This window comes from Phoenix dactylifera, chromosome 4 (genome assembly GCF_051530095.1).
Source record: "Phoenix dactylifera cultivar Ajwa chromosome 4, Ajwa_hap1_PhDact_Kaust_v1.1, whole genome shotgun sequence".
NCBI classification, from domain to species: Eukaryota; Viridiplantae; Streptophyta; class Magnoliopsida; order Arecales; family Arecaceae; genus Phoenix; species Phoenix dactylifera.
In genome coordinates, this window is record NC_143193.1 from 6,691,089 (window position 1) to 6,763,177 (window position 72,089).

Genomic DNA, 72,089 nt, shown 5'->3' on the forward strand with positions numbered 1-72,089 from the left:
GGCATGGGTGGCGGCCATGGGGCAGCGATGGGTAACAGCCACGGACTGCTTCCCAAAAAAAACAAAAAAAAGAAAAAAGAACAGTGGCGGTGCTAGGAAGAAGAAGGAAAATAGGGAGGAATAATTTAGGGTTTTTGGCCTACTAAGCCCAATTTGGATAGGTCCATAATTGCAAGTTGGGCCCTTTTATTTAGTCAGCCCATGTTTATTTTATTTGCATTGCATCCTAATGGACCAGAATAGATTTTGAACCTGGGGCTAAGAGTTAGTAACACATTTTATTATTATTTAAATATTGAATAATCCGAATCAAGGCCCTCATGCATATTAATTATTGAGGTGTTAAATTAATAAATTGTTAAATTTGGACATTTCTTGCTGCCATATATGCCTTTTGTAATTAACATCTTTGTTTAATCAATCACATGTGTTTTTGATTATATTTGTAGTATGTTTGAGGATTATGTTTTTGTCACATAAACCATTATTTTTGTGATTGAAATTTGTTGGGCATAAAGACAATCCTTATTTTTTCATTAAGAGAATATTTTGAAATTGAAGTGGGTGGTAGCCACCAAAGTGGCACACTTACTGATATTTATCTGATTTTCTTAAAAAAAAAGATAGCATTGCATTTTGCCGGATCATTGAATGCAATATCTTACCCGAAGGTGTTATTGTATATGGTGATTTGGAAAAATGACATGAAGTGATTAATGGGATTGTATTAGCCTAGAATCATTCTTCTGCCCAAAGGTGATGGTGTTTCGAAAGCTGACGTGATTTTGTTAATTGGCTTCATGATATGTCTTAAGAGTACCTTATAGCGTGTTGTATTGTTAGCCCAAAGGCGACTCTACAATGATGCACCGACGCTCTTACCGTAATTAGACTTATATATTTTTTAAGTTGATTACGGACTATCTAATTGATAGCCCAAGTTGATTAGATAGATATGCTATCATCCATTGATTGCATGCATCATATTTGGATGATATTAAATAAAATATGTTGTTTTCACAATTTTGAATGTCTCTTCCCTTTCAAGCCAATTATCTGCCATTGAAACCTTGACTGAAAATAATTATGTGAGATGGAAACAAGATATAGAAATAGCACTGGGTCTCTTGGGTTTAGATTTTGCTTTAGTGGAGTAGCCTTCAAAACCAATAGATAAAAGCACTATCGAATACAAGGCTGAGTATGTCAAATGGGAAAGAGCTAACAGGCTATGTTTGAAGATTATCAAGCATTCCATATCTAATTCCATTATGGGTGCTATATCGGACCACGACAATGCTAAGAATTTTTTGGATGCTATAGGACATCGATTTGTTGAGTCCGATAAGGCTGAAACTGGCGACCATAATGGATAAATTTAAAAATATGAAATATGATGGTACTTGTAGAATTAGGGAGTACATTATAAAAATGATGCACGTAAGTTCTAAATTGGAAGCCCTAAAAGTTTCCATTACAGAGCCTTTTCTTGTCTATCATGCTCTTAATATGAAATTAATTAAATAAACATTGACCTTGGGCTGTCTCATTACTATTGGTTTGTCTGTCACTGGTTTTAAGTGTGACACTACTATTTTGTCCGTCATAGGCTCTAAGTGTGACACTTTTGTTTTGTCTATCACAGGCTTTAAGTGTGATATTATTGGTTTGCCCCATCACGGGCTAGAAATGTGATCGAGATTTCGCCCAAAGTCAGAAAGATAATTGATTCGAATCAAGTTGCAGAAAAAGCATGGAATAGTTCTTTCCATTAAAAACCTGAAACAAGGTCTTTCCATTGGCCATGGTCCAGCAAAGTTTCCAAAATTCCTCTCACTATCATGACGATGAGACGAAATTTAATATGTATTGAAACTTGATCAGTCTAGATTTTCTTTTAAATTTTATAATGGAATGATTGAATTATTTTATAATTCTCGTATGGTTGGAAATGGCATTTTATGTGATGGTTTGTATAGATTGAATTTGGCTCCAGTTGATGAAGTTTCTTGTGTTACTAAAGTTGGAAATAAAAGGGCTTTAATTTATAAATCATCCTCTATGTTGTGGCATAAGTGTTTCGGGCACATTTCAAGGGAGCGAATGGAGAGATTGATGAAAGCTAAGATTCTGCCCTATCTGAATTTTTTTTTGGATTTTGATACTTGAATAGGCTGCATAAAAAAAAAGCTGACTAAAACTACAAGGAAGGGATCCACTAGGAGCGATTGTTTTTTGGATCTTATTCACACCGATATTAGTGGACCGTTTCCTTCTACTATATGTGGGAACAAGTACTTCATAACCTTCATTGATGATTTCTCGCATTATAGTTATGTTTACTTGATTAGTGATAAATCTCTCGCTCTTGAGAAATTCAAGATATTTAAAATGGAAATAGAAAAGCAATGTGGGAAGAGTATTAAAATTGTGAAATCTAACCGTTGTGGTGAATACTATGGTAAGTATGACGAGTTCGGTCAGAACATGGGTGATTTTGCGAGATTTTTACAAGAATGTGGGATAGTTCCTCAATACACAATACCATGAACACCTGAGCAAAATGGTGTTTTCTGAAAGGCATAATCAGACTCTGAAGGATAAGGTTAGGAGTATGATTAGTAGAACAAATTTGCCAGAATTCTTGTAGGGTGAAGCATTGAAATCTGATATGTACATTCTGAACAAGGTTCCTAGTAAAGATGTTGAGAAAACTCCTTTTGAATTGTGGACAAGTCATAAATCCAGTTTAGCCCATTTTAGAGTTTAGGGTTGCTCAGTTGAGGTTAGGATTTATAATCCTACTGAAAAGAAATTAGACCCCAAATCTACACCAGAATTTTATTTAATGAAGCATTAATAAGACCTGACTCAGATAAATGGCTGAATGTCATGAAAGATGAAATGCTTTCTATAAAAAGAAATCGAGTTTGGAAACTTGTTGAACTTCCACCACATATTAAGGCCATAGGTTGCAAATGGGTTTACAAATCCAAGTTAGACTCAAAAGGGGATGTTGAATGACAAAAGGCTAGACTGGTTGCCAAAGGGTTCACTCAGCGAGAGGGCATTGACTATAGTGAGACTTTTTCACCAGTTTCATCCAAAAATTTCTTTAGAATTATCATGGCACGTAGCACACTATAATTTGGAGCTTCCTCAAATGGATGTTAAGACAGTATTTTTAAATGAAGATCTCTGTGAAGAAGTTTACATGAGGCAACCTGAAGATTTTGTTGTAGAGAAAAAGAAAAAAAAATTGGTGTGTAAGTTGAACAAATCCATATATGGACTCAAGCAAGCATCTCGACAATGGTATTTGAAATTTGATAAAGTTGTGACTTCTCTTGGTTTTGTTGAAAATACAGTGGACCAATGCATTTATCTCAAGATCAGTGGAAAAAAATTCATTTTTCTTGTTTTGTATGTGGATGATATTTTACTTGCCAGTAGTAACTTAGGGTTACTTCATGAGACAAAGAAAATATCATCTGCTAATTTTGAAATGAAAGATCTTGGGGAAGCTTCTTTCGTACTGAAAATTGAGATACAGCGTGATAGAGACCGTGGCTTGTTGGAACTTTCACAGAAGACATACATACGACGCACACTAGAAAGGTTCAATATGCAAAACCGTGCACCCGGTGGTGTACCTATAGTAAAAGGGGATAAGTTTAGCAAAGCCCAATGCCCAAGAAATAAACTTGAAAGAAAATCTTTGAAGAACATGTTAGAAGTATGCCCTAGAAGCCAACATGGCTGACGCATATTTGTAATCTGGGGCACAAATTTGTAATTTGACACTTATTAATAAATAAGATTGGGCATTTTGTTTTTCATTCATGTTTGTATGTGTCCATGAATCGTTCAAGAAATTAATAGATGATGACACATATTCTCAAGTAGTTGAGAATTTGAGGCATGTGTCATTAAGGATTAATTTCTAAATGCTCCTGATCGATGGATCCATCACGAGGGACGGTGATCGATCCGCTGAGATTAGTGCACAGATCACTTAGTCAAATGGACAAGTCTCGAGTTCACGGTAGAGACAGTGGAGTGATTATGCGAGTACTTGTTAGAGAACAAGGTACTGAGCATGACCAAAGATAGTAGTCACATGGATGTCTATCCACTCGTCAGTGACTACTTATGCTGCAGTTGTATGACTGGTCCTTTGACCTGCGATGCCTCAGCTATTCACTGTGAGGTTGCTGTAGTTTGACAAGTATGTGAACTTGGGCTCTAGCCATTCGGGTACTTGTAGTGCGGATTGGCTACAGTAGGTTCATTTTGGAATAGGGTTGCATCTAGATAGGATCTATCGACTTTGATAGATTAGGAGTGATCTTATGTGATTTATGAGACTGAGTTCGATAAATTTCTGGCCAGTTATTTTGGAAAAAGAGTTTTTCATATCTCGAACTAGAAGTCAAATAAATTTGATATATGACAGATGATGGAGTTTGACGAGATATCCATAACCTCCGTCACGTCGGGATCCATGATAGAGGGACTATATCATACGCTAACTACACCTAAAGGTTCAGACATTCCATTCTGCTGGGTTGCCACCACATACTACTAGGTGTCACTAGTGGATTGTGAGACTCGAAGACATTCACTTAGTGATCAGTGAACCCTAAGAGTAGAACTGAAATCGTTTCAGTCCACTGAAAGGAGTTTCAGTGATATTGATATGGAGATCTCAATATGTCTCACTACCAGTCAGAATAGAACCTACGGGATATCACACATAGAGGATTTAATTAGTCAGACTATCATAATTATGATTTGGAGTCATAATAGAAATCAATCATCAATATCATTGGTGATTGAATTAACCCACTAAGTGTTAGTGAGTTAATGGAAGAAGAATTAAGTGAAAGTGATTGCAATTGGGCTGATTTAATGAGCCAAATCAAATTGGGTTCGACCCAAATTGATTTGGGTTCATGATTGGGTCAATTTGATTAAATCAAGGATTGTGCGGATTTTAAAGACCACATATTGTCGTAGGATGAATATGACTTAAGTCATGTTCACACTAAGCGGACTTTAAAATCCACATGGCATCGTAGGATGCATACTTCCAAATCAATTAATTCTCTTAATGAGATTAGGAATCCTAATGTGATTAGAAAATTAATCAATTGATTAAGTGGATACATGTCATGCATCTATGAGCACAAGGATTGGACACTTGGCATTAATCCAAGGGTGCGTTATAGTCCCATACTCCTAATAAGATTAGGAGAAGCCCTAAACCCAATCTATAAAAGGGTAGCAAGGGAGACATTATGAATGAATTCTCTCATCTTCCTCTCCACGCCTCCTCTTCTTCTTCCTCCTTCTCCATGGCAGCAAGGGGTCTTCATCCTCCTCTTCTTCCATGGTAGCAAGGCAAGTAAGATCCATGCTTAAAGCTTCATCTCTCATCTTCCTCCATTGCGAGCAAGATTGAAGAAAAAAGCGTTCTTCTTCAAAGAGATATGCTGCAGATTTTTATCTTCCAATATTATGATAGTCATGAGAGGTCTTTGCGACGAGCTAGCACTCCGGTAAGACCTATTCTCAGATGATTAGATCCTCGTATGGATAACTGTAAAGGCCGGACAATTGTGCGGCTCAAACAGGAACCTAGAATAGATCATCAGGATGCGGTGTTCTACACCTGCAGAATTTTTGAAGAGGAGATCTTCAAATTTATAACTTCTGATTTTTGTTTCAGTTTTATGAATCTAATCAACCCTCCTCAGATCCTAATATCCCCTTCCTAATGAGTTCAAAGATCTTCTGGATTTAGATCTAGAAAAATTTTTGAATTCTACGATCCGAGACGATCTAAGGGGTGTTCATATGATGAACGACGTTCCGTTCGAATGTCGATGCGAACGTCGCATCGAACGGGGCGTACCTCAATAGTGGTATCAAAGCCATGGTTCTAGGGAGCATGATTAGGACTTATGGATTGATTACCATGTTTTTAATCTGATTTTTAAAAAATTATGCTTGCTGGATTTTCTGCGCGCTGAAATTTTAGGTTGCTGAAATTTTCAGCATGCAGATTTTTATTTGCTTTGATCTTGCAAATTATTTTAGAATTGCAATTAGATTACAATGTTTGAAATTCAGTAATTTATGATCTGAAATTCAGAGAAAGCATAATAGATTAAAAGTTTTAGATCTGAAAAATATACATGAGATGCATGTGGTAATCATTATGTTCATACTTATTTAAGGTTATGTTTAAAATAATGTATGCATGAGATGTATGTATTAGTTAAACAAAATTTATTTGCATGAGATGTAAATAAAATCCTTAAATAATAGGACATTTACATAAGATGTAAACTGAAATAATTATATCATTTACATAAGATGTAATCACATAATGTATGAAAGGGTTTCATAATTACATAGGATGTAAACCTGAACCAATGTGATATTTACATAAGATGTAAATCGAATGACATATGGTATAGGGTAGATGGTTACATTAAATATAAATCCCAAAAGATCTAAAACCTTCCTAAATCAATCGAGAGTGAACGATACATTGAGCTAGCCATATTTGATTAATTGATCTAATTGGTGTCAGGAAAGCTCAAAGGTGGTTACTTAATTAGGACCTTACTCTCTGAGTAAGGGGAGCCTCCCATCTGCTTACCTAGCCAATTGATTGATTACCTCCTATGGAAAGCTCAAAGTTGGAATCACTAAGATCTGATTACCCAATATTAAGTCGATTGGTCTTCCACCGTAGTAGAGTTGCTAAGATCTTTCCGGCGTTGATTAGTCTCGGCTGGATACAGTGGGCTAGTTGCATCGGGGGATTGAACCTCTCTATTGACATGAGATGTTGTGGGGTAAAGGTGGGGTTGGGCTCCAATAACTGTTAGGTGAGGATCCAATCATAGCTTTATTTTTGCGGGATATACAGTGGATCCGACTTAACCAAGGAACGGGACCACTAACTGTTAGGCGAGGTTCTTATGACTTGGAGACCAAGTTAGCTCATTATGCTTACGAAGCATTGTACAAGAGTTGTACACTCATCGTCTATGTATCTCCAATAACTGTCAGGTAAGGTGACATGTAGATTGGTGGGACCGCAGCACCCCACTCGAGACCCTAAGTCGCAGGTTTCCGTATATTTACCAGGGGAGTGTGAGAGATCCGAAAAATAGTGGGAGGATTTGATCCAATTTTGTTTTAAAAGTTCCTAAAAATAAATTAATGTCAAATACAAATTTCTAATTAGAATCTTTACTCTCTACAGATGTCAATGGCTTCCAACCCGATAGTTCGAATTCTAGATAACAATAGGTTGACTGGACCAAACTATAAAGATTGGCTCCGCAAATTGAAGATTGTCTTGAGTTGCGAAAAGATATCTTATGTCCTTGACCATGAACTCCTGGTGTTACCAGCCCGTGCAACCAATGAGCAGCGTGAGACGCATGCAAAATGGTTGGATGACGTCAATAAGGTTAGGTGCTACATTTTGGCATCCATGTCCAATGAATTACAATACCAGCATAAGAGCATGAACACTGCTAAGGACATACTTGATCACCTACAAGAGTTGTATGGTGAATAGAGTCGCGTAGCAAGGTTTGAAGTGTCCAAGCGGCTCTTCAAAGCCAAGATGCGCAATGGGCAGTCCGTCCATGAACATGGTTTGACCATGATCAAGGATCTTGAGGAGCTTGAGAAGCTTGGCATGACCATGCACAAAAATTTGCAAACGGATTTGATCCTACAATCATTGCCATCTTCATATGGGCAGTTTATTGTAAACTACCATATGAATAAAATTGAATGCACCAAACTTGAATTGTTGAATATGTTGGTGACAACTGAGAGAGCCTTGAAAGGTTCAAGAGGCACCGTTCTCGTTGCTGAGCTAGCTTCTACTTCCAACAGAAAGTCTACTGGGAAGAAGAAGAAGCCTGCAAAAAGCAGAAGACCGAGAAAAAGCCAAAAAAGGAAGTTCCGAAGAAGAAGACCGAACCCAAAGAAAAATGTTTTCATTGCAATGAATACGACCATTGGAAGAGGAACTGTCCTATCTACATGAAAAACATAAAGAGCAAGAAGGGTGACACGCCTTCTAAAGGTATGTCTAATATGCTCATTATTGAAACTAATCTAACGGTTTTTTCTATTTCTAGTTGAGTTATAGACTCTGGTTCTAGTGTTCACTTGTGCACTACCATGCAGGGTCTAAAGAAAAGTAGAAGGCTTACGAAAGGTGCGGTAACCCTACGGGTTGGCAATGGAGCAAGAGTTGCTGTTGTTACTGTGGGCACATTCCCTTTGCATTTACCGTCAGGATTTAGTTTGATACTTAGAGATTGTTATTTTGTACCTAGTGCTAGCAGAAATCTGATTCCGTATCTTGTCTAGCACAGGAACATTATAAATTCAATTTCAATAAAGACCACATTTTTTTTTATTTGCAAAATAAATTATTTAGACGTGGTTTTATGATTGGCGGTCTCTATCACTTACATATAGATGTATCTGTGAATGTATCTGAGCATACAATGAGTACCATAGGATCTAAAAGATCTAGATGAGATAAATCAAAAGTATTTGTGGCACCTCAGACTTGGTCATATAAGAGAAGACAAAATTAACAAATTGGAGAAACATGGGCTTTTGAGTTCATTGACTTCTGAGTCATATCCGATTTGTGAATCCTGCCTTCAAGAAAAAATGGCCAAATTACCATTTGTAGGACACGGAAAAAGGTCCACTGAAATACTTGCCCTAGTACACACTGATGTGTGTGACCCATTCGATGTGCAGGCTAGGGGTCAATTTTTCTACTTTATTACTTTTACCGATGATTTCTCACGGTATGGTTATGTCTATCTTATGAGACATAAATCTGAAGCATTTGAAAGGTTCAAAGAATTCAGATTTGAAGTAGAAAAACAGACAGAAAAACTTATTAAGGTTCTTCGATCAGATCGAGAAGGAGAATACCTTAGTGGAGAGTTTCGCGATTATCTTAAACAAAATGGTATAGTTTCACAATGGACTCCTTCTGGAACACCTCAACTCAATAGAGTGTCAGAAAGAAGGAATCAGACCCTATCGGATATGGTCAGGTCCATGATGAGCTTCACTGACTTACCCTTATTCTTGTGGGGAGATGCCTTACTTACAGCTATCTGCATATTGAACAGAGTTTCCTCTAAGTCCGTTCCTACCATACCGTATGAGATATGGCATGGTAAGAAACCAAGTCTTGGTTATCTCAAGATTTGGGAATGTCCAGCCCAAGTCAAGCAACAACAGACGGACAAGTTAGAGTCTAGGACAATTGATGCTCGTTTCATTGGATATCCTAAAGAGTCGTTAGGATACAATTTTTACATCCCAGAAGATCACAAAGTGTTTGTGAGCCGACATGCCATCTTCTTGGAAAAACAGTTTATCTTTGATAGAGGCAGTGGAAAAAAAATTGAGCTCGAAGAGAAAGTCTCTGAAGAGCAACGAGCAATTGAGCCTAGTGAATCTATTCACATTGAGCCAATACATAAAGAACCTCGTCCACTTTATAGATCCAGTAGAATCTTCCATCCTCCTGAAAGATACTTAGGTATGCTTACAGAGGAAATAGAAGAAGAGTTTCTCATGGGAGAAAGAGATCATAGTAATGATCCCAAGACCTACAACGAAGCGATGTTAGACATCGACTCCGAAAAATGGATGGATGCGATGAAGTCAGAAATAGACTCCATGCATTTCAACCAAGTATGGACCTTAGTAATTCCGCCTGAAGGTATAGTACCTATTGGGTGTAAATGGATCTACAAAAGAAAAATGGGTTCGGATGGCAAGGTAGAGACCTATAAGGAAAGGTTGGTGGCAAAAGGTTATAGTCAGCGCGAAGGCATTAACTATCGGGATACCTTTTCACCGGTAGCCATGCTGAAGTCCATTCGAACGTTGCTTGCCATTGCAGCTTATCATGATTATGAGATATGGCAGATGGATGTAAAAACTACATTCCTTGATGTATATCTTGAGGAAGATATCTATATGGAACAGCCTCAAGGTTTTACTTCCAGTGATGGTGATCACAAGGTTTGCAAGCTGCAAATATCAATTTATGGACTAAAGTAAGCATCTCGAAGTTGGAACACTCATTTCGATGATGTAATCAAATCATTTGATTTCATCAAGAACGAAGAGGAACCATGTGTATACAAAAAGGTTAGTGGGAGGGCTATAGTATTTCTCGTATTGTACGTGGATGATATACTCCTGATTGGGAATGATATTCCCATGCCCACATTGGTCAAGTTATGGTTGTCTAAGAAGTTCTCCATGAAAGACCTAGGTGAAGCATCTTATATTTTGGGAATTAAGATCTATAGAGATAGATCTAAGAGGATGCTTGGCCTATCTTAGAAAATGTACATAGAGGAAGTGCTGAAGAGGTTCAGCATGGAAAACTCTAAGAGGAGATTGTTACCCCTAAGGCATGGGATAAATGTCTCCAAAAAGATGTGCCCCAAAACATCTGAAGAGATTCAACGCATCAGTAGGATTCCTTATGCATCGGTAATAGGGAGCCTCATGTATGCCATGCTATGTACTCGACCTGATATAGCACATCTGTGAGTGTCACGAGCAGATATCAGTCAAATCGAGGCGAGGGGCACTGGATAGCTATAAAAAATATCCTTAAGTACTTGAGAAGGACTAAGGATATGTTTTTGGTCTTTGGGGGAGGCACAGAATTAAAGATAGAAGGATATACTGATTCAGACTTCATGACTGACCCTGATGATAGAAAATTTACATCAGGATATGTATTCTTATGCAATGGAGGATCGGTAAATTGGAAGAGTTCCAAGCAACCGATTATTGCAGATTCTACCATGGAAGCAGAGTACATTGCTGCATTGGATGCTGCGAAGGAAGCATTCTGGTACAAGAAGTTTATCGAAGAGCTAGGAGTCATGTCATCAGATGCCATAATCCTTTTTTGCGACAACAACGGTGCCATAGCATAGGCTAAGGAGCCGAGGTCTCACCAGAAGTCCAAGCACATAGAGCGGCGATTTCATCTAATTCGCGACGACCTCGAAAAAAATATGTAGAGGTCCAGAGAGTAGACTCCACTGATAACGTGGCAGACCCATTCACTAAGCAGCTGAGTCAGAAGAAATTAGAAGTCCATCTTGAGAAAATGGGACTTAAATACATGTCTGATTGGCTTTAGTGCAAGTGGAAGATTGTTAGAAGTATGCCCTAGAAGCCAATGTGGCTGACGCATATTTGTAATCTGGAGCACAAATTTGTAATTTGACACTTATTAATAAATAAGATTGGACAATTTGTTCTTCATTCATATTTGTATGTGTCCATGAATCGTCCAAAAAATTAATAGATGATGACACATATTCTCAAGGAGTTGAGAATTTGAGGCATGTATCATTAGGGATTAATTTATAAATGCTCCTGATCGATGAATCCATCACGAGGGATGGTGATCGATCCGCTGAGATTAGTGCACAGATTACTTAGTCAGATGGACGAGTCTCGAGTCCACGGTGTAGAGACACTGGAGTGATTATGCGAGTACTTGTTAGAAAACAAGGTACTAAGCGTGACCAAAGATAGTAGTCACATGGATGTCTATCCACTCGTCAGTGACTACTTATGCTGCAGTTGTATGACTGGTCCTTTGACCTGCGATGCTTCAGCTATTCACTGTGAGGTTGCTGTAGTTTGACGAGCATGTGAACTTGGGCCCTAGCCATTTGGATTCTTGTAGTGCGGATTGGCTACAGTAGGTTCATTTTGGAATAGGGTTGCATCTAGATGGGATCTATCGACCTTGATAGATTAGGAGTGATCCTATATGTTTTATGAGACTGAGTTCGATAAATTTCTGGCCAGGTATTTTGGAAAAAGAGTTTTTCATATCTCGAACTGGAAGTCGGATAAATTTGACATATGACGGATGATGGGGTTTGACGAAATATCCATAACCTCCATCACGTCGGGATACATGGTAGAGGGATTGTATCATATGTTAACTGCACCTAAGGTTCAGATATTACATTCTGCTGGGTTGCCACCACATACTGCTAGGTGTCACTAGTGGATTGTGAGATCGAAGGCATTCAATTGATGATCAGTGAATCCTGAGAGTAGAACTGAAATCGTTTCAGTCCACTGAAAGGAGTTTCAGTGATATTGAGATGGAGATCTCAATATGTCTCACTACCAGTCAAAATAGAACCTACGGGGTCACACATATAGAGGATTTAATTAGTCAGACTATCATAATTGTGATTTGGAATCACAATAGAAATCAATCATTAATATGATTGGTGATTAAATTAAACCACTAAGTGTTAATAAGTTAATGGAAGAAGAATTAAGTGGAATTGATTGCAATTGGGCTGATTTAATGAGCCAAATCAAATTGGGTTCGATCCAAATTGATTTGGGTTCATGATTGAGTCAATTTGATTAAACCAAGAATTGTGCGGATTTTAAAGACCACATATCATCGTAGGATGAATATGACTTAAGTCGTGTTCACACTATGCGGACTTTAAAGTCTATATGGCGTCATAGGATGCATGCTCCCAAATCAATTAATTCTCCTAATGAGATTAGGAATCCTAATGTGATTAAAAAATTAATCAATTGATTAAGTGGACACATGTCATGCATCTATGAGCACAAGGATTAGACACTTGGCATTAATCTAAGGGTGGGTTATAGTCCCATATTCCTAATAAGATTAGGAGAAGCCTTAAACCCAATCTATAAAAGGGTAGCAAGGGAGACATTATGAATGAATTCTCTTCTCTTCCTCTCCACACCTCCTCTTCTTCTTCCTCCTTCTCCACGACAGCAAGGGGTCTTCATCCTCCTCTTCTTCCACGGTAGCAAGGCAAGGAAGATCCACGCTTAAAGCTTCATCTCTCATCTTTCTTCATTGCGAGCAAGGTTGAAGAAGAAAGCGTTCTTCTTCAAAGTGGTATGCTGCAGATTTTTATCTTCCAATATTATGATAGTCATGAGAGGTCTTTGCAAGGAGCTAGCACTCCGGTAAGACCTATTCTCAGATGATTAGATCCTCGTATGGATACCTGTAGAGGCCGGACAATTGTGCGGCTCAAATAAGAACCTAGAATATATCATCAGGCTGTGGTGTTCTACACCTGCAGAAAATTTGAAGAGAAGATCTTCAAATTTATAACTTCTGATTTTTGTTTCAGTTTTATGAATCTTAATCAACCCTCCTCAGATCCTAATCTTTCCTTCCTAATGAGTTCAAAGATCTTCTGAATTTGGATCCAGAAAATTTTTTGAATTCTACGATCCGAGGAGCGTTCATACGATGAACGATGTTCCGTTCGAATTCCGCTTTAAACATCGCATCGAACGGGGCGTATCTCAGCAGAACATACCCTATGCAAGTGCTGTAGGAAGCCTGATGTATGCTCAAGTTTGCACTAGACTTGACATAACCTATGCAGTGAGTGTCCTTAGTAGATTTTAATCGAATCCAAGACAAGAGCATTGGAAAGTAGCTAAGAAAGTTTTGAGATTATTGAAAAAGACTGAAGGTTATATGCTTACTTTTCAACGTACAGATCATCTTGAGGTGGTAGGCTACTCAGATTCTGATTTTGCAGGATGTCAAGATGATCTGAAGTCAACTTTAGGTTATGTTTTTATGATGGCTAGTGGTGTTATTTCTTGAAAAAGCGTTAAGCAAACTCTAGTGGCTTCTTCTACTATGCAGGCTGAATTTGTGGCATGTTATTAAGCTACGGTCCAAGCCATTTAGTTGAGAAATTTTATTTCGAAACTAAAAATTGTTGATTCCATCTCGAGACCAATTACCATCTACTATGATAATAGTGCAGCGGTGTTATTTTCAAAGAATAACATGAGTTCTGATGGCTCTAAGCATATAGACATCAAGTACTTGGTAGTCAGAGATAAAGTTAAAGAAGGGCAAACAAAAATAGAGCATATAAATACAGAGGCAATGATTGCAGACCCATTGACTAAAGGACTCGCACCGAAAGTCTTTAAGACACATATTATCAATATGGGCATTGTGGAAATCTTTGATGTTTTTGGTTAGTGGGAGTTATTTATGTAAAAGAACTATGATTTGGCTTGACCCCCTTTATAGGGTATGTAGGCAACCCATATGCTTCGGGTACAGCCTCTTTCAATAATAATAATATTTATCTCTCTATTTATAATTCTGTATTTTGTGCACAGAAATTATAATTATGTTTGAGCATGCATTTCACATGTATTTTTTATTATGATATCATTTTGATCTCGAGATATAATGCATAAAGACATGATGTGAGTCTCTTTTGAGACATGTGGCTTCTTTTGAAGCATTTATGAGGACCGATATGAATTAGCACATCTTTGATCACATTTTGGTGCTAAGTTCATTCTACATACTACCACATTGGTTGGAGGATGAGGATCCATATCGATAAGGATGTTAGCATTTGTAGCTGTGGAGTGGTCTTACATTGATTAAATAGTGTAACGACTTCTATGTTTAATGTTGATGTTCTTGTTCGACCGGATCATGTATCCAAGGTGATTATCATTTGAGCTATATGTGTGGCCACTTTTGTAGTCTAACCCGAGAGTCATTTTCAAAAATAAAGTTTTTAAATTAATATGACAATTCGTGTTCGCCCAAGTGGGAGAATGTTAGAATAATTTTAAAATATGGGCTTACACTAATTGCGTATTTGTTGCCCAGATAGACAACCCAAGAGGGGGGGGTGAATTGGGTTTTTAAAATAATTTGGCTAATTAAAACTTTGTGGATGATTAATTAAAAACTATAGCAAGTTATTTAATTAAAGCCTAGTGCTGTGAGTAATGTGCGGGGAAGAAGATGAGAGACAATGCACTACAAACACAAAGTTTTATAGTGGTTCGGAGCTAACCCTTGCTCCTACGTCCACTCCCCAAGTCTCACTTGAGAATTTCACTATAACCCCCTTGGATTACAGCCGGTTGTTTTGCAAGCTCACAACCAAACTTGTTGTTTTACGAGCTCACAACGAACTCGGTCGGTTTTCCCAGGCTCACCGACTAGAACCAATCCCGATTGTTTTTCCGGGCTCACAATCAAACCCTTACACACGTTGGTTTTAACTTGGCTCACCAACCAACCTTAAACCCCTTGATTCAATCCTCCGATTGAATCAAGTAAATACAAGAGATAGAAGAAAACAGAAAATAGCTTCTCAAAAAGCAGATTTAAAACAATATAATCGTAAAGGAGTTAGAAGCCCTCAAACGCTTTTAAGCTGGTGAAGAGGTATGGCTTCTGGAACTCCGGTCTCCTCTTGAAAGAGTGGTCGACTTGAATGCAGGAGGAGGAAGCTTTGATTGTTGGGAAGAAGTTGTTGGAGCAGTAAATGCAGATCTTCCCTTTTTCGTTTAAGAGCACTTGGAGAGCTTGAAAACTTGAATGCTTGGAGTGGAATATCTGTTCCCTGCCTTGCTACAGTCCTCTGTGGCTATTTAAGCCAACCCCCACGGAAACTAGCCGTTACTCTGCTTTTTCTGGCCGTTCTGCACACTCTGCGCAGCCTGACAATATGACCGTTGGTGGGTTGGAGTCGACTCGCGCGATCAGGAGTCGACTCGGCTGTAGCAGGAGTCGACTCACGCTTTTCCGGAGTCGACTCGGCAACTGTTCCAAATTTGAATTAAAGTTGCCGTCTTGACTGGGAGTCGACTCGTCTTGACCTGGAGTCGACTCGCCAACTTCTGGAGCTGACCTGGCAATTTTGGAGTCGGCTCATCCACTGAAGTCCGTGGATCCAATTTTGAATTTTGTCCACTCGAGTCGACTCGACTGTCCTGGGAGTCGACTCGAATCTCAGAGCCCGAACTCCCGATTCTCTGTCTTTTGGCTCATCCAGTCTTGGAGTCGACTCGAACTTCCTTGGAGTCGACTCGGCTCTCAGTTTCCGAAAGTTGGTCTTCTGCCTTTTGTCGTGAAGCTTGTCTCGGAGTCGACTCGAGCTGTCTGTGAGTCGACTCGAATCTCAGAGGCAGTAACATGGTCTTCTGTCTGTTGATGGTCGCTCAGTCTCGGAGTCGACTCGCGTACTGCGGGAGTCGACTCGAATCTCAGAGTCCGAAAATCGTTCTCTGACTTTTTCCTTGTGTTTCTCTTGGAGTCGACTCTTACTACCCTGGAGTCGACTCGTTGAACATTGGAGTCGACTCGCGCACTTCGGGAGTCGACTCGTTGACAGTTTCTGAGTTGAAGCTTTCTGTCCTTCTGTCTGTTCTCAGTCGGAGTCGACTCGTACTGATCTGGAGTCGACTCGAGCTCGTGCCAGTGAACTTGATACGCTTGGAGTCGACTCGTGATACTCGGGAGTCGACTCGAGTCTCAGACTTTGGTTCAGCAGACTTCTTACCTTATCCAAAATACTATGAACCAAATCTAGAGACACTTGGACAGGATTTTCACTGAAACACTCAATTGAATTCATTAGTAATCACAAGATATACTCAAATGCTTTGAGCTCATCAAAATCAAATGGGGTTTTAATCAATCACTCCACAATCTTCCCCTTTTTGATGATGATAAAACTTTGAGTATATGTAAAATGAATTGCTCATAAAACAATGAAGTAAAATCCATAAATGAATTCAAATGTCTGATAATTTAATTTATCCAAGTTTGAAAGGAGTGAAACATTAAATTTCGGAGTTAAAGCTCCCCCTTTCATTTGGAATTATATAAGCCTTCATATTATGCAATCAATTGTTTGGCTTATATGTCATTAATGATTTAGCTTGATTAAGATTCAGATTCTCTCCCTCAACATATGCATTCAACTATGTTTTGATTCTCTGAATTTTCTTTTAATGCTTTGAAGTTTTTGAACTGAATTTTATCTTTTTAGAGGGAAAATCTGTCAATTTGTTCTTGAGTAGGATTCAGCTAATCTCCGAATATCCCTTGAATAGATTCTGGAGATTACTCCATTAGGAGCCCCAAAAGAAAGATAATGAGCCTCGAGGTACCGAATCCACTTAGAACAAATTTGAGTGTGTTTTTAAGAGTTTATCTTTTTATTTATTTCCATTGATTTCTTTTACATATTTTTTCATATTTCTCCCCTTTTACACATTTTATACATATTTCTCCCCCTTTTTGTCATCATACCAAAAAGGAGGTAATCACACACAATCAATCATAAAGCAAAGCACATAATTGAAGATAAAATGTCTACTCATTGTATTGATATGAATGTGAATACATGTGAGAATACAATAAGTAAAGCAAAGCAAGACAAAACACAACTCAAACACATCTATGTCCTCCTCGAGGATGAAGCTCCCCCTCTCGAGGATGCATCTCCTCCTCTGGAGGATGTGGCACCTCCTCTCGAGGATGGTGCTCCTCCTCTCAATCGGCTCTGCTCCATGAGGAGGGTGACTGCATCTGTCACATGTCCGAGCTGCGTGATAATAGACGTGGTGGCTCTGCTATGTGTAGTGGAGAGCTCTGTCACCGACGCCTGAAGCCCAGTCACCGATGTCTGAAGTGCGTCCAGCTTGTCGATGAGTACATTCGCCAAGCGCTCGGCCCCCTCGGTGGTGGTGTGCATGTCACGACCTATCTCCTCTCGTATCTGTCGAGTGGAGCTCGTGACCTCACTCATGCTGTGGAACTGGGCCTGGACCAAACTCCGGACATTGTAGATCTCTTCCCGTACATGAGCCGTCATGTCAGTCACGGCTGTCAAGGAAGGGACCAACTGAGAAGATACGGGTGCAGGAGTGGGGGCAGGCACCGCACCTCGGAGCTCCCGAAGCAGCTCATCCCTCAGATCTCGGACGATCTCCTGCCGCAGCTCCCGGAGCTGCTCTGTATCAATACGGACCTCTATAGATGGTGGAACTGAGGAGGAAGGTCCGGCAGAGATGGTAGGAGCAGGAGGAGTGGATGGGAGGTCTGGATGGTCTGGAAGGTCTGGGTAGTCTGAATCTGGCTCAGGACTGGGTGATGGTCTGGTGGTCTGAGCAGTGAGAGTGGACTTCCTAACCCAGATCCCTTCTCTCTTCCGAAACCCCATCCTGTGCATAGTCCCCGTACATAAGCGATCAGTCCATCGCAAGGCACGAGAGGGTTCCCTCTCAGGAATGGGAATCTCGTACTGCCTAAAAAGAAGAGTGAATAACATCCCGTATGGGAGTGAGAGCCTAGGTCTATCTAGGGGCTCACACATATACCTATAAATGAGCTTTGGGAAGTTGATCGGGGTGTCCTGAAGGATATAAGACATGATAGCTAAGTCCCTCTCATTCACAAAATCAAATCTCCCTGTCTTAGGGAAGATGGACCTGGACAGAATGCTCAAAAGGATTCTCACTTCAATAGGAAGTGAGCTAGCAGATACCTCATCTAGGGAGGACTGAGGTGGATGCCCTAAGACGACCATAAGGGCCGCAACTCTATCCTCAGGGTGTGCGGGAGCCACCCCTACTAATGGAAGGTGAAGGATATGGGCAATGAGGTCCTCTGTGACACGCAACGGGACACCTACTACCGTGCCCTCGATACCTCCATCTCCCCGATGGACGGTACTGTAAAACTCTTGAACTAGGCCAGGATAGGTGGGAAGGTCCAAGGTGAGGAAGTACTCTAGGCCCTGGGCTCTAAGCCTATCGCCTATGGTGAACCCCTCCCGGGAGAGATAGTCGAAATCGACAAACCTTCCGGAGGTGACGGCCTTCCCGGCCAACGGCCTAACGAGAACCACCCTAGGTGGGGAACGATCCGGAGGTGGTTGCCTCGCGGGATCGTGTCGCGCCTTGGAGCGCCGCTCGGGACCGGCCTCGGGACGGGACCTCTTCCTAACGACGGTCTTACGAGGCATCTTGACCTAAACGGGAAGAAAAATACCTAGATGACGGTGAAGGACCGACAGAGGAAGCTCGGGACGGACCGAAAATGACTTAGGAACGGACGGAAACTCAATGTCCGGCGAAAAATCGACGGGAAAAGGGCTTGGAGACGATTGGGGATGACCTAGGAGTCGGCTCTAGGGCTTTGTGAACAGTGGCGGCTTGAGGAAAAGTGTTTGCGAAACGACAAACCTAGGGTTAAAAAGTCAGATCCCGACTGCGAGTCGACTCCCCTGAGTCGCGAGTCGACTCGACCTCGAGTCGACTCCAGAATATGCGCGAGTCGACTCCCGACAGTGTGCGAGTCGACTCCCCCTCAGCTGCCAACTTTGCGAGTCGACTCCCGCAAATGCGCGAGTCGACTCCCCCTTAGGAGCCGGCTCTGAAACTTACTCGAGTCGTCTCTAACCTTGGCACGCACCTAAAAACCATGCCATAATCGTGCCAAATGAGGGAAAATCACCTAATTAAGGACTGATTTGATGATCACTGCATAGAAACTCTATTTTAACCTCATTCTAATCATCAAAATCAATTAATCTAGTGAAAAACCCCACTAGGATGGATCAATCACTCCTAATCCCCTTCTAAGCACACTAAACCTCTCTTCACTTAGGGGTTTTGTAAAAATGTCTGCTAATTGATTATCAGTACACACAAATTGGAGTGACACATCACCATTCAATACATGATCTCTTATGAAGTGATGTCTTATCTCAATGTGTTTAGTTCTTGAGTGTTGAATTGGATTTTTAGTGAGATTTATGGCACTTGTGTTATCACAATTAATGGGGATTTTATCTTGTTTAATGCCATAATCTTCTAATTGTTGTTTAATCCATAAGATTTGAGCACAACAACTCCCGGTTGCAACATATTCAGCTTCTGCAGTGGATAATGCAACCGAGTTTTGTTTCTTGCTAAACCATGAGATTAGGTTTTCTCCTAGAAATTGACAGGACCCGCTGGTACTTTTTCTATCAAGCTTACATCCAGCAAAGTCTGAATCTGTGTACCCTATTAAGTTTAGGCTAGATTCTTTAGAGTACCACAGCCCTATGTTCTTAGTTCCAATTAAGTATTTAAAGATTCTCTTAACTGCAGCTAGGTGTGATTCTTTAAGATTAGCCTGATATCTAGCACACATGCACACACTAAACATAATATCAGGCCTACTTGCAGTAAGATACAGTAAAGAACCTATCGTACCTCTATAAAGTTTTTGATTTACAGATTTACCTGACTCATCTTGGTCTAACTTACATGATGAGCTCATGGGGGTGCTGATTGACTTGTTTCCCTCCATATCAAACTTCTTGAGCATCTCCTTGATATATTTTGCTTGATTGATGAAGATGCCTCCTTCAGATTGTTTGATTTGAAGCCCGAGGAAGTAGTTCAGCTCTCCCATCATGCTCATCTCAAACTCACTCTGCATCAAATCAGCAAATTCCTCGCAGAGGCGATTGTTAGTAGCACCGAAAATGATATCATCAACATAAATCTGTACTAATAACATATCCTTATTTTTCTTTTTCAGAAATAATGTTGTATCTACATTTCCCCTAGAGAATTCATGTTCTAATAGGAATTTACTAAGTCTCTCATACCATGCTCTAGGTGCTTGTTTTAGTCCATAAAGTGCTTTGTTCAGTTTATACACATGATTAGGGTATTGATGATTTTCAAAACCAGGAGGTTGTTCTACATACACCTCCTCATTAATAAACCCATTTAGAAAAGCACTCTTTACATCCATTTGATATAGTTTGAAGTCCTTAGAGCATGCATATGCTAATAGAAGTCTAATTGCCTCAAGTCTAGCTACGGGAGCAAAGGTTTCATCAAAATCTATGCCTTCTTCTTGATTATAACCCTTTGCTACTAGTCTAGCCTTATTCCTTATAACAATTCCATTTTCATCTAGCTTATTTTTATATATCCATTTAGTACCTATAATTGGATATTCAAAAGGTCTCTCCACTAGATCCCAAATCTTGTTTCTAGTAAATTGATTTAGTTCTTCTTGCATTGCATTTATCCAATTTACATCATTTTCGGCTTCTTCTATATGTTTGGGCTCAAAGTGTGAAACAAAAGCTAGATGATTATTCAAATTCCTAAGGGATGCTCTAGTCCTAACCGGTTGTGATGGATCATCTAGAATTAGTTCCTTAGGATGCCCGTGAGCATACCTCCAAGCTTTAGCTAGCCCATGATCCACTATAGGCTCTTGGTTTGACGATTCTCCTTCAATCAACTTTTGATTATCATCTTGTAATCCCATCTCATCTATCTTTTCTTCAAGTATTTCAATATCATCATCAAAATTAACCTTCTTACTAGATGAGATGTCACTAGAGTCATCAAAAACAACATGTATAGATTCTTCTATAACTAGGGTTCTTTTATTAAAGATTCTATAGGCTCTACTAGTTGTAGAATAACCTAGGAATATTCCTTCATCAGATTTAGGATCAAATTTCCCTAGATTATCTTTTCCATTATTATGTACAAAACACCTACATCCAAAAACATGAAAATAGTTAACTTTTGGTTTTCTGTTTTTCCACAGTTCATAAGGTGTTTTCTTTATAATGGGTCTTAATAAAACTCTATTTAATATATGGCAAGAAGTATTAATGGCTTCTCCCCAAAAGTACTTAGGGAGGTTACTTTCACATAACATCGTTCTAGCCATTTCCTCTAGAGTTCTATTCTTCCTTTCCACAACTCCATTTTGTTGTGGTGTCCTAGGTGCAGAAAAATTATGGGTTATCCCCTTTTTACTACAAAATTCATCAAATAATTGATTTTCGAATTCGGTACCATGGTCACTTCTAATGGCTATGACTGAAGACTCTCTAGCATTTATTACTTCCTTATGGAACTTTTTAAACATTGAAAATGCTTGGTCCTTATGTGCTAGAAACATGACCCATGTGTACCTAGAGTAATCATCTACTATGACTAGACCATATTTATTTCCACCTAGGCTTGTTGTTCTAGTTGGACCAAATAGGTCCATGTGTAATAATTCTAGAGGCCTAGAGGTAGAGACACATTTTATGGATTTAAAAGAGTTCCTAGATTGTTTGCCAAATTGACATGCTTCACATATTTTGTTCTTTTCAAATTTTAATTTTGGCAAACCTATCACGCTCTTTTAACTAATTTAGTTATTGTGTCCATGCTTGCATGACCTAACTTACGGTGCCATAACCAACTAGCATCATTATCTTTAGTTTCATTTACAACTAGACATTGGTTATGTTTTGCAAGATCTTCTAGGTCTACAACATATACATTTCCACGTCTAATCCCTTTAAAAACTAAGCTATTATCATTAGGATTTGTTATAATACATAGTGATGGTTTAAACATAACATCATATCCTTTATCACATAATTGACTGATGCTTAACAAGTTATGCTTAAGACCATCAACATATCTAACATTATCTATAAAAGTAGAAGGGGTGATTTGAACTTTACCAATACCAATGATGTGACCTTGGTTGTTGTCTCCAAACATCACAGCACCTCCCTTCTTAGCTTCAAGGGTGAAAAATTGGTCTTTATCACCCGTCATGTGCCTTGAGCAGCCACTATCCAAATACCAGCAATTTTTGTTGACCTTGGCTGCAAGACACTCCTACACAAGCAAATCATGTCATCTTAGGTACCCAAGTTTTCTTGGGTCCTTCATGGTTAGTCAAGTTGGTTCCTTTTGGAACCCATACCCTTTTAATTTTTCTTTTAGTTTTACTTTTCCTAAAATTACATACATTTGCTTTATGGCCTACTGTACCACAACAAAAGCAGGTTATTTTCTTAGTTTTTGTTTCTCCAGCTTTAACAAAGAAGTTACTAAGAAGTTTTTGCTTATTCCTTGGTTTATATCCTAAACCGGCTTTATTAAACACTGCACGTTGACTATTTAGTATCATGTTTAATTTTTCAGAATTATAGGTAAATCTTTCAACTAAGGGTTTGTATTTGTTAAGTTCTTTAGTTAGTGTCTGATTTTCGGCTTTTAGATCATTAAGTTCTTTAGTAAGATCCTTATCTAAGGTTTGTTTATATTTTTTAAGTTCTGAAAATTCCTTAGTTAGTTTTTCATTTTCTTTAGTTAAGGTGTTGGTCTTTTGAGTTAAAAGTTGGTTGCTTGTTTTAAGTTCTATATTTTCTTTGGTGATTAAATCCTTATCCTTAACTAATTTATCGTATTTATGTAGGTATGATTGATTAGTTATTTTCAGTTCTTTATTCTTAAGATTTATAGCCTTATATTCTACCATTAATTCATTAAATGCATCATAAAGTTCATCAAAAGAAAAATCAGGATGCGTGTCGGAAGTTACCTCGTTTTCGTTGGCCATGAAACAGAAATTGGCCTTCTCTTCTTGTTCATCATCTGATGAGGAGGATGATGAGTCGGAGTCCGATAGGGTAGTGACAAGTGCCTTTTTCTTCTTGTACTTACTCCCCTTCTTCAGTAAGGGGCACTCCGCTCTTATGTGACCCGGCTTCTTGCACTCGTAACAACCAATCCCCTCATTCCCTTTTCTTACCTTTGTCTTTGCGGTAGGAATTTGAGGGGCCTCTCCTTTGATGATAGGACTTCTTGTGGTTGATGAATTTCTTGAACTTGCGCACAAGAAGAGCCTCACCACCATCTTCCTCATCTTCTTCTTCTTCACTGCTGCTGCTGCAAGACAAGTCCTTGTTAGAAGATGTAGATTTAAGGGCTATTACCTTTTTCTTATGGGAGGACTCTTCCTCGTTGTGTTGTTTCATGGTGAGCTCGTGCGTCATGAGGGATCCAAGAAGCTCCTCAAGTGGTAGCTTGTTCAAGTCCTTGGCTTCTTGGATTGCTGTCACTTTAGCTTCCCACGACCTCGGTAGACACCGAAGGATTTTCCTGACAAGCTCACTGTTAGTATAGTTCTTGCCAAGGCTTTTTAGACCATTGACAATATCAGTAAACCTAGTGAACATGGATGTGATTGTTTCATTTGAATCCATTTTAAATAGTTCATATTTATGAACCAAGATGTTTATTTTGGATTCCTTGACTTGATTCGTGCCCTCATGGGTCACTTCAAGTCTGTCCCAAATTTCTTTTGCTGAATTACAAGTTGAAATCCTATTGAATTCATTACGGTCTAAGGCACAATAGAAGACATTCATTGCTTTAGAGTTTAATTGTGCCTTCCTCATGTCATGTTCATCCCAGTCCATTTCTAGTTTAGGTACCTTAACACCATCTACGTAAATGGATGGAATGTATGGCCCATTTACTACAATGGACCACATCTCATAGTCTTGGGCTTGGATGAATATTCTCATCCTAGCCTTCCAGTATGAGTAGTCAGATCCATTGAAGAAAGGGGGTCTTTGGGTGGACTGACCCTCAATGTGAGAAGATCCAAATGGGGTTGTCATTTTGATCTTTTAACTCTTGAGTGGAAGAGTTTTTGGCTCTGATACCACTTGTTGCCCAGATAGACAACCCAAGAGGGGGGGGTGAATTGGGTTTTTAAAATAATTTGTCTAATTAAAACTTTGTGGATGATTAATTAAAAACTATAGCAAGTTATTTAATTAAAGCCTAGTGCTGTGAGTAATGTGCGGGGAAGAAGATGAGAGACAATGCACTACAAACATAAAGTTTTATAGTGGTTCGGAGCTAACCCTTGCTCCTACGTCCACTCCCCAAGTCTCACTTGGGAATTTCACTATAACCCCCTTGGATTACAGCCGGTTGTTTTGCAAGCTCACAACCAAACTTGTTGTTTTACGAGCTCACAACGAACTCGGTCGGTTTTCCCAGGCTCACCGACTAGAACAAATCCCGATTGTTTTTCCGGGCTCACAATCAAACCCTTACACACGTTGGTTTTAACTTGGCTCACCAACCAACCTTAAACCCCTTGATTCAATCCCCCGATTGAATCAAGTAAATACAAGAGATAGAAGAAAACAGAAAATAGCTTCTCAAAAAGCAGATTTAAAACAATATAATCGTAAAGGAGTTAGAAGCCCTCAAACGCTTTTAAGCTGGTGAAGAGGTATGGCTTCTGGAACTCCGGTCTCCTCTTGAAAGAGTGGTCGACTTGAATGCAGGAGGAGGAAGCTTTGATTGTTGGGAAGAAGTTGTTGGAGCAGTAAATGCAGATCTTCCCTTTTTCGTTTAAGAGCACTTGGAGAGCTTGAAAACTTGAATGCTTGGAGTGGAATATCTGTTCCCTGCCTTGCTACAGTCCTCTGTGGCTATTTAAGCCAACCCCCACGGAAACTAGCCGTTACTCTGCTTTTTCTGGCCGTTCTGCACACTCTGCGCAGCCTAACAATATGACCGTTGGTGGGTTGGAGTCGACTCGCGCGATCAGGAGTCGACTCGGCTGTAGCAGGAGTCGACTCACGCTTTTCCGGAGTCGACTCGGCAACTGTTCCAAATTTGAATTAAAGTTGCCGTCTTGACTGGGAGTCGACTCGTCTTGACCTGGAGTCGACTCGCCAACTTCTGGAGCTGACCTGGCAATTTTGGAGTCGGCTCATCCACTGAAGTCCGTGGATCCAATTTTGAATTTTGTCCACTCGAGTCGACTCGACTGTCCTGGGAGTCGACTCGAATCTCAGAGCCCGAACTTCCGATTCTCTGTCTTTTGGCTCATCCAGTCTTGGAGTCGACTCGAACTTCCTTGGAGTCGACTCGGCTCTCAGTTTCCGAAAGTTGGTCTTCTGCCTTTTGTCGTGAAGCTTGTCTCGGAGTCGACTCGAGCTGTCTGTGAGTCGACTCGAATCTCAGAGGCAGTAACATGGTCTTCTGTCTGTTGATGGTCGCTCAGTCTCGGAGTCGACTCGCGTACTGCGGGAGTCGACTCGAATCTCAGAGTCCGAAAATCGTTCTCTGACTTTTTCCTTGTGTTTCTCTTGGAGTCGACTCTTACTACCCTGGAGTCGACTCGTTGAACATTGGAGTCGACTCGCGCACTTCGGGAGTCGACTCGTTGACAGTTTCTGAGTTGAAGCTTTCTGTCCTTCTGTCTGTTCTCAGTCGGAGTCGACTCGTACTGATCTGGAGTCGACTCGAGCTCGTGCCAGTGAACTTGATACGCTTGGAGTCGACTCGTGATACTCGGGAGTCGACTCGAGTCTCAGACTTTGGTTCAGCAGACTTCTTACCTTATCCAAAATACTATGAACCAAATCTAGAGACACTTGGACAGGATTTTCACTGAAACACTCAATTGAATTCATTAGTAATCACAAGATATACTCAAATGCTTTGAGCTCATCAAAATCAAATGGGGTTTTAATCAATCACTCCACAGTATTTTTGTTGTATAAAACGAGTTAGATGTATGGCTCAGAATGGTACTATGGTTAAGCCCAATATGATGTGTGATTATTTTGTTTTATGGACTTTAGTGCACCTTGGATGTATAGGATTGAGTCCTATTTATTGTGGTAATTTTGGTATGTAGGCTAGTAGAACCAATTAGGATTTTGGAGCCTTTAATGGGAAGGTTTCTTTATGTTTCCTATATAAAGGCTAGGTCCCCCTCTCCTCTCCATATGGTTGATAGCTTGCCCCATTGACGGTTATCTTTTGTGAGGAGCAAGGAAGAAAAGATCTAGCCGCTATTATTTCAGGTGATTGAAGAATCATATTCAATATATCTTCCGCAGGTATATCTCTCAAAATTAAATACACTATTGTTGTGATTCTGAATCTTAGCATGTTATAATATATGATCAACAGCCACTACGGCCCAAGCAGTAAGGCCTTGCATAAAGCGGTGCTTTGCATTGTAGAAGTGAGAAAAGGGCTGCGTGGCCCTCTCTCCAAGAGACAAGAGAGGGGCCATATGCCTTTCTCTTCCCCAAGTGAAAGAAAAAAAATAAAAACTAATAAAGAAGGGAAGAAACAATGCGATGAATGCTCTTTTTCTGTCCTCCTCCCTACTGTGCCCACTATTCCCATCCCCACCCCCACCCCCACCCGTGCCTCCCTCCATTTCTCTCCTCCTTTCCTCCACCTCTCATTCCGCCGCACCACCGACCGGACACCTTCTGGCACCCCTCACCATCCGCGGCCTCCTTCTCCTCCTTAGCCCTCTCCCTCACTCTCTCTCATGCCCTCTTACTCTCACCCTTTGCCGTTGCCTCCATGCCCTCCCTTTCTTCCTTTCTTCTTCCTTTCCTTTTTCTCTTCTTCTGCCTCTCTTCCTCACTCCCTCTCAGATTCTCTCTCTTGCCAAAGCTAGGAAGGAAAAAAAAGAGGAAAGAGAGGAAAGAAGAAAGAGAAAAGAGAAGGAAAGGCTCTCCCCCTCTCTCTTTCTCTCTCTCTCTATATATATATATTCCATCCAGGTGCAGGTGTGTGTGGGTGTGTTAGAGGGTAAAAAAGGAATTTTCTGTCTCTCACTCTTTTTCTCCCTTTGAGCTTAGATCTAGAGGGGTCTATACTGAGCCAACTCTCACCTCCCACTCTAAGATAGGCTCGAAAATGGGTCGATCAAACTGAAAATTTTCTTTTTGAGTAAGACTGAGCGGAAGTAGGTCTCTATGCCATAAAAATCCGATGGAGCGACAGAAGGAAGAGTTAATATAGATTTTGATATCTATTTCCTCAAGACTTGTAGCTTTTTTCTAATATTTTATGTAAAAGAGTCCTACTAGGATGAAAAAAAAAATCTAACCCAAATTGCGTTAGGACTAGCTCTCTATGTGATAAGAATCTGGCAGAGCAACAAAAGGCAGAGTTGATGTAGAAATCGAGATCTACCACCTTGAAATTTTTATCTTTTTTTAACTAGAGATGTTTATTTTAGAAAAAAGAGTTCTACTAGGATTAGAAAGAAGAATCCGACCCAAATTGTGTTAGGACGAATCTTATATTATAAATAGAGTCTATGTACCTTATTTTTTTGAAGAATTAAATAAAGGAATGAGACTTAATTAAGCACTGCTTTCGAGATTCTTCCATCTTCTTATAGTTTTTTTTTGAAAGATTCGAGTTGAGCGGATTGAAAAGAATGTTCCTTCTCCCCGATCAGATCAAGTTGGTATCAGAGCCCTGCCTTATCTGATGGAATTTCAACTTGATTAGATCATATCAAGTTGGTATCAGAGCTCCAGTCCTTTATATATATGGGGGCCATTGTTCATGGTCTAGACGCGTGAGCAATACAAGCAATCAGAAGAAGGGCTATCCATGCTTCAAGTACATTAAAGGACAAATGCGAGTATAATTGCTAGTTTTTTCTTAATGGGTGATAATGAGATGAAGGGAGATCTCATACAACTAGAGAAGAAGATTGCCAAACTCATCAAGATCATCTCAAGATCAACGATACCTTCAACACAAGCACCAATAATGCCTATTGTGAAGGTATCTCCTATAGCTTGAGATGAAGATCCACCATCTGGCGAGGAGGATGAGGATGAGTGATCTACGGGTATGAGAAATCTTTCTCTTCAACCGTTTAAAGTTGAGGCTCGAATCGGGATCCTTGTTTATGGAGTTGTTGAAGTAGAAAAGCTAGATAACTAGCTAGACCAATTAGAGACATATTTTACTATCTATGTATACTCTAGTATCTGGAAGGTAGCTTTTGCTCGTCTCAAGCTTTCTAGCTATACTTTTATCTAGAAAAATTTGTACATAAGGAATAACGATATTTCAAATCTGATATGAAAAAAGTCAAACGCCTAATCAAGTAGCAGTTCTACCCAATTGGTCACGAGGAGGATTGGTGGATCAAGTAATAGTAGCTGCGGCAAAAGTATGATCAGTTTGTCCAGGACTACACCACTGAGTTTTACAAGCAAGCAATCTTCCTTGGAATCTCCATCGACGATCATATAGTTTTCATAAAGTACGTGAGAGGTCTTTATTAGAATATCCAAAAAGAGCTGAAACTCTTCAAAGTTGAAGCTATCAGCAAAGCCAGCATGAAGGCTATAGGGATTGAGAAGTTTCGGCCTGGGGAAGGTAAAATGGCAACAAGTTTAAGAAAGATAGTAGAAAATCAAGCTAGAAGGGGGAACAAGGCAAGAATCATGCCAACACAACTCAAAAAATTTATTGTGATCATTGTAGGCTCCGTAGACACACGAAGGAGAAGTTTTGGAAACTTCACCCTATATTGCGTCGAAGGAAAAGACGCAAAAGGATGAGAATTCTAAAAAGAAGAGAAGGGCAGTTCTCAATACTGTAGAAGTTGACGAGCTGCTTAAGCTTGGGCAAGTATACTCCAAATTAAGCCCGATGGCAAGAAAACTCGAGACAGCAACTAAAGCAGATTTAAAAGTGCGAGAGGAACTCTTCTGCCTAAAGATCTAGTTGAAGCAAAGCATCATTGAGGCTATTATAAATTCTAAAAGCTAGAAGAACCTCATCTCTGAAAATCTAGTTCAGAAGCTAAGGTTGCAGACCAAGCCTCATCCACGTCCCTACCCACTTGGTTGGATCCAGAAGGGCGTCTAAGTGAAGATCACGAAGCAATGTACCTTCAAATTTGCTATAACTGAGAAGTATATTAATGAGGTAACTTATGAAGTAGTTTCTTTAGATGTTTGATAGGCTATCCTTAGAAGCCCATACCATTGGTATCGGTTTGTGAAGTTTGTGAAGGACGAGAAGGAATTTATGATCAACTCCTCTAAAATATAAGAAAATGTAGACATTGCAGTTGCTGCCCAAGCAAAATGACTAGTTAATATCCGCAGTAAGTTTACAATGATAGTATGAAAATCTGATACTATTTATAAGAGGCCAAGCTCTCATTCTTTAGTTTCATTGACCAATCTACCAAGATCAAGATCGAAAAATCGTTGTAGTCATCATCGACGAAGAAGGATAGCAAGGAGCGTCCCTACCTTGAAATACAAATGCAGCAGCAAACCAAGTGGTTTGCTAAGACTCAAGACCGAAGAAGAGCCAGGCCAAAAACTATCTCTAAGCAAAGCTAGATGGTTCAATTATGAGACAGAAAAGCAACCATTTTTCCAGCTCTAGTTTTGATTTAGCAAGAGCAAAATTTCCTAAACAAGGAAAACCTTGATTCAGAAGGATCACCAGACTCTATGTGGCCACATTGGCCACTATGAGCAGGGCTGGATAAGGTCCAGGAGCAAGATCCGCCACATCGGAAAGCCGAGTCACAAGCCAAACTTTTAGATGCCATAATTTAGTCATACGATGCCCAATTGAGATGATCTTTTTATGAAATCGAATATTTTTTTGATATCTACAACTTTCGATCAATCAGTTAGAGATTGAATCGGGTTAAAATTCTATCATTTAGGCTCTAAAATGGGCCGCTCAAATAGAAAGTTTCTTTTTGGATAAAACTTTGACTGGGCGTAGCTCTCTATGCGATAAAAATTTGGCGGAGCGATAAAACTCAGAGTTGATGTACAAGTCGAGATCTACCTCATCGAGATTTTTATTTTTTTAAAACTAGAGATATTTATTTTAAAAAAGAGTTTTACTAAGATTAAGAAGAAGAATCTGACCCAAATTGTATTTAAGCCAAATCTCATATTATAAATAGAGGCTATATACTTCATTTTTTTAAAGAATTAATAAAAAAAGAGGCCTTAAAACCTACTTTTGAGATTTCTCCATCTTGTTTTAACTTTTTTCTTAAGAGATTTGAGTTGAGCGGGTTGAAAAAAAAAAAATTTCTCCATGATCGGACCATCTGTGGATCAGTTGGTATATTAATATGTTATATATGTATCATGTATGAATGTTTTAAATACTAAAATTTTGAGATGTAAATAAATAATTAGTTATTTCTGATAAACATCCTTATATATGTGTGAAATATAGTATTTTTCAAATTATATTGGGTTGATCGATAGATAGAATATTAGTTTCTGTGAGTATGTGGCCGCCTGTTCACCTTTTCGAATAGTGATTTGGGGTCGGGGTTGGGATGGAAGGTCCATCTCCCAAACAACCTACTTGATGGGCTCTAAGAAACTTTCATAACACTTTATGATGCAATCTATGGATGTATCAGATAAAATCCAATTGGTCCACGGAAAACTGTTGAAACTTTTTTGTAAAGAAAAAGAGAGAGAAAAGCTCGATAGAAAGCTGAATTTTCAATAAAAAATTCTTCTAATCGAAGTGATCATTATATTCTAATCCAACTCGTATCTCTCGCAGCATAGACAACCAAGCTCAAAGTGATAATTTATTGATACACGTCCACTCACGACTTCCCCAGCTGGTCATATTTCCAAAACAGGAAATAGAGTACGACTAGACTAAAATAAAGAAAGAAAGGGAGAAAGAAAGAGGAGGACGAGAAACACACGAGCATCCCGGGAAGGAATTTATACCTCAAGGCCTGCCGCGCCGCCGCCGTAGGCGTCGTATTGGACAGCGTGCATGGTTCTTCCGGCCATGGCACCTGAAGCCTGAAGGGAAACAAGAGCGTCGGTAGAGGGCAGTTTGGAAAGGTGGATGTGGGTGTCAGACTAAAGCTCGGGGGGTTCGGAGCATGAAATTATGAGGAGAACACGAAATTTGGCTGCCCACGACTTGTGGATGGGAAATGAACACGCTTCCAGGTCTGCTTGAATCATCATCACTTGCCGTCCGTAAATGCTGCAACGGCGGATGATTGGATAGCGTGAAACTTGTGTACATATGGGATGCAATTTGGCCGGTCATCCGTCATTCTCCAAACTTTCCGCGTGGGACCAACGTGGCAGCTGAATAGATGTACAACCGCTGCCCAAGTCTTTGTGGGTCCCACATAAATCATGTGGGAGACATGTGGGAGACAGAGCCACGTCATATTGCGATTTCACCTACGACCAACCACTGTTGCAGAAAGAGTGTTTTTATATTTTGAATTCATGACACCTGAATTACGACAGAGGAACCCGGTGTCGCATCAAGATTCAAATCACCGTCTATAGCATACCAATAATTCAGACATTACTCTTCCGAAATCTGGCAGAAGGCACGTTGCGTAACGAAGGCTCTTCTCAAATCATATAGAAGAATTCTTCTGAAAAGCTTTATTTTTTTCCAAAACCTTGAACTGAAGTGGGGGAAACATTAATATACAAATTAGATGATTCGAGCTTACAACTTGAGCTGATGTACACAGAAAATAGTTAGAAGACCAAGCATGCACCGTTATATCCATGGAGTCAAAATAGGCATGAAAGTTTCATCACTGTACAAAAATATGAAGCAAGCATGTACTTGTGGAGAAATATGGAAAACTCACAAGAATCCGAGGTCAATTGAGATTGGTTGACACCGGAAATTAGGATGAGGTCGGCTATGATCTAAAGTGGAATGCCTCGTGCTATGGATCCGACCCGAAATCAAAGTCTTCTTGCTGCTTTCTAGCAGGAGACCTTCCTGCACTTAATTTAGTCAAATTCTAAGGAAACAGCCGAAGAAAGAGAAAGTTTTTAGAGAGAGTAAAGTCTAGAGAATGATTTACCTGATATCTCTCTTCTCCTTATACAAAAGATTGGGGTTGATGTCTGTTACCAAGATTAACAAAGCATGCAATAACTGCTTGATAACGGTTCTTTACAACATGCAATAATTACACAATAATAGCTTTTCACGTCACATACAGTAATAGTTGTTTTAATCATGCAATTATGGCCGAGCTAACATAACTTTTATGGGGGTCGTGGCCGCATTCAAATGGCTTTGATGAGATACGTGGCCTTTCCCCATTACTTGATCAAGCTAGAATAGTACCTTAGCTATCGTCGAGATGAAGTACTTCAGATAATACCGAGGTTAGGAATTTTGGTTTACCCCAATGTCAAATAGCCAAATATTCACCCTATCACTTGCCCCCTACTTTCGAAATCGAGGTCATTTTTTGCTTCAGGCAAAGGGAGTAAAACCATTCAACTGACAGAGGTCATACATGGATATTTCTGGGACCATGTAGAAAATTCTGGAAATGATATTCAATATGTCGATTGAGCTCCTTGAAGCATCATCATTTTGGCATGACTTTTTGGACAATGATGGGACTTTCGAAAATATTTGAAATGGAGACCCGAGTAGGTTGATTGGAGCATGTCCCGAGCTGATAGGTGGCACAATTAACTCGGATAGCTATAGCATCACTTTGATTTGGGCAGCATGTACGTATATAAAAGTCGTTTAGTTCTCCCCATATTCCCATTTCCATTCATCCGAGATTGGTCGTGGTGCTGCTCTGCCCTCATTTTTATGATTCCTTTAGCGAGATTTCATGGTGAAACACCCCATTTCAAGGCATGGTGGCATCTTTTGCATCTCCGTCGACCCATTCCTGATGATGCTTATGCTCTTGGTTGCTTGAAGTACCTTTTTTTCTCGCCTTTCCATAGATGAGGTACACTCTTCCATCTTCTTCTTTCTTCTCCTTCTCGTTCTTTTTCACATCCTTTGCCATGAGTGAGGTTTAAGCTTCTACTGGCAATTGGTCGATGGACCAGGCTTCACTTCAGATTCGGCATTCTCCCTCCACTAGTTTGGAGGTTTAGTTCGAAGTTTACTTCGGACCTAAGAATGAGGAGTTTGTCCTCATCCAAGAGGATCTGAATAAACTTTGGGTTCGGAAAATGATAAATGGCATTATATAATTTAAAAATACATAAACATGCCTCAATTTCATTTTTCATGCAGTCTATCATAATCATAATTCATAATTCTTACACCATCAAATATTCATGAAGGATGCTCTTTAATCAAATTCATGAATCACATGCAATCATATACTTGATCCTACTTTTAAGAAAATATATGATAACAAATACATTTTCATAATTATAAATAAATAGTAATTTGAAAACTTTAAGATCAGTGCCAAGGTTACTTACTGAAATTTGCTTTCCAATTTCTTACGATCGGGTGACGAATCCTTGATCACCTAAATTAATCACATAGGGGTCACATTATTTCCTATTTATTTTATAATTTTCTAATTTATCATAACATGAATTTACTTGCTTAGATCTCAAGTTCAATTTACCTAATTTAGAGCCCTTGGGCTTGATATAGAACTAGATTGGGTTCACATAGGTCAATTGGGTCTTTAATTAAAGAATTGGGCTCGGTTCCTGATTGGGTTTAGCCCTTTCGGGTCAATTTGGTCTTCTAATTAGGTTATTAGGCTCAATTTCAAGTCCAATTAGGTTTAATTTTGGTCCAGGGTCAATATGGCTCATTTAGGCTTAAGTTAGGGTTAGCCCGAAGTCAATTTGGTCTCAATTTAGTTAAACTAGTTTTGAATTGGGTTTGATTCATATTCAATTTGGGTCTGCTGAGACTAACTCAGCTTAATTGGGTTTGGGCTTAATTTGGTACGAACTTAACCCAATTTACAGTTTGGGTTCGTCCGGACTTAGTCCAATCTGATTGGGCTCAGGTTTATCAAATTTGGCTAAACCTATTTTTCTTTTCTTTTATTTGGGCCTAACGGGTTCGGACCCGAACTCAGATCCGACCCGTTAGATCGGACCCGTTAAGGGTCTCTCTCTTTCTTTCCTTCTTTTCCTTTTCTTTTCTTTTCGTTTTCTTTTTTTTTCCTTCTTTTCTTTTTTTTTCTTTTCTTCCTTCTTCCTTCCCGAATCTGCTTCTCCCTTCTTCCATTTCTTCTCCTCCTCTTCTCTCGCGACGGAAGAAAAGGAGGAGGGCTCGAGAAAGACGGGTAACGGTCGACAGCGTCCGACGGCCAGCCTGCTGCGCCCACGGTCGCGCTCGCGGCCGTGCTTGCGGCTGTGCCCATGGCCGCGTCGGTGTCCTGCATCCCACAGCCGACGACCTGCGGCCGAGGCCGGCGCCTGCGGTTGCGGCTGCGGATCAACCACCGGTAAGTTTTGTTTTGTTTTTTCTTCTCCCGCGGACGGAAGATTTGGCTCGGGGAGGGCCCAAACCGCAGCCGGTCAGCGGCACCAGCCGCCCCTTGTGGTCGCGGCGGCTTGCGGCCTCCCTTGCCACCGCAGCTTGTGGCCGACGCAGCTCGCGGCCACCGCAGCCGGCGCCTGCCACCCTCTTTCTTTTTTTTGTTTGATTTAATTTCTAAACTAGATCTACAAAGAATAATCTATGAGTAAGGGCGTTACCTGCTTTGAAGAAGAACGTCCGCCTCCTACTCCGGCAACGCGACCCTTTGTTCCGGCGACGCAGACCTAATACCAGATCCTGTCAACCGGGGGAAGTTTTGAGGAAGGAAAACAATGGAGGAGAAACAGAGGAAGGAGGGTGGTGAAAAGCCTCATCGATTAGGGCTTCTTGTAGCCTCCGATTGATGGGGAAGGCGGACAGTTGTAACCGCCCACCATCAGGCGATTACAAATGCCCGCCCTTTGGTGTGATGGCCTCTCCCTATTTCTCTCAGAAACGAAGACGGTTATTACATTCTCCCCCCCTAATAAAAAATTTCATCCTCGAAATTTACAAACATGCATTCTCAAAGAGTTGTGGATGTTTCGCTTGCATATCCTCAAGTTTTCATGTGGCCTCCCTCTCCGAATGGTTGCTCCACTGAACTTTCACATAGGGGATGATACGTCGCCTCAGGACCTGCTCCTTATGATCAATGATGCGTAAAGGATACTCTTCGTAAGTCAGGTCTCTATCAATCTGCAGGGGCTCGTGCTGTACTATATGGCTGGGATCGAAAATGTATCTCCGTAGAAGAGAAACGTGAAAGGCATTATGCACACTGGATAACTCTGGTGACAAAGCCAGTCTGTAAGCAACCTCCCCTACTCTGGCAAGAATCTCAAAGAGTCCGATGTAGCGAGGACTCAGTTTACTATGTCTTCCAAATCTTGTAACACCTTTCGAGGGTGAAACTTTTAAGAATACAAAGTCCCCCTCCTGAAATTTCACTTCTCTTTATTTCTTATCTGCCCAGCTTTTCTATCTATCTTGAGCTACCTTGAGCCTTTTTCTGATTAGTAGAATCTTCTCCCTGGCACTCTGAACTAATTCAGGGCCCGACAACTTCTTCTCTCCAACGTCATCCCAATGTAGAGGAGACCGACATTTTCTTCCATACAAGGCTTCATAACGTGCCATCTGGATGCTAGAATGATAACTATTATTGTAAGCAAACTCCACTAGTGATATATGATTATCCCAGCAACCTACCAGATCAACGGTGCAAGTCCGCAGCATATCCTCCAGGGTCTGGATCGTCCTCTCTGACTAACTATCAGTCTGAGGATGATAAGCAGTGTTGAGTCTTGAATTAGTGCCCATAGCAGTCTGGAAACTTCTCTAAAATCCAGATACAAAGCAGGGGTCCCGATCAGATACAATGCTTATTGGTACCCCATGTAAGCGCACAATATCATCAATATACCTATGAGCCAGCCTGTCAAGTGAAGTGCCAATCCTAAAGGGTAAAAAGTGAGCTGACTTCGTGAGGCGATCAACAATCACCCACACTGCATCATTCTTCCTTACTGTCCTCGGAAGCCCAGTAACAAAATCCATAGTAATGTGCTCCCATTTTCACTCTAGAATCTCTAGTGGTTCTAGCAAACCAGCCGGCCTCTAATGCTCAGCCTTTACCTGCTGACATACCAAGCACCGAGCTACAAATTCTGCTATCTCTCTCTTCATGTCGTTCCACCAGAAATATTTTCGTAAATCGCTATACATTTTAGTGCTGTCGGGATGAATAGAGAAACGAGACTGATGAGCTTCCTCCAGAATCTCTCTTTTTATATCAGCATGCTTGGGCACACATAATCTACTGCCAAAATGCAGGGTACCATCCGGGTGGATTTGAAGTTCAGGTCGTAACCCTCTATCCACATCATTTCTAAGCTGACACAAATGTGCATATGTCTGTTGAGCAGCCTTTATTCTTTCTATCTAGGTAGGTTGCACCAACAAACTAGCCATCATACTCCCAGCACCCTTGGTAATCACCTCGATCTGCATCATATCAAAATCTTTCAAAATCTGCTTCTTAGTGGTAAGCAAAGATATGGAGCCCACTGTTGACTTCCTACTGAGAGCATCTGCCACAACATTAGCCTTTTTCGAATGATATTTGATGCTTAGATCATAATCTTTTAGCAGCTCAAGCCATCTTCTTTGCCCATGTTTAATTCTTTCTGAGTAAATATATACTTTAGGCTTTTGTGATCAGTAAAAACTTCACAAGGCTCACCATACAGATAATGTCGTCAAATCTTCAGAGCAAAGACTACTGCTGCCAACTCCAAATCATGTGTCGGATAGTTCTGCTCATATGGCTTCAGCTGTCTAGAGGCATAGGCTACTACCTTATCATTCTGCATTAGTACACAGCCTAACCCTTTCTTGGAGGCATCACTATAGATGGTGAAACCCCCAGTACTGGTTGGCAAAGTAAGAATAGGAGCAGATACCAGCCTTTACTTTAGCTCTTAAAAACTTTGATCACAATTTTCACTCCATACAAACTTTGCTCGTTTCTGGGTCAAACGAGTTAAAAGAGTAGCAATCCGAGAGAATCCTTCCAGAAATCTTCTATAATAACTAGCCAAACCCAAGAAGCTTCTGATTTCAGTGACATTAGTAGGACGAGGCCAATCCACCACTGCTTTTATTTTTTTTGGGTCCATTGACACCCCTTCTTTAGAGATCACATGACCAAGAAATGCAATACTATTCAGCCAGAAATAACATTTGCTCAGTTTGGCATATAACCTATTCTCCTGAAAAATCTGTAATACCACTCTCAAGTGATCTTCATGTTCTTTTTTGCTCTTAGAATAGATCAATATATCATCAATGAAAATAATAACAAACTAATCCAAATACTGCTTAAAGATCCTGTTTGTCAGATCCATAAAAGCAGCTGGTACATTGGTTAGTCCAAATGGCATAAATAAAAATTCATAGTGCCCATACCTGGTTCGAAATGCAGTCTTCGGCACATCATCAGCTAAGATTTTCAATTGATGATACCCAGACCGTAGATCTATCTTGGAGAAGATTTGGGCACCTTGTAGTTGATCAAATAAATCATCAATCCGGGGCAGAGGGTATTTGTTCTTCACTGTCACCTTGTTCAACTCCTGGTAATCAATATACAGCCGCGTACTTCCATCATTCTTCTTGACAAATAGTACAGGAGCTCCCCACGGTGAAACACTCGGGCGAATGAATTTCTTCTCTAGGAGTTTCTGTAGCTGGGCCTTCAACTCTCTCAGCTCTGCCGGGGCCATCCGATAAGGTGCCTTCGAGATAGGTCCAACACTCGGTAAGAAATCGATTCGAAAATCAATCTTTCGATCAGGAGGTAATCCAGGTAGATCATCAGGGAATACTTCTGGATACTCTCTCACAATAGGGATATCCTCTAGTCTTGTTTCTTTTGTAGTGTCTACCACACAAGCTAGGTAGGCCTGACACCCCCTTTCTAAGGGCCTTCCTTGCACTCATTGCAGAGATAATGTGCAAAGAGGGATTCATAGTGGGTGAATCACCCTGATAGAAAATTTCTCATTCACCAGGTATCTGAAACACTACCCTCTTGCTAAAGCAATCAATGTGAGCATGATATTCAGACAACCAATTCATACCAAGGATGACCTCAAAATCATACATGTCTAACAGTACTAAGTCAGCCAATAATTTTCTGTCCTCTATCTGAACTATGCAATTTTGATGAACAGAATCAACCACTATTGTCTTCTTAAGAGGGGTAGAAACAAGTAAAGGCTCATCTAACTTATCAGGCATAAGATGCAAGGATGCAGAGAACTTAGAGGATATAAAGGAATGTGTAGCGCCAGAATCAAATAGTACAGAAGCATCAACAGAGTTGATGGGAATCATACCTACCACAACTCTATCACTGGCACTAGCATCCTGCCATGTCAATGCGAACACCCGTGCAGCTCCTCTCTACATCTGATCAGCTGGTCTAGAAGGTCCAGATTCAACCTTCTTTTTGTTTGGGCAATCTCTGGCTATGTGTCCTGGCTGCCCACATATAAACAAGCTCCCATCATCTTCAAGCAAGGACCAGTATGCATTTTGCCACAGTAATAACAAACCTTAAATTTCTTCTTCTTGCTAGGAGAGCCTTCAAAGTTCCTTGGTCGGTTCCTCAGATTCCTTGACATCTCGGGCCTTTTCTGTTCACCTCTTTCCTTCTCTGATTTCTTTAGATCTGTTTCTACCTTCAATGCTCTCTCTAGGGCCTTTCCGTAGCTGGTGAGAATCAGAACTGACAATCGGGATCGAATTTCGTCCCTCAAGCCCTACTCAAATCTGTTAGCCTTGCTTCTCTCAACCTCTATCATTTAAGGATAGAACCGACCCAGCTTAGTAAATTTGTTGGCATATTCTAGTACAGTCATATCATCTGTCTGCCTCAGAGACAAAAATTCATTTTATTTAGATATTCTGACTGACTTAGGAAAATACTGCTCATAAAACATCTTCTTGAATTCCTCTCATGTCGGTAGCTCGTCCACACCCACGAGTGCAACTTCAATGGCCATCCACCAGAACTCTGCATTTTCCTTCAGCATAGGGATAACCAATCTGACCTTCACTTCTTCGGGATATTGCAAGGCTTTGAATATCTTCTCTACCTCCCGAATCCAAGTCTCAGCAACTAGAGGGTCAGCTCCACCATCAAACATAGGTGGGTTGAGCCTATTGAATCGCTCATAGTAGGACTCAATGGACTGTGTAGGTCAGACAGTGGTCTACACCTGCTGCTGCATCTGCTGCTACACCTACATCTGTTGCTGCATCTGCTGCTGTATCTGAAGGAGCTGAGTCATCACTTGACTTGCTCCTGCAAAATCGGCCTGGGTGGCAGCTGGGTTAGGAGTTTGCTCAACCGGCTGGCTGGCAACTCCTCTTCCTCTTGCTCCTCTCCTCCGAGCTGCAATATTTGCCATGACTTGCTCCTCTCTGTTCCTCATTTTCACCTATCAAAATATTAGCATAATTCAATTAACTAATTTTTTTTATTTTGAATATGCCGAATTTAATTGAACGAGACTTAACTACCCATTTTCCTTACTAAAACTTTTTTTTTTGTTTTACTCTTTATTAAACCTATTGCTATGATACCATTAAATGTCACGCCCCAAATTCGGTCATGACACAATCGTGCTATTGCAATCTTATGCACAAAATAACACGAAGCCACTTAAAATTTCATAATAAGAATAAATAGTTTCATTTACTAATGTCATAACATTATTCATGAAGTTGGAACAGTACAGAGCTTCTAAAATTTAATTATTACATAATATTTTCAATTACGCTAACCCTGAATAACACCAAGTTCCCTACTCCTAGTAGTCTTATTCATCTGTAGAAAAAAAATAGATGAAAAGATATGAGCTACACAGCTTAGTAAGTAACCAAGTACTATCTTATTGGATCAAGTACAATTATGCCAATGCAGTAATTAAAAAGCCATCAGTTGTAGCAAAATAAAACATTTTATAGATGATATACACAAATCAGGTTATAAAGCAATGCATGTTCCATCCATGAAAGTTCACAATCATGATAATGCAAGTCATATTGAAATATTGCCATTTATCCATACTTTATAAAACATACTCTCAGACGAATATGCTGCTATGGTCACTATAATCCCGTGATAGGGCCTGTTAATCTTAGTCGATTAATTTTGTTATTCGTTACCAACTTTAACCCGTTAGCAGAAGGCCTGTTATTCTTTGGATGCTAGCTCTAGGGTGTTGACTGGCCTCTATTTCTAGAGGCGGGCATAGCTATCTGAGAGTTCTTAAATCATATTCTTTTTCTTTCATAAATCATAATCATCATAAATAGGTTGGAAAATGATAAATGGCATCATATAATTTAAAAATGCATAAACATGCCTCAATTTTATTTTTCATGCAGTCTATCATAATCATAATTCATAATTCGTACACCATCAAATATTCATGAAGGATGCTCTTTAATCAAATTCATGAATCACATGCAATCATATACTTGATCCTACTTTTAAGAAAATATATCATAACAAATATATTTTCATAATTATAAATAAATAGTGATTTGAAAACTATAAGATCAGTGCCAAGGTTACTTACTGAAATTTGCTTTTCAATTTCTTACGACCGGATGACGAATCCTTGATCATCTAAATTAATCACACAGGGGTCACATTATTCCCTATTTATTTTATAATTTTCTAATTTATCATAACATAAATTTACTTGCTTAGATCTCCAGTCCAATTTACCTAATTTAGAGCCCTTGAGCTTGATTTAGAACTAGATTGGGTTCACGTAGGTCAATTGGATCTTTAATTAAAGAATTGAACTTGGTTCCTGATTAGGTCTAGCCCTTTCGGGTCAATTTGGTCTTCTGATTAGGTTATTAGGCTCAATTTCAAGTCCAATTAGGTTTAATTTTGGTCCAAGGTCAATGTGGCTCATTTAGGCTTGAGTCAGGATCAGCCCGAAGTCAATTTGGTCTCAATTTAGTTAAACTGGTTTTGAATTGGGCTTGATTCATATTCAATTTGGGTCTGCTGAGACTAATTCAGCTTAATTGGGTTCAGACCCAACTCAATTGGGCTTAATTTGGTACGGACTTAACCCAATTTACAGTTTGGGTTCGTCCGGACTTAGTCCAATCTGATTGAGCTCGGGTTTAATCAAATTTGGCTAAACCCATTTTTCTTTTCTTTTATTTGGGCCTAACAAGTTCGGACCCGAACTCGGATCCGACCTGTCAACCCTAAAGGATGAATTTTGATGATTACAAAATACTTGAGATGATGTTGTGTACTAATGATATTGGCTTAATTATGAAGTTTTATAAGTCAAGAAAAATCAGAAGAATTGAAGCACTGCAAAATCTTAAGTTCTTCGCAAATATCTCATTGGACATGTTCTAAAAGTAAATGATCTTAATATAGTCCATGAAGATCAGAGATGAAGTCTAAAGTTTTCTGTTTGAAAGACTTGATTCAACCCCTAAGCAAAAAAGGACAAGTTTAAGTTGATTCTGATATGTTTTATTCAAGGAACACAGTCAATGAGTCGACCCTTGTATAGTTCAAAGTAAATAGAAAGCTTTCACCGCCTGAGACAAAGTCTGAAGAGTCGACCCTTGTTCAAAATGAGTCGACCACCGAAATTGAACAGTTGACCCCTGCTCAGTCTCAGTGCCGGCCGAAAAACCAAAGTGTGAACCGACCCTTATGTTTAAAGAGGCGACTCCTGATGAAGATGAGCTGACCCTTAAGGATAAAGAGTCGACCTTTTGCAAATATCACAGCATAAGCCTTCTCGACATTTTGAAGTGCCGATACAGAATGAACATGAGTCGACCCCTGAGTTATATGAGTCGACCCTTGTACTGCTGGGACCACAACGGGAAGCTTTGAACGACTTTTGTCTTCTTCTGTAACAGAAAAAGATTCTTATCAAAACGGAAAGAAAAAATTTTAAATTCCGCCGAAGATTTGTTTATAAATATGAAGGAACCTCAGAATGGAAACAACAAGAAAAGGAAAAAGATTCTATAGAAAACGAAAAGGTTTCTACTAAGAAAAAGATAAGAAAAGCTTAATAGTTCATCATCCTCACCAGCATTGAATCAAAAACTTTCTTCTGCAAGAAAATCAGTCGAAGCTTCTCACTGCAACATGAAGAGCTGTTGTTCGGACATTGGAACATCCTTCCACAGCCAACTTCTTCATCGGCTTCAGCTTTTATTTTCATTGATTCACTCTTTATATTCTGAAGCTTTAAGTTTACTGGTTACAGCATTCTTTTAGTTGGATTAATTGTTGCTGTAACAGTTTCATTGATTTGAAACTTGTAAAGGTTCTTCCAAGCCTCGATTGGAAGTTGCTGAATTGGGAACATTCAGCAAGGTTTAGAATTTTTGGTTGGTTTATCTGAAAACCAACTGGGTTGTTTGTGAGCCCGGAAAAATAAACGATGTAAAGTTTTTGGTTGGTTTATCTGAAAACCAATTGGGTTGTTTGTGATCCTGGAAAACAAAAGGTTTTCGGTTGGTTGCCTGGGAAAACCGACTGGGTTTTGATTGTGAGTCCGAAAAACAATCAGGCTGTAATCTGCTGGGTTATAGTGAAATCTCAAGCTATGCTTGAGAAGTGGACGTAGGTGCTGGGAGTGCACCAAACCATTATAAACCTTGGTGTTTGTGATTGTGGTTCTTCTCTTCCTTTCCTCTGCATTTTTCTGACTGCTTCCCTAACTTTATTCACTATCGTATTTGTGCAATCTTATTTCCGCTGCTGAATGTATAAGATAACAGTAACCCATACTCTCTATACGTTTTATTTTTAATTATTTTTTAAAGAGGACCCAATTCACCCTCCCCTCTTGGGCTACACCTCTAGGCAACACGACCCGTTAGGTCGGATCCGTTAAAGGTCTCTCTCTTTCTTTTTCTTTTTTTTTCCTTTTCTTTTCTTTTCTTTTTCTTCTTTTCTTCTTTTTTTTTCTTTTCTTCCTTCTTCCTTCCCGAACCTTCTTCTTCCATCTTCCATTTCTTCTCCTCCTCTTCTCTGGCAACGGAAGAAAAGGAGGAGGGCTCGGGAAAGACGGGTAACGGCGGACGGCGCCCGGCGGCCGGCCTACGGCGCCCACGACCGTGCTTGCGGTTGTGCCCGTGGCCACGCTGGCGTCCCACGTCCCACGGCCGACGACCCACGGTTTCGGCTGCGGATCAACCACCGGTAACTTTTGTTATGCTTTTTTTTCTTTCTTCTCCCGCGGACGAAAGATTTGGCTCGAGGAGAGCCCGAGCCGCAGCCGACGACGCTCCCCGGCCAGTCAGCGGCACCGGCTGCCCCTTGCGGCCGCCGCGGCTTGCGGTCGACGTAGCTCGCGGCCATCGCAGCCGGCGCCCGCCACCCTCTTCCTTTTTTTTTTGTTTGATTTAATTTCTAAACTAGATCTACAAACAATAATCTATGTGTAAGGGCGTTACCTGCTTTGAAGAAGAACGTCCGCCTCCTACTCCGGCAACGCAGCCCTTTGCTCCGGCGACGCAGGCCTAATACCAAATCTTGTCAACCGGGGAGAGTTGTGAGGAAGGGAGACAATGGAGGAGAAACAGAGGAAGGAGGGTGGTGAAATGCCTTATCAATCGGGCTTCTTGTAGCCTCTGATTGCTGGGAAAGGCGGACGGTTGTAACCGCCCACCATCAAGCGATCACAAATGCCCGCCCTTTGGTGTGATGGCCTCTCCCCGTTTCTGAGTCAGAAACGGGGACGGTTATCACAGCTATAGCTTCTTCTGAATTGGCATACTTTTCAACTTGAGCCAACAGCTTAGCGCAGTCCTTTGAGAACCTTTTTTCTTGAGAGAAAAGGAAACAGGATGGCCTCAATCTACAATTCATAGCGAACTTAGCAACCAACTGATTTATGTCACAAACTTCTAATGTAGCCATATCAAAGCACCATAATATCATCACAAATAAGATCCCAACATCTCTTGAAGAACACAAATATATATAAACCCATGCAAACCAGGGGTCTTCATATCTCCAAAGGAGAAGACTGCTTCTTCTTTTTTTATCTCTTCAAGTGTAAATTCATTATCCAACTCACTAAGAACAATCGACTGATTCCAATACAGAGTTGATTGATAATTTGGGATTAGAAGGGAGCCCAAATAGGACTTCAGGTATGAAAGAAGTTTAAGTTTGATATCCTCTTGGTTATGATACTCCACTCCTTCATCCAACAAGCATGAGATTAAATTTCTTCTTTTTCTTCCTAGGGCTACTTTATGGAACTATGATGAGTTATGGTCCACTTTTTTTAGCCAAGTGATTTTATCCCTTTGCCTCCAATATAACTCTTCTTTTGTATATAGGTCTTCCAATGGTTGCTTCAAAATTCTTCTCGCATTAAACTCGTTCACCAACAGGGCTGAGATTTTCTCCTTCCTGTTAAGAATATTCACATCATGCAACAAATTTTCCTTCAGTTCTCTATCGGAATTTCCTTTTTTTTAGAGTGAGACCAAGTTCAAAGAGCAGAATGGGCTCTCCTAAGGTTGTCGACCCACACAGCAGCAGGATTGGTGATCCCTTTGACTTTCTTCCAACGACTCACAATAATGTCATCTAGGTCCAGCTCCTTCGTTCACCATGCCTCGAATCTGAAAATGTTTGAGCATTGAAACTTGAAATTGAAGTGTAGAGCAACAGTTACATGGTCAGAGAAGGTGCAAGTCAAAGCCTTCTGAGTAGATCCTAGAGTAAATCCTCCCACTCAGCTGAAAGGAGGAATCGATCAAGCCGTGCGGTGGATGGGTGCTCTCTTCCATTGCTCCAGGTAAAGTCCCGCCTTTTAAATCCAAGTCAACCAGACCAAGAGAAGAGATGACGTCCATAAATAAAAGATTATCCTTTATGCTTTGAAGATTACCTTTTCTATCTTCAGCGGACTCCGTGATTTTGAAGTCACCTCCAAAGAGCCATGCACCTCGTAAACCGTGATGTTGAATATCAGTGAATTCATGGAGGAATGAATCTCTGAGTGCTCTCTTATTGGGTCCATAGATTGACGATAAGATCTTTTTTCAAGGCATGTTAATGAAGGATGCCCCCTGGTGATCCGTCTGCATCCAATTGAATTTGAGCCCAATCATCTAACCTGGATCCACCCAAAGAACGGAGAAACAAAGGAGATTGAGAAGCAATTTTTGATGGTAGCACTACTGAAAATTTGATTTGAAACACAAAAGTTACAGTCGCCCCCTCCCCTACTGCTGGCGGAATAAGGTTACTAGTTGCTTTGGATAAGCTTTCAAGCTCCAGGCCAGTCCCTATGGATGATTTTATTGCAATGTGCACCGATCGAGCTAACAGCATCTCTAAATTGTCTTCTGCGGTTGGATGTTCTGAGGGTGTCCAGTGACAAGAAAGAATAGTGGTGAATGGAGGCTTTAAACCGGTGACATCCGGTGGATCACTGTTCCAATTCTTTGTGATAAAACTGGATGCTCTCAAGCAGGTAAAAGAGCTTTTGAGCAACGTTCTTTGATGTTCTAAGCCTAGCCGGATTGCACTACTCTAAAAGGAGAGAAAATATAAAGGTTGATTCTATATTTCATTAGATGATTTCATCTAGATGCATGCAAGCTTGCAAGTTCTTGTTTTCAGACGTGTGCATATTTGTTTCCATTCTTTGAATGCTAAATAAACAAAGTGGCAAAAATTCCTTATAACAATGACCGGCCATTAGGTGCTTACACGGAAATGAAGACGAGACACTTGTGGATGGTAGAACCCCGTGGTCTATTTTTGGGTTGGTTGGGTTGTGAGGATCGGTTTGGAATTGCCATAGAAAGAAAAGAATTTGTCAAGAACTTTGAGCAATAGAGCTTTCGCTCATAAAACTTCTAGTAAAACACTGTTTCCTGTTGTATAATTATATTTCTACGTATTTGTTTCGTAACTAATTTGAGAAAATATTGTTAGTATCTGGAGATTAAAAGATATTGTATAGTGCTTTCAATTATCTAACTATTTATACAATCAAAATTTTTAATATAATTTTCTATATTATATTTTTTTTAAAATAAATTATTTATTGAAATATTTTAATCTAAAAAATATAATAAATAATAATTTTTATATTTTTATAAAATATAATAAAATTTTAAATATTATATGTAGAGAGAAAGAGAGGCTTTAGTAAAGAAAAGGAATGGTTGGGACTTGAGGAGGTGCAGGAGGGAGAATAAAAGCAGAGAGAAGGGAAAGGAGGAGAGATAGAGATGGAATATTGTTGCCACTAGCTGTTGAAAAGAGTGAGGAGGGCTAGCTACCGGAGAGAGGAGGACAGAGAGGGTTTAGAATTAGGGTTTTTCTTTTTGATTTTTTATCAATATTAAATCTTTGATAATCAAATCCTTAATCCAGAAAAGTGGCTTAATTTTTTAAATTTTCAATTCTGAAACAGACCCTATAACTCTAGTTCTATGGTTAATTAGCCCAAAGTAGATTAATCCATTAAAAAATTTAAATTATTTATTTAATTAATCTAATTGTATTTTTAAAGATTTAAAATATACTAGACTTTTTTACATACGAAATTCCCATATTTCTAAAGTTTCGTAATAAGAAATGCAGTAGGACAGTACATAGGAGTAGACCTAATGTTTAACTTTTAACCAATGTTCTACTGAAAGAAGAAACCAACACGCAAGAGAAAATCTCATTTAGCAAGAATTTTCAAGAAAGGACAAAAGATACTTCTAATCTTAAAATAGATTTGTTTCTAAAATTAGAGATGTATTTTTTTTTTTGTTCAAATGGGAAAAAATTGGCCAATTGAATTTTTCCTACAAGCCGGCCTATTTGGCAGGTTTACCCACCCTGTTCGATCACATCCCTGGTCTTTTGGGCACATCAGACTGGCCAGGAGACTAGCTTGCCGATTTTTAATTGGAGCTGACCATTCCAATCCGGATTTAATAATTACACGCTCCACTAAATAAAATGGTCACGGCACATACATTTCTTTTTTCTTTTGGCTCTAGAGACAGTCTGGCAATGGAAAGTTCCACCTTTTAAAAACGTATTAAAGTCACAAGCCCTCTATGTCCCTCCCGGGCCTCCCCTTCAAGAGGTCCCCCAATCCATATGAACACACCTCTTCACAGAAGTCACCCCTTGAGACCACTTTAAAAAAAGCTTTAAAAGAAAAATTGCATATTTTCCACATCTTCAAACAGCCAACTCATGGACCTCAAGACCTAACAAGTCTATCTACTTTCTTGTTTACATGGAAAGGGATTAAGACAAGGAACAATTATATTCAGCATCATAATTTGATACAATCACAGAACAAATAGATAGCACATGGCTTATCACTTCAGGCAGTGCATGAGTAATAACAGGAAGCCAGAATTTCCAGCCAGAATTCATAAATTTATACAAACAATACCGAGCCGACACAAGCCATCAATTTGTGTATTCATCTACACGTTTTAGAACATAGAGGCAGAATGATAACTCTTTGCTTACATCTCCACAATGACTTTCCCTGTAGCATGACCATCCATGCTCTTAGCCCAAGCTTCCTCTGCCTTGCTCAGCGGATGCCTCGAGTCCACCACCGTCTTAAGCTTACCTTCCTTCACCAGCTCAACCAAAAATTTCAGGTCCTCATTACTGGGCACCACTAGCAGCGGCATCAACTGCTTCTTGGAAAAGGTCAATTTCTTCCATGCTGATCTGACTATAGTCCCAAGGCCGGGTGTTAAATCTATAACCTTTCCATTAGCACTCAGATTTGGCTCGAAAGTAGACCAATCAATACCAACAGTGCAGTGTACAACCAACTCATATTTCCGACCAGAAGGGCTCTTCAAACTCGCACCTTCTGGAGTCTTGTAGTCCAGCACCTCATCCGCACCCAAGCTCTTCACAAGTTCTATGTTCCGAGCCCCACAGGTAGCGGTCACATGATGGTTTGCTAACTTGGCAAGCTGAACTGCATACAGCCCTACGCCACCAGAAGCAGCGGTGATCAAGACATTGGCAGCTTTGCCGGTCCCGTCAAACTTGGTCTCCATGGTCCTTAGTGCCTGGAGAGCACTGGCAGCAGCTACAGTTAGGCCTGCAGATTCAGCTGCTGATACTACAGGAGGCCTACAGATTGTTAGGCTTGCTGGCGCAACGGCATATTCAGCAAGTCCGCCTCCATTCTGCTATTAAATGTCTTGTTAGAAAAGCATGAAAAGAAATAACTTGACTTTCAAATTGAAACCTGTATCATTATTTGATAATATGAGGATCTGTGCTGGCATTTGTTTAGTTCCACATCAGCTATGCACTGAGTAGTTCTTGGTTACTAATATATGAGCAAACAATCAAAATAACACCTTTAGGCTAGCTTTTTTAGGTGAGGTCCTTGGTCGTTATAAAAGGTATCGAAGTGGACCCGGCTCATGGCTTATAAGGATGAAGAAACATTGCAGCACAAGCTTATTTAGGTTGACTACAAGCTGATTATGGTGCTTGTGAATGGATTTGTAGTACTTATAATTAGATTTGAATGGATTCAGACTCTTAGCCTAGCAAGGACACTAGACTTTAAACAGGAGTAGTACTTGTGTTTAGTCCACCTTGGTTATGCACTTAGTAGATCTAGGGTACTGGCATGAGGCAAAGCAACCTAAATAATACTTTCTGGCTATTTTTTTTGGGCAAGAACATGGGTTGTGAAAAATTCAAAATATAATGATATCAAAATGAAAACTTATACATTGTTCTCAAAAAATCTGTCTTTTTGCATTTAGCTACTCTTCCTTGCTTTATTTAGTTAGATGTCTTCCATTGATTCGTTGAGTTGAATGTACAAGAAATTAAAATCATATGCTGAAAATAAGAAGAATAAAATTAACATTCGATTTCAGTAAAAAACAGACTGTTGGGTTGGTTCCAGCCTTCTACAACATAGAAAAGGAGGAAAAGAGTAATGAAAAGGATAGTAATAGAAGGTCAAAGAGAGCTTCAGGAAATATAAAGGAAACATGCTTGTGGAAAGATAGAAAGCACAGATAGCTATGTTCCAGAACTGATGACGACTTGAAATCAGTTCCCAGAAAAGGCTTGGGACAGAAGTTAGAAAGTTACAGCACTCATATGTAACAAATAGGTCTAAATTAGAGCTAATCATAGGCCGGGACTCGGGCTTAAACCATATTTATTTTTAGTCGGGCTTCACTCTGGGCTTATTTAAAATTTGACATTTTCTATAGCCAAGCCTGGCCCATGATCAGTACTCCAGGATGGATCTGATAAGGGAAGATTGCATTCTGATATCAAAATGCACCAGAAAAATAAGAAATCACCCTGAATGCAGTTTTCTATGAGGTTTGGCAGCAATGCTCTGAGGTGTCCTCCATGAATAGTTTGCTTGGTTTATGAGAAAGGTGGGGTGTTGGTGTTAGGTCAACAGTCAGTGGTAATTTGTTAAAGGCATGTTCAGCCATGAATGGAATCCAAATTGGAATTCATGAACACAAGGCATCGCCAGAGCTAGTCCTAGATAGGAATGCTTGGCAAAGGAACCTTTATAAATCTAACCCCAGATAACTGGGAAAAGGCTTGATGGTTATGTTCATGGTCATTTTTTATAGTATTTGTGATAATTAAATATACAAACAAAAAGCCTGAGCACTTACCCAATATCCAAGCATGGACACAACTTTGTCACCTGCTTTCAAGTTCTTAACTCTAGAACCAATTTGAATAATCTCCCCCGCAACATCAGTTACTGTTTCACCATACAAGGCTCATGAAACTTAGTTTGTGAAGCTCTCCTCAGGGTTTTAGAAAAAGACAAATGAAAAGACAAGATAGTCATTGGAAGTTGGAATATTAAAAAAGAAAAAGAAAAGAGAAAAGAGAAAGCCAGTAGAGGACTGCTCATGCACCTCAAGCAAGACATCCATCTGTAGGAGGATGGAAGTTTACCAAATTATGATTTGTCAATAAAAGATGTTTCTACAAACTCATATCTGAATAATATGATGAAGACTATATTATATTCTAGAATGCAAACCTCTCAAGGTATCCATCAACATAGCCATGCCCTTACAGTAGTAGGCCATACAAATTCTGAGAAAACAAGATATTGAATACATACAATAAGAAGAAGAAGAAGGAACAAGCCAGACGTGTTCCACCATTTTCATTGTCCTTATTCCAGAAGGGAAGGATAAGGCATACTTAATGAATGTTTAAATATTTTCATGCACCCCCCCCCCCCCAAAAAAAAAAAAAAAAAAAAAAAAAGCATGTTAGGTTTTGATGCTTATAGGATATCATAGTCATTAATGCAGTTGGTCATCAAGTGTGCCCACCACAATAATTTATCTATTCTAGCTGAGGCCATCAAACAAACATAAAAGCATGTACCAGTCAACATTGAAAGATAATAGTGATTTAAACTTTGAGTGATAGTCTCATAACACAAAGAAATATTCTGCATTCCTTAGTTCAACATGAGACACAAGAGGAGAGGAGGGAAGGATCACTCAACAGGATGGCTACACTGGTAGTTGACTCCACGGCCAGAGGTGGCGGTGGCTTAGGCGAAAGCTTTCTAATGGTTGGGAAGGAGAAAGGAGAGACAGCACGTCAAATGTTGGGCCATGTTGCTTGTGTCGTGGCGAACCAAATGGTCAAATTGGCAGTTAGTGGTGGCTAGATGGGGGAAGAGGAAGGGTAGGAGACTTGCTTGCTCAAGCCGAGAAAAGTAATGGAGCACCCATTGTGAGGACCCGTGCGGACGTGTGTTCAGTCCCACATCGATTATTTGTCGAGGAGATCTTGGGTACTTATACAAAACTAAGGAACCCAAAAAAAATCTTCCGCCTAGCCATTTTGGGTGAGGTCCCGGGTTGTGATAAATAGTATCAAAGAGGACCCGACCCATAGCCCATGTGGATTATGAGACATTGTAGCACAAGCTTATTGAGGCTGAACGGGCCGATCATGATGCCTGTGATTAGATTTGAATGGATTTGAATCCTTAGCCTAACGAGAATGTTAGGGCTTAAACGAGAGGAGTACGTGAGGACCTGTGCAAACGTGTATTTAGTCCCATATCAGTTATTCATCGAAGAGATCTTAGATACTTATACAGGACTAAGGAACCCAAAAAAAACCTTCTGGCTAGCCATTTTGGGTGAGGTCCTTGGTTGTGACTCCCATTATGGTGACTCCCATTGCTCTTGTTTCACTCTTCCCAAACCATGTTCAAGATACTAAAAACTACTAATGTGGCATTCTTGTTAGAGAACTCTCTATACCATGCATTTTAAAGGGTTGCCTATAGAAATCTTATTCCTAGTCAATGCCCCAAAAAGTGACTTTAGCCAACTAAGCAAATTTAATTTGGGGGGTGGGGGGGGGGGGGGGGGGAGGGGGAAGGTGAAATATGTTTAACGGCCAAATTAAGCTCTCCCTTCTCCTTTTGTCACTTTTTTCCAATTTATCTCACTAACCCTCGACCATCAACCAAAATGGAACATCGTTAATCCATGGATAACTAAATAAAGGATGGTTGCTTGGAGTTGGTATCCCAAACCGAGAGTTAGCAGTATTTCCAAGGATTTCTCGCCCCAGTTAGCTATTCAGCATACAAAGAGATTCTTAACGTGCATTACACAAGTTGCCATACCAAGTACCATGCTACTCAGTAGCTTGTTATTTACTAGTCTTTCATTTAATCACAAGGGTAGGGAGAGAGGTAATGGGGGGAGGAGGCTGAGGAAGGAAAATAAAAAATAAAGGAAGAAAAAGAGAGAAAAGTAAAGTCACCGTAAAACCAGGATATTTGTTCAATCAAATTTCAGAATTTCATAGATTATGAATCAAAAGTTAGACAATCTACAGATGACTTGAACACCGAAAAAGAGACAGCTATGTGGCAATAGTGGTACTATCACAAGTCCCTAGTTTGAAATATGCATATAAATTTTTTTCTCGAGTAATCAAATATATGAGCATTTAAACCTTCAACTAGTTGGTGCAACCAATATTTGTATGATTTAGACTTCTCTTCTTGTAGCGGCTTGCTAGACATAATCTCTATCTCTAATATGCAAAATCCCTACTCAAATCCACTTTCCTCACCCAAGGAGGTCTCTAGGGTTTCTCAAAAACTAAAATGTTGAAGGATGCAAGAGAGGAAGAGGAAGGGAGACAGAGAGATCTATATCCCTTGGGGCTAGCTGCCTATTTTAATAGGGGAAGGAGACAACGGGAGGGAGAAAGGGTAGCAGACTGCTATCAGCCCTTCTCCTAATCTAGTTTGGAGTAGAGAACCACATCAGTGTCCAACTCCTCTCCTAAAAAATTTAGGATAGAGGACTTCTCCCAAAAGCATTGACATCAAAGTGGGAGTTAGTTATAAATAATTTCTAACTTGATGGATCATACTTCAGTCCAAAAAGTTGATCTTCTACATATGAGATAAGGGTGGTTCGATATGTTGGTAGATGTAAGGATCCATGTGGGGCATCAGTTTAGTTCCATATTGGTTATGCATTAGGTACAAGAAATCTAAATAATATCTTCGGACTAGCCTTTTCAAATAAGATTTTGAGTTGTTTAAAATGATATCAGAGTGGAACCAACCCATAGCCTATGTGGACTAGGAGATGTTGCAGCATGAGCCCTTTTGGGACTTACCATAGGTGTGATTGAATTTGTGGTATCTGTGATTGGATTTGATTAGATTTGGACCCTTAGCCTAGCGAGGATGCTAGAGTTTAGATGAGGAAGTATGTGAGGATCCCTACAAGCTAGTATTTAGTACCACATCAATTATGCACTCTATACACACACACACACATACAAGGCTAAGGAACCTAAATAATACCTTCTAGCTAACATTTTTTGTGCAAGGTCTTGGGTTGTTATAGTAGATGCATCATAGGAGACCTTATAGATTAGTTTGTTTTTATTATAGACTCTAACAATTGCTTATCAACTAGCTATACTCAACACTTTCATAACAAGTGCCAAAGAAAATGCCCATAAAAAGGTTGGCCATGACACTGGTTGTTAGGTATCATTAACTACCAGGCAATTGACCATTGAAGGTATCAAAAAGTGCACCCAAAATTTTCTTGAAAACATGCTTACAAGATGCTAGCCAAATATAACAAGGCTTTTCTTAACCAAGTTGTCGATCCTATTAGAGCTAGAAAGAAAACATTATTATTATGCAATATGTTTAATGACAAAAAATGACTCATAAACCCCAACTTGATAAAGACTTCTCTCAAGAAATAGATTGCTATAATTGGTACAAAGAAGAAGTGCATCATCATATGAGAAGGTGGATCTCTTTTAGAATCTTAAAATGTGGCGTTGGTAACTTGGAACTACAATCTTGAGAAAGCAACTGAATGCAGCACCAATAGATTTACTTGTTCAAGTCATGAATCAACAAAAAGTTGGTAAGTAATGATTTTGAAAATCTATACTCTCCTCTAAGTATACATGTCTTCATGAAAAACTTTCGATGCTATACTTAATAAGGCATAAGAACTGAAAATGAAAGCCAGCTCATGCTCCTCAGTTCAAATCCCAATATTCTTTGAAGCATGCATGTTTCTATTGATACCTTATTTTGATATGTTAGTTAAAATTAGTTTGTTCAATGCATCAAAAAATATTGTTCTTTAGTAAATTGTCATAAAAATATTTGTTTTTGTTGATACCTTCGTAACATTACGAAGTCATGCTACTTTCCTGGAAGTTGTAATCTCTGATGATGATGTACGAGCATTATAGCAGCTTTATGGAAAGCATAATAAAAAAACAAAAATTCAATGACCAAATCTTTAGCCAAAAGTGTATGCACACTGAATCTCAAGAAACAGACAAAACAAAAATAAGCTCAAGAAATGTTATTTTGAGCAGACATAGTATTTTTCGGATGTACCATAATTGCAACCAGGAGCTTCATCTACTTGGCAAGATTTGATGTTTACCTGGTATGAATGGAAACTTTGGTGGCAATAATGGTCGTACCATTCCTTTCTGAACTTTCCAGTCAAGTGGATTAATGCTTGCTGCTTCCATTTTTAATAAAACCTCATTTTTCTTTGGTACAGGAACTGAAATCTCAACATGCTGCAATGGGAATAAATTTTGGTCATTTCGAACTGATAATATTGCAGAATGGGCTTTTAGGACTGTGAAGAAATCAGGACAATAAAAATATTGTGTGTGCATATATATATATATATATATATATTCCCTTTTTCTGTTTAAAATTACAAAAAATCAATATAAAGCACTGAAAATAAAAAGACACAAACATCTTTATGTAATTAGGAAAGCAGCCTAGTAGGACGTGGTTGTTTAATACTAATGGAGTATGATGCAACTTACAATTTGATGCAGAGGACAGCTTACAATTGGCATTGCAAGGACAGAGAGAGACATATACATGGATTTGGAGTGACAATACTTATTATTAATCAGCTAACCTCCTTGAAGGAAGGGCAGCAACTTTTCACTAAAAGCAAATATAGCCAGCATTAAGATCTGATGATCCTACATCATTTAGAAATAAAAAAGAAGGATTGCTGGTAATCAGGAGGTTCATTGACAGGGTCAGAAGACTTGAGTCCAAAGACATGCAATGCCACTTGGAGAATTTTGACAAAAGCTGAAAACTATCACAAAGCTCATAGGGAATTTCTTTGAGACATGGTATAATTCCACTTGAAAATCCATGATTTCTTCACCTTTATTGAACCTAATCAAGTAGACACCTTTTTGTCCTGCTGGCTTCGTCCAGCTCCCACCCACCAAAACCAAAACACACAAAAGAGGCAGCTAATGTCCTGTCCAACTAGCGAAATGACCATCTGGAGTTTATTGAATGGCCTTACATCATATAACTAGCAAGTTGCTTGCTTCGGTAGAAGGATGTAGGCCTTATCAAAATCAAGCTCCAAGGGTTAAATGATATTCTTGTGAGAGATGCTTATTTATGACAGCTTAACTACTGCTCCTACTGAGGGGTCAGCCCTTATAGGGACTTAATGTTTTAGAATGCCTATGGGTTCGGATTCATTGAAAGAAAGGAAGACAAGGATCTAATTCCTTTACTTGATACCAGAACCTCCCAATAATAACTTAAAAACACAACTTCCAGACCCACATAATTTTATAGGGGCAAAGTCTTTCACCACTGTAACCTTTTTTAAGTATCAAAATATAAATATTATAGCGGAATTTCTTACATGGTTATAAAGTATATTCTTCGTTTTTTTTCCTCCTCCTGCTAGCCCATTGCCATAAATATTTAGAAGTAATTTTATTATTTTTAGCAGCTTTTTTTGCCACGAAAAGTGTTACATTTGTTGTAATGGAAACATATCTTAGCTGAACTATTAAGATTTCTCTCCAAACAAACATATTTTTTATATAAAAAAAAGTTTGAACCACCCTGTCCAATCTCCTGCTTTTTTTTCTTGGTAAATATTCAATTTCCTTCAATATTAAAGAAAATTGAAATTTAATAAATATCCTTCGTCCAGACCTACCTAATTTCCAAAACTACTCATCTCCTAATTCCTATACTGCTTTGAAACTCATGGTAAATGCTATGGTCACCCCAGATTTTACCCAAAAAGCTGTAAACCAGAATACTTGGTGAACTACTAAATGAAAAAGGACATTAGCGTGAAAAAATTCCTCATGTTACATTTTGTGATCCGCCTAGCAGCGCCCAAAACCACTATCAAAGCAGACTGAGAAGTAATAAAGGAGAATTGTACCCAAAAAAAAGAAATAAATGAGAAAATAGTGGGAAACAAGACGAATACCATGGGGCATTTTGGAAGAAGTTATACCTCGAGGGCGGCAGCGCCGCCGCCGTAGCCGTCGTACCGGACGGCGTGCATGGTCCTTCTTCCGGCCATGGTAGGGGGCGGAAATAGGTAGCGTTGAGAGGGGCAATTTGGGAAGATGAGTACGGGAAACCGACGAGAGAACGATGCACAGGCGCCTGAGGGGTGGTTCTATATACCCCCCCCCTATTGCTCAGGACACCCCCCAAAAATTAAAAAAAAATTAAATACTCTCTACACCCCCCCATTTGCTAAGGACACCCCTAAAAAATTAAAAATTCCTAAATTACCCCCCACCCTCCCCACCCCCTCACCTAAATTGCTCTCTACACCCCCCAAACCCCCCCCACCCCGCTCTTCCCCTCCAAAACACCCGCCGGCTTCTCCCTTCCGCCCAAAAAACCTCGCCTCAAGCACCTCGCCGGCGGCCAAACCCCCTCCGTCTCCCTTTGATCTGTTCCGCCCAAAGCACCTCGGCAACGCCCAAAACCCCCCCGTTCCTCCTTCTCCCTCTCGTCGCCGGCATTCTCCCGATCTCCGACCACCTCGCCGGCTTCTCCCAGAACCACCTCCCCGGCCATCTCCCGAGCAACGAGCACCTCGCCGGCGCCTCCACGACCACCTCGAGGTAGCTCCCCCCCCCCCCCTCCGCCGGCATTTTTTTTTTCACGGTTCGTGCTCCGTTCGACACTGGATCGCCGAACAAAAGGCTTCTGTTCGGCTGCACAGTGCCGGACAGAAGCCTTCTGTTCGGCACTGTGCAGCCGAACAGAAGGCTTCTGTTCGGTTGAGGGTTGCCGAACAGAAGGCTTCTGTTCGGCACTGTTCAGCCGAACAGAAGCCTTTTGTTCGGCGATCCAGTGCCGAACGGAGCACGAACCGTGAAAAAAAAAAAATTTCGAAACAAGGTGGAACACGTACCTTTGCGGCCGATTCTTCGTCCCAAATCACTAGTTGCTTGTCCATGCTTCGAATGGGGCTTAAATCTCCTTCAAAGATCGCCTAAACGATGTAAATGGATCGAGGGGTTTAAGGGGGGGTTTGAGGGGTGTTTTTTTTTTTTCTTTTCAAAACGAAACGGAGGAGGAGGAAGGGGGGGGTGTACTAAGAAAATTTCAAGGGCAATTGGTAATTACACTAAAGGTTAGTTTGGGTTTTTTTTTTTTGGTTTTTGGGGGGTGTCCTTAGCAATAGGGGGGGTGTATATAGAACCACCCGCGCCTGAGGCATGGATGGCGAATTTTTATAGGGGTGGTTCTATATACACCCCCCCTATTGCTCAGGACACCCCCCAAAAATTAAAAAAAAATTAAATACTCTCTACACCCCCCCATTTGCTAAGGACACCCCTAAAAAATTAAAAATTCCTAAATTACCCCCACCCTCCCCACCCCCTCACCTAAATTGCTCTCTACACCCCCCAAACCCCCCCCCCCCCCACCCCGCTCTTCCCCTCCAAACCACCCGCCGGCGGCCAAACCCCCTCCGTCTCCCCCTTCTCCCTCTCGTCGCCGGTCGGTGCATTGCACCTCGCCAACGCCCAAAACCCCCCCGTTCCCCCTTCTCCCTTTCGTCGCCGGCATTCTCCCGATCTCCGACCACCTCGCCGGCTTCTCCCGGAACCACCTCCCCGGCCATCTCCCGAGCAACGAGCACCTCGCCGGCGCCTCCACGACCACCTCGAGGTAGCTCCCCCCCCCCCGCCTCCAGTGCTCCGTTCGGCACTGGATCGCCGAACAGAACCCTTCTGTTCGGCTGAACAGTGCCGAACAGAAGCCTTCTGTTCGGCAACCCTCAACCGAACAGAAGCCTTCTGTTCGGCTGCACAGTGCCAAACAGAAGCCTTCTGTTCGGCTGCACAGTGCCGAACAGAAGGGTTCTGTCCGGCTCTGTGCAGCCGAACAGAATCCTTCTGTTCGGCATTGTGATTCTGTTCGGCTCTGTGCAGCCGAACAGAATCCTTCTGTTCGGCTCTGTGCAGCCGAACAGAATCCTTCTGTTCGGCACTGTGCAGCCGAACAGAAGGCTTCTGGTGCCAAATCACGTGCCGTGCTGAATTTTGTGCCGAACATTTATGTATGCAATTGAATTATTTTCTTTGATATAGCCTAACATTGAATTTCTATATTTTCAGACATGGATCCCCGTCCCGCCAGAGTTAGACCTACGGCGTCAGCTAGGAGACGTCGTGCTAGGATTGCTTCTCCCGAGCCTGCTCATATGCCATCGGACTCTCCTGAGTCAGACCATGATGATATGCCCGCTAGGGGCGAAGACGATGAGTCCGTTGGACCATGTCCAGGAGGTCCAGAGGATGAGTCCGTCCTGATCAGTTTCAGGACGCATATAGCAGCTTCCATCTGGAGGCAACAGGTATTGTTTATTTGTTATAGCATTATATTTTGTTTATTGATGTTTTATAAAGTAGTAGTAATTATACATTTATATTACAGGAACGAGCTCCACTAAAGTGCATGAACCATACTGCCAAGGTTGGTGAATGGAAGTGGTGGTCTTTAAACCAACCAAATACCAGGTTCAGAGCACTATTGAGGCAGTCGGGCCTCGTAGAGTTAGTACAGTGCTCTTATCGATTCATCGATAAGATTCTGATTTCGGGCTTCGTAGAGAGATGGCAGCCCGAGACGAACACCTTCCATATACCATTTGGCGAGATCACTATCACGTTGGATGATGTATCCGCCATTTTAGGGATTCCTGTCGCAGGTGCCTCAGTAGCAGTTTCTCCTGAGAGGATGAGTGATCGGGATGCTGAGGAGCTACTTGTGGAGTTGTTGGGGGTGTCAGCTGGAGACGCGCGTCAGGAGGTACTGTCATCGCGTGGTCAGTCTATGAGGATGGAGTGGCTGAGGACTCAGTTTCACTCTGTATCTGATAGAGACAGCCAGCAGAGGATAGAGTGTGCAGCACGAGCCTATTTGTTATTTTTGTTAGGCTGCACACTCTTTGCTGATAAGAGTGGGACCAGGGTGCCTATAGCGTATCTGTGTTTACTGCGGGATCTGGATAGGGTGAGCACATATGCCTGGGGTACAGCTGCCTTAGCATATTTGTATCGGCAGTTGGGGATTGCGTCGAGGTCATCAGTGAGACAGATCAGTGGTTATATGACGCTTCTGCAGGCATGGATTTATGAGCATTTTCCAGCACTCAGTCCTCACCCGTTGCTCGAGTATACTGATGCCAGTCCCCGCGTGCACCGCTGGATGCCCGGTACTCCATCCCGTACCACGATGGACCATTTAGTGGTTCTACGTGAGTCATTGGACCTTTTGAGCATCGATGAGGTACGTATCATATTACCATTTGCTTATGTTTGTCAGTACTTTTAATATGCGATATAGTATAAAACTGAAATGGACCTTTTGTTTTGCAGGTTATTTGGGATCCCCATCATCGGCTTCGGGGAGATCGCCCATATATTGATATCGCATTTTTTAGTGGCTCCATCAAGTGCCTTGATATCGTAGAACCCTATCATCCAGAAAGGGTTCTTAGACAGTTTGGTCGTATTCAGACCATCCCTCGAGCGCCACTAGCCCCTACGCGAGCCAACAGAGGTTCCACAGCAGGCTCGTACCGGATACATTACTCCTATATGGATCAGCTTTGGGAGCGGTGGGAGGACCACGTGCTGAGCCAGGCAAGCAGGAGCCACCCAGTTACCCGGCCATCAGACAGCGTACCGGGATATATGGAGTGGTATCTCCGTATCACGCACGTTGCAGTTCAGCCTCCTCATCTGCGCTCGAGTACTCATTCTGGAGCTAAGGGAGGTCATGATGATGCTGACATGCACCGGCGGCGTAATGCAGCTGCACTCGGTATCAGTACCGACATTGTACGGATGGGTCCCTCAGAGGCTACGTCACTAGGTGCCGGGCACCTATTTGATGCTATTTCTCAGATGCATCAGGTACTTCTGGGTGATGAGCCTGGCCCGAGTACAGCACCCTCTCATTCGGATCCAGCACCCTCTCATTCGGACGTACAGCAGTACACGCGTCGACGATGGCGTCATAGGGATTGATGATGGAGCCTTTGTAATCTTTGTAAAGCCTTTGATATTAATGAAAAATATATATTTTTGGTACATTTACGTGTAATCTTTGTAAAGCCTGGCCCGTTCTATTTTACACAAATATAACAGTGCACATAACAATCAATCTAACAATGCGAAGACAGATATTTTTTGATTTATATTGATGATGGAGTTTCACAGAGAACATCCTCATGATCTTTCAACATTTTAAATACATAGCTAACATAACTGTTGCTTATCAGAAAATCCGCCTCAATCATCAAAGGCAAACATTTAAAAGATGCTCTACCACCCCCTTAATTTCTCACTCCCCCAAATAAAGCGCGCAGCCTATTTGCGCTTCGCTCACCTGACCAAGAACATCACAGAGCCCTCTTTTCCAACAAAAGAAATGATAATGCCTGCTCAACTTTTCCTTCAGAAATGATGATGCCTGCTGTAACGTACCCTGATGTAACATACAACTAGATTCACTGACCCAAAAACAAGAAAGTGAGATGGTGCAATCAGAAGTTCTTCCCCATGATACACTTCACAAGGTCTAAGATGCGAAAATAATCATAAACAAGAGATGAATGTTTACCCTCCAGCCCATCACGACTATAGCGGTTGCTACCTGAAAGATTATTACATGGACTTCCACCAATAACCAGATCAAACCCACCAAATGTGTTAATCATCTGCTCAAGCTTGTCACCGTTAAGTTCTTGTACATCAGAAAGGTCTATTAGTTCCCCTGTGTGCTAGGATTGCTCCCACCAGCTCTTAAGTATGTTTCTGTTTACATCTGAAATCTCAACGGAAACAACAGTCTTCATATGTATTCCCAGCTGATGGAGAGCCACCTCAGCACCCCCAATACCCGAAAAATGCGAAGACAGATATTTTTTGATTTATATTGATGATGGAGTTTCACAGTACATGACTCTAAGAGCCCAAAAAAATTTACAACTTTCAAAAATTGTACATATATAAAGAATCAATCTAACTCTACTGTCTCACTAGTTATAACATTAGGTGAGATGCTCTCTTTGAACTGTTGAATCCGTGCTTCATATGAATTTTCCCATCCGGTAGCACAAGGAAGATGATATTTTCGCCAGTTGGTCGCTACTGGCGGAACGGGATGTCCCGGCAACAAGAACACCTTCAAAATTAGAAATAAGAAAATATTAATAGCTACAAAATTATAAATAAGCAAAATTAAATAAGCAAAATTAAATATTCGCAAGTGTTGTGAACGTAGTACCTCAACAAAATGATTTCCATTTACGAATCCGATAGCGATATCTTTGCGGGATAGAAGAGGTACTGGCACAGAACGGAGAGGTAGGAAGGTCAGACATTGTTGCAACGAGAGATGGTATAGGACAACATTATAGCAGGATGCTATAAGATGACCCATGTCCGGCATAGTCATCCATCTGTCATATGGTGGACAATCATCATAATATGATAATGCATGAGTGATCTCAGCAATCGTCCCTTCCACACCATATAATGTGCGATAGTGGTCCGAATGACATTGCAACTCTTGCAATAAATCCTTCCTAACACGCACCCAGTCATCTTCTCCAAATCCCAGTAAGTCAGCTATTGCCCTAAATCCGCAATTCCCATCAGCTTTTACATCCTTGATATGCTGGATGTATGGTCTCAAGGCAGAAGGAATAGCATCAATATAGATAATGGGCGTATGTGACTGGGCTCTAGTACGAAAAACCTGCAAATAATATCAAATGATAGAAAATATGTAACAATGGCAGAAATATCCAAATAGTTATCCGTCTCAGCACTTCCCGTACCGGCACGGCACGGCACGTCCCGACATGTCCCGTATCGGCACATCTCGGCACGGCATGTACCGACATGTCCCGTATCGGCACATCTCGGCACGGCACATCCCGTATCGGCACATCTCGGCACGGCACGTCCCGACATGTCCCGTATCGGCACATCTCGGCACGGCACGTCCCGACATGTCCCGTATCGGCACATCACATACCGGCACGGCACGGACCGTCCCGTAGACGTTGTGATACCTATTGTAAGGAAATAAATATTTGGTACTTACCTTTTGCTTGGGCCGTCTCTTTTGAATCTGAGTAGATGGATTGCGGATGGTAACTTTCTCAACACCAGGTGAATAACTATCCTGTCCAGATAGAACCAACTCAAACGCAGACGGGTCACGTCGAGTAGACGTATCAACCTTCATTGAAGCGCGCCCACGTGAACCAGTCTTCCGTTTTGCAGGCTCTAAAAGAGGTGTACTATCTGGACTTGCAATCTCTCGTAACTTCTTGATCATCTGCAATTGAGAAGCCCCATCTAACTTCTTGAATCGTAGCGCAATCAAATCTAACTCTGCATCACAACTCAACTGAATTGGCTGCACAGGGGGGGGGGTAGGCAGAATATCAAGTTTCCTCCAATGAGGATCTATGCAGTCGAGAGGAATGGGCCGACCTTCCACCCTGTACCGCGCAATCTGGTGAGCACATGGTATACCATGTGTGCGTCGAATAGCGCACCCACAATTTGAATCATCAAACCCAACTGAATTGGCTCGTTTCGATTGGGCGAGGACATGATTTAACGCACTTATAGATATGAAATCTCGCAACTCTTTGAATTCAGCTGGCTTGAAGTTGTGCTGCACTACCAATAAACTCTTCTCCAATGAGGCTTTAACGGAGCTGTGCTGCAACTCAATCAATCCATGTATTCTAGTCCAAGATGACTCGAAACTTCCTTGGCTTGATCCAAGCTGCTTTTTGAGCTTTGCATGTTCACTCTCGACCCTAGTAAACAAATGAAAGTTAGATATAACAATTGAGGCAAATTAAAATTAAATGAGTCTTTATTTGTGATACCTATTTGTCGTCACATTTCCGTAGTGCCTGCATGTATCCGTCCACGCCGCAACAAATCTTTCCTTGTATTTGCTCAGCCAAGTATCTGACACATACTGTAGTGCATCTGGATAGGTACCGAACTCTCTCTGCAGTGCACTCCAGCGATCATTATACTCGTCTTCCGTGGAGGACAGCACTAGTACATTCCAACTCATAATAAATTTATCCCATTTCTCCTTCAATTCGAAAAATTTTTTGCACTTGGCCAAAACATTCCTACTAATATGCCATCTACATAATAAATGTCTAGCAGTAGGAAATACTCTATGAATTGCATTCATCAAAGCCAAGTCTCTATCTGTAACAATCAACTCAGGCAAAACATCATCAGCTATGACACTGCGCAATCTCTCTAATGCCCAAGTATAGCTTTCTTCCCGCTCAGAATTTAAGTATACAAAAGCAATTGAAAATGTCATGTCAGTAGATGTCACCCCCACAATCTCTAAGAGCGGAAGACGATACCTATTCGTCTTGTACGTGCAATCCATTATCAACACACGGAAAAATGCACGGAACAAATCAATGCTGCCAGGGTGTGCCCAAAATAAGTCATGCACAACATCCGTATTAGTACAATTCCTATGCCACTCAATATATTTAGCCTCTGATAATTTACCTAATAGATGTTGCATTTCAGACCTCCCGGCTTTCTCTACAACCTTAAACCGTTGACGTACATTGTAGATAGTCTTGATAGTCGTAACATTGAGGGCATCTCTTTCCTTCAATGTGGATAATATGTCCTTTGGACGAACCAAACTCTTCGACATATCCACTAACAATTCCGTCTCCTGCTCAGATAATCTCCCTGCATATGAGTGCCCCTCCAGATTCTCTGCAGCGGGATGATTGTGCACTCCACATACGACCAGTAATATCCAATCATCCGCAGTATCCAATTTCTTTCCTCTTAATGCAAAAGGGCATCCACACTTCTTTGTCCCACAGGCAGTCTTTATTCGCTTTTCTTTTTTGGTTCGGTACGTCCCACCCCTCTCACAACCTAACGTAATTCTGGGTTTCTTAGAAATGGTACCTGCATCGGATGATTTGATTACAACAACAAAACCATTTCGCCTCCCAGCTTCACGACACCAATTACACAAGTCCTCTCTACTCTTGAAGATCTATACATTAAACAATTTATGTAAGTACACAGTTGTAAAAATAGCTCGCTAAACTAATACAAAATTGCACAATACATTATAATACCTCGTAAGTTGTAAATTCGCTTGTGTAATCCAGTACAAATTCTGATCCAATTGTACTCGATTCGGTTGTAGCATAGCCTTACATATAAAATAATTTATCACCAAGAATTAATGAATCAGAGGATCTGTTCGGCACAAAATTCAGCACGGCACGCGATTTGGCACCAGAAGCCTTCTGTTCGGCTGCACAGTGCCGAACAGAAGGCTTCTGTTCGGCTGCACAGAGCCGGACAGAACCCTTCTGTTCGGCTGCACAGTGCCGGACAGAAGCCCTCCGTTCGGCACTGTGCAGCCGAACAGAAGGCTTCTGTTCGGTTGAGGGTTGCCGAACAGAAGGCTTCTGTTCGGCACTGTTCAGTCGAACAGAAGCCTTTTGTTCGGCGATCCAGTGCCGAACGGAGCACGAACCGTGAAAAAAAAAAAAATTCGAAACAAGGTGGAACACGTACCTTTGCGGCCGATTCTTCGTCCCAAATCACTAGTTGCTTGTCCATGCTTCGAATGGGGCTTAAATCTCCTTCAAAGATCGCCTAAACGATGTAAATGGATCGAGGGGTTTAAGGGGGGTTTGAGGGGTGTTTTTTTTTTTTCTTTTCAAAACGAAACGGAGGAGGAGGAAGGGGGGGTGTACTGAGAAAATTTCAAGGGCAATATGGTAATTACACTAAAGGTTAGTTTGGGTATTTTTTTTTTGGTTTTTGGGGGATGTCCTTAGCAATAGGGGGGGTGTATATAGAACCTCCCTTTGAGACTTTTTAGTGCTAGTTTCCTGTAACAGAGTGAGGAGCCACTTTCATATCATGTCTTTGTGGTTGTTCTATTTGCCAACCAGGGTTCCAGACATTGTATGTAATCTACTTTAGTGATATTTAAAGTTTGTATGCAAGAATTATGAAAAGTTATTATGTTCTTACAGAACTACAATGGGAGTACTATCTTTTGAGTTTAAACCAGTAATCTATCCTCGATGGGGAACCAAGATCTATGTTCTGCTTGTAACTAGGGACAATTGTTCGATAATTTGAAGGCAATATTCAAATAGACTTCATTAGTTTGAATAGACTTTCATTGATTTTGTGAGGTGGCTGCTAGAATTCAAGTTCAAACAATTGCAGGCGGAACTCTTTCTTGATAAAAAGGAGGGGATGAAATTATCAATTAACTCAGAACAAATGTGTAATGTAGGCTAAGGAAGGTTAGCTGTTTTACATGCCACATTTAGAAAGAGAAAATATGTAATGGAAAATGCAACATGTATAAGAGCATTAGATGTCAAGTGCAGAGAGGTTTCTAATTTATTTTTTATAATCTGTGTTTTCTTTTAGATCGGATGGTAGGGAGTTAGGCTCATATAAAGTGAGTTGGTGTGGTAATGGAGATTGTGAGACGGCCAATAGGACTTATACCGAAAAATATAGGGTAAAATTCCTTTTTGTTGGATTAGTTGTGAAAATCTAAATTTTTAAACCTAGGAGAGCACCTATCAATCTAAGTATTTCTCTTTTATGTGTTGAATAACAACATTAATTAAACTTACAAAGTGATGTTTTAATATATTTATAGTATGGTCTGATCAGGAAAAAAGAAGAATTTTCTCTACTTACTCAACTTAAATCTCTTAAAAAAAATTTAGAGAAAGACAAAAAGAAAATAAAAAAAATAGGATTTAGCTCCTCTTTCTTTCCGTTGATGATTCAAAAACTAATATATATAGTCTTGATTTATAATAATGAGATCCGCCCTTGCATAGTAACGGTCGGATTTCTCTCTTAGTTCAAATAAGATTAGCTTTCTAAAAATAAATATGACTAATAGAAATAAATATAAAAAAGCTAAAATCCTATTGGAGGTATATCTTAACTCCCACATCAACATTACCTTTTTGTCGATCTATCTGATTCTTCTTGGATTGAAAGATACATCAGGTCAAAATCTTTTCTAAAAAAAATTGTGGATAGATCAACCTATTTGGGGTCCAAATGATAGAATTTCAACATATTTTAACCTTTTAAAATGTTAGCGCTAAGTCTTAGATCTCAAAAAAATAATCTAATTTGAAAAATGATCATCATAATCGAGTGTTGTATGATCAAGTTATGACCTTCAGAAATTTGGCACATGATTTGGCTTCTAATGTAACAAATCTCATTCTTGGACCCTATCCAGCCCTATCTATTGTAGCCAAAGTGATCCACATTAAGTTCAGTGATCCTTCTAGAATATAGTGATTAGTAAACCGGCACACGTGCTAAAAAAAGAATTAATCACTAATAAGATAAGGCTTGATTATTAGTTTTACATATTAGTATTATGATTAAGCCAAGGGATAATGATAGAATAATTTGCTCCATGGCAATCAAAGCAACGGAGCTCAGGTTGCATCCTGAGTCCTACAGAGTACCAGACACTTAGTTCACCATATGAAAATTGCTTTGAGACTTGATTATATTACCTTTGAACTAGACAAGAGATACAAGTTGAGTTAGCAAGAAAGTTTTGGTGAAAGGAGAGATGGGATCAGAGGCATATGAGGCGAGGAAAATACAAAAACTATGAAAGAATTTATTATCAAACTCATTGATATGGAGCGAAGGACCTATGGGAGATTTATTTTGGTGTTTGTGGCAGATTAGTCTATAAAATTATTCATATTTGCATATTATGCCATCTCTTTTTTATGTTTGTATTTTAATCTCTAAAATCTTATACTTATTACTTGTATTCTCTGATATTAACTAATTTTCCTAGTAGTATTAATATTTTATCTTTTTAATATTTTTGCCTTTAGCCCTCAAACTTAACTAGCCTCTTAAGTTGTCCCTACTGTTGGTTCTCCTAGTGGATAATGTCCCAAGTGAGAATAGGACGAATGTAAGTGGGAAGAGGCCAAGTCTCGAATCCCATTCCGTTAAACTAAGTGTATTTTCGTCTTCTATAATCCTAGTTAACCTTAATCATAGTTAAAGAAAACTAGTGAAAGGACAAATTTATACAGATAGAGAACTTTTCAACGACTCTTATAAAAAAATGAAAAAGATATAGATTGATATACAAATGTAGAATAGTTCAAGGACTGATCTACGAAAAAATCCTGTATGTATTGAAGTTCTTCTATATGGGACTCATAGCAAAATCCTACAATGTTAGAATCCAAGTTTATTATAATCTAGGCCTTAAGGGGAAAGAAACTAGCTATGACAAAAGTAGGAAAATAGAGTCATTTTTGCATAGATTTATTATGTTATAATAGGATTTGAAGACCATGACTGATTTAAGTAGGATTCTCCTATTGCATTTTAGATGACTATAATTTCCTGAAGTAGATTCAATGGTCTAGATCACTTCTGGATAGAAATTTATTGGCACTTTTATATACAATATAGATTTATGTTATTTTATGTTTGTAGAGATTAGAGACATAGATATTATTGTGAGAGGTTGTTGAAAATTTCTTGTTCATTATTTGGTTAACTCCATATCTTGAAAGAAAATATGCATATATAGTTAATAGCCTCATTGACAGGATGGATTAACTAAGTTTTGTATTAATAAATTTGATATAGTTAAATAAATAATAAGGAAAAGAAAACCAAACATTTAAGTATAACTAAATTTTATAGATACATAATAAGTCCAAAACACCAAAATAAGCAATAAATAGAACATCTTTTTTCTTTGAGAAATATGATAATATTTACATGGAAAAATTTGTTTTACAAATTGAAAATTTGTTAGATAAATTTAGAAAATTTAATACAATTTATTTATGGAAAGGGATCTAGAAGAGCATTACAGATGTCAATTTCAAAATTTTGCAATTCATTTTCTTAATTATATAATTACAATATATGATTCGCCTGAAGTAGCTCAACTAATGTATCCCCAACCAAAATATCCTTACAATACTTGATCTACATCAGGTGTTTCAATTGATGGGTCTAAAGTGACCTAGTTGGCGATCACATTCTACTTTGTCCTCGATAGCTCAACTTTGATCATTTATTACAGCTTTACATATGATTTTGTTACAGTTAGTATAAAGTGGAATTATTTAAATCATTCTCTATGACCTTTTCAATTTATTCAATAGTCTTTTTGAATAGACAACTAGGCAAAGATCAGTGTTCCTCCATCATCTCATGTAACCCAAACAGGTTATTATAGGTCTAATTAATTGTTATAAATATCAACATTAAACTTAATCCAAACTTTTTGCATAGCTTTTCTTTCCTTCATTCTTCTTTATCACTTCCATTTTTGCACTTTTATCTAGATGGAAGTGTTGAGAAAAAAAATAAAAATTTAGAGCATGTTCGGCATTGCTTAAAAAAAGTACTTTTATGACTTTTAAAGCGAAATACTATTTTCTAAATGGTAAGTATTGGATAATATCATCTAAAAGTGATTCTATAAGAAGAAAAAAGAAATCCAAAAAGCACTTTTAAGGGAATCTACAAAACCCACCTTTGAGTTTTTCCTTCTCTTTTTCATAAAAAAGAAACAACAACGTACAATAATTTCAATATCTAAGAGAGATTAAGAGGAACTATGGCAACCAAAAATTTAGGAAATTTAGGTTATATAGTATTAGGATTAGGATCCATAGTTTTGATTCTTCCATGCCTAAAGCCATCAAGAAACTCCCAATCCAGCTAGGACTTTTTATAGAACATCTCACATATCATAGACTCCTAATTTAACTTGAAAGCCATCAAAAGATTTCTTAAAAATAGTCCAACTCAACTTTAATTCACGCAATATCTACTTTTGACCATCATAATAACTAAATTACTTAAGACTTATAATAGAAAATTGAAGGTAGTTTTAGAACTAAGATCAATTTTTCATAAAGATATTGAATTGTTATAGGTAAATAATTTGCGTGAGTTAAGATAATTACGAAACTTTGACCACTCATATTGTTTATTGACTATAACTTATGAACTCAGTCACTATAGAGAATATATTGCACATGCTTAACTCAAGATTTACCTTTGACAATGTAGCCAACTTCAAAAAAAAAGAAAAACAAAAGAAAAAAAGAAAAAAAAAAGGAGAACAGTCCTCACTAGAAGAAATATAGAGAACGTACGTTTGCATGCCAAAACAATATCCAACTGTGGTATTCTATAATCCTATACTCCTATTAATGCTAATAATAGGACACTAAACTTTTGAACCAAACGGTTTCCTAAAAGCTAGCTAAGCACCCAGGTAACTCTTCCCTCGAGCAAAATCAGGCATTCTTCATGATATATCCCAGAGCATCTATGCAGTTGTTCCACAAATTAAGAACAATCTTTCCTATCATCTCCCATGCAACTTCGAACACCTCAGGAAAAAGATCAGCCAAGCCATCAAGCGCAGTTTTCATCATCTCCAAGAGCTTCATGATCGCCAAGGTGATGTTAAGGAACCTGTTGCAGTGCTGCTAAGAACTTCAAGACATCTCGAGAGAAGATACGCAATAGCATCCCTCAGGAGCTCCAAAACATACTCCTTTCCCCCGCTCAGTATACTTGCAACATGATCGAGTGCGCCATTGATGGCTACACCGGGTACTTTGAGAAGTTTGATTAGAACAACCATAAGAAAGGCTGCTCCCCTAAAGATAACAGGAGTTGCTGTGTTTTCCAACGAACTCAAGGCCCAATATATTAGCCTTAGCAAGAGAAGCGCCAAAGCTTGTTTTGTGGTCTTGTCATGCTTTTGAGTAGGGAGAATCTAATAAATAAAGTTAGCATGTAATTATTGTTAGCTGTATAACCGTTATGACTCAGCTGTATAATTGTTGGGTATGAGATGTATTGATTAGACTAAATACGAGCTGTATATAAGCTGTATATGCCTATAAAAAGAAGGGAAGGGCTATGGCACTGGTGTACAAAAGAAAGAAGACTTTGAATAAAGATTGCATTCTTCCCTTTAAGCTTCATCTCCTCTTCCTCTGTCTTCTCTCCTCTAGTGCATATGATTCTGTACTATTTCTTCGGCGATCTAAGGCTGGTATTGTTCTTCTCTTGCTATATATATATGATATGGTTATTAATGGAAGTGACGTCTCAGGGATTCATACACTTCAGCAGTTTCTTGAACAACAGTTTGAGATGAAGGATTTAGGATCCGTTAGCGACTTTCTTGGTCTTGAGGTGACATCCAGCTCAGATGGCTACTATCTTTTCCAAGCTAAGTATGCCTCTGAGCTACCGTCTCATATTGGGTTGACAGATAGCAAGACTGTGGATAGTCCTCTGGAAGTGAATATTAAGCTTCTTCCCACTGATGATGAACCATTGAAAAATGCGACTCTGTATCGGCAGTTGGTTGGTAGTCGCATTTATCTGACTGTTACACATCCTGATATCTCTTATGCAGTCACCCTGATTAGTCAATTTATGCATGCACCATGCTCTACATACTATGCAGCAGTTCTACGTATCCTTCAGTACGTTAAGGGTACATTATTCCACGGCATGTCTTTCTCAGCCCACTCCACTTTGGATCTTCAGGCCTATTCCAATGCTGATTGGGCAGGTGACCCTACAGATCGTCATTCTACCACTGGCTATTATTTTTTGCTTGGTTCTTCTCTTATCTTTTGGAAAAGCAAGAAACAGATAGTTGTCTCTCGCTTCAGTACAGAGGTTGAGTATCGTGCACTAGCAGATACTACCTTTGAGTTCTTATAGCTTCGATGGCTACCACATGACATAGGTATTCCTTTGGCCAAGAGCTCTTCTCTTTATTGTGATAATATAAATGCCATGCAGATTGCTCATAATGATATTTTATGAATGAACGAAGCATATTGAAATAGATTATCACTTCATTTGGCATTATATTAAGCAAGGTACTCTTCAATTGAGGTATATTGCTTCTGCAGATCAGCTTGCTGATATTTTTATGAAGGCACATCTGCCGGGGCATCATTGTGATCTAGTTGGCAAACTCAAGTTGGCATCTTCGCTACCATCTTGAGTTTGAGGGAGGATGTTAGTTGTATAACCGTTGGGTATGAGCTGTATTCATTAGACTAAATACAGGCTGTATATGAGCTGTAAATGCCTATAAAAAGAAGGGAAGGGCTACGGCACTAGTGTACAAAAGAAAGAAGACTTTGAATAAAGATTGCATTCTTCCCTCGACGCTTCATCTCCTCTTCCTCTGTCTTCTCTCCTCTTTCTCTATCTCAACAATTATATAGGAAAGTTTTCCATATGTGTAATTGTTTACGACATCGTTTAGGACTTAGTTGACTTGGATGGAGCATTGTCGTGACATGCCCGTGAGGAGCATTGAATAATATTTACTAAGTATGAACACAAAATATTGAGCATTTCATCACTTGGATATAAAAAGGAAAAAAAAATTATGCGGGCACTCCTCTAAAAGAGCTAGTAGTAGATCCTTAATTTCACAAATGTCCTCTGTTAGATTAGGGTTGTAAATAGGTTAAATAGATCATGAACTCCGGAGTAGTCTAGTGTTTCGTCTCTTGCCCTTGAAGATGACATT

At 40.0% G+C, this 72,089-nt stretch overlaps 2 protein-coding genes and 1 long non-coding RNA gene across 4 annotated transcripts; 1 reads left to right on the forward strand and 2 right to left on the reverse strand.

The window, feature by feature from the left end:
• The first annotated feature begins 33,607 nt into the window (after window positions 1-33,607).
• Window positions 33,608-46,100, forward strand: LOC103696448 (uncharacterized). Of its 2 annotated transcripts, none has more exons than XR_602403.5 (2): window positions 33,608-43,705; window positions 43,952-46,100. It is a non-coding gene; the product is annotated as an uncharacterized LOC103696448 (long non-coding RNA). The 2 variants fall into 2 exon arrangements; XR_016400192.1 differs by having other exon boundaries at window positions 44,854-46,100.
• Window positions 46,101-47,713: 1,613 nt separating this feature from the next.
• LOC103696449 (chloroplast envelope quinone oxidoreductase homolog) lies at window positions 47,714-56,539 on the reverse strand. The gene is made up of 4 exons (XM_008778081.6): window positions 56,383-56,539; window positions 54,508-54,649; window positions 50,182-50,273; window positions 47,714-48,699 (listed from the first exon to the last, which is right to left on the reverse strand). Exons 1-4 carry the CDS (start codon window positions 56,449-56,451, stop codon window positions 48,013-48,015), a joined length of 990 nt encoding a protein of 329 aa, XP_008776303.4. The 5' UTR covers window positions 56,452-56,539; the 3' UTR covers window positions 47,714-48,012.
• A 4,882-nt stretch (window positions 56,540-61,421) lies between these two features.
• On the reverse strand, window positions 61,422-62,842 carry LOC149753622 (uncharacterized). Its single transcript, XM_089930329.1, has 3 exons — window positions 62,517-62,842; window positions 61,692-62,165; window positions 61,422-61,589 (listed from the first exon to the last, which is right to left on the reverse strand). The coding sequence occupies exons 1-3, from the start codon at window positions 62,751-62,753 to the stop codon at window positions 61,422-61,424; spliced, it is 879 nt and encodes a 292-aa protein (XP_089786455.1). The 5' UTR covers window positions 62,754-62,842.
• Window positions 62,843-72,089: the final 9,247 nt, after the last annotated feature.

Excerpts from the sequence above, each read along its gene's own strand:
- LOC103696449 (XM_008778081.6), bottom strand. The coding sequence starts at position 56,451 with ATGGCCGGAAGAAGGACCATGCACGCCGTCCGGTACGACGGCTACGGC. Across the intron at positions 54,650-56,382 it reads GCGGCGCTGCCGCCCTCGAG|CATGTTGAGATTTCAGTTCC; the intron begins GTATAACTTCTT and ends TTCCCATTGCAG. Across the intron at positions 48,700-50,181 it reads TGTCCATGCTTGGATATTGG|AATGGAGGCGGACTTGCTGA; the intron begins GTAAGTGCTCAG and ends ATTTAATAGCAG.
- LOC149753622 (XM_089930329.1), bottom strand. The coding sequence starts at position 62,753 with ATGATCAAGAAGTTACGAGAGATTGCAAGTCCAGATAGTACACCTCTT. Across the intron at positions 62,166-62,516 it reads AGAGACGGCCCAAGCAAAAG|GTTTTTCGTACTAGAGCCCA; the intron begins GTAAGTACCAAA and ends TATTATTTGCAG. Across the intron at positions 61,590-61,691 it reads ATGGAAATCATTTTGTTGAG|GTGTTCTTGTTGCCGGGACA; the intron begins GTACTACGTTCA and ends CTAATTTTGAAG.